The sequence below is a fragment of the Macaca fascicularis genome, chromosome 14 (genome assembly GCF_037993035.2).
Source record: "Macaca fascicularis isolate 582-1 chromosome 14, T2T-MFA8v1.1".
Lineage (NCBI taxonomy): Eukaryota > Metazoa > Chordata > Mammalia > Primates > Cercopithecidae > Macaca > Macaca fascicularis.
In genome coordinates this window covers 128153511-128225599 of record NC_088388.1, presented here as the reverse complement: position 1 = coordinate 128225599, position 72089 = coordinate 128153511, and positions in this window count along the sequence as shown.

The following is a 72089-nucleotide window of genomic DNA, read 5'->3' as shown; positions in this document are numbered from 1 at the left end:
AAAGTAAGTGGGAGCAAGGGGGTGTGATGATTGACGGGCAGCCTAATGTCGAGTCAGGTGACATCCTGCCATATTTAGCAATGTAATAGGTAGTCAGACGACCTCACAGTCTTCAGGGCTGGGAGATGGCAGAACCATCTCAGGAGCTGTGACAGAGGAGTTGGGTAGATGTGTTTTCAGTGGGCAAAGGTGGAATTCCCTTCTCTCTTCTGTTTTCTCTTGATGTCACAGGCCTGCAGAAACAGCATACCATGAGTTAAACCCCTTAATTGCACGGGTTTTCACCTCCTTGATTTCACAGGGTCTCTAGCTCTTTCAAAGGCTGCAGCAAGACAGAGGAAACATCTGGGCTCCTGTGGGGGTGTTTCATGTGCTTGTGTACAAATTAGTCCCCGCAGGACTCTGCAGCTCCACGTCGCTCTGCCGGGCACTGGGGCCATGTGCTCTGTTCGTCTGCGGGAACCTCTATCTCCCTAGAGTTACAGTTTAAGAGAGAGGTTTCCAAAAAAGGATGCTAATGTCCCAGGATTTTATGGACTTTAAGTAAAACTTTTTTTTTCTGTTATACTCAGAATGCTCTGAAGCTTTGTTCCTAGGTTACCTTACAGTGCCTGAATTCTTTCCTTTCTTTTCTTAGACATGGGGTCTTGCGCTCTCGCCCAGGCTGGAGCGTAGCAGCTATTCACAGGTGTGATCACAGCACACCGCGGCCTCCTGGGCTCCAGCAATCCCCCTGCTTCAGCCTCCTGAGTAGCTGGGACCGTAAGCAGGAGCTCATGCCCAGTTTCAATTCTTCTTTTCCTACAATAAGTTCTGGCCCAGAAAATTTTGCAACTCACCCCCGCCCTTCACTCCACAAAAAGACTTCCACTGGGATTCCTGTCCATATGCCAGACTCACTTGAATCCTTGGGGATGGATCTAGCTTCAGTTTAAGTGCAGATTCCTGCTTCATCTCAGAGCCTGGCCATTTTGAGGAGCAGGCGGTTTTACCCATCTGCCCACTGGCCCCTTCCTTCATTGTCTAGGCCTGTCCTTTCTCACCTAGTGTCCTAATCCCCTCCTCACCACCTCACAACGGAGAAAGCTCTGTGTTGCTTTCAGGATTTTCATGCTTTTCAAGAGCCAGGGCACTGTGTGCTTTCATGCAGGACCTAAGCAAATAAGGACATCACAAGGAGATGCCCAACTCTTAACCTGGTGCCCCTCCCACCCTGGAGAGGACTGTTCTTGTTCATAGTGTACACGATTGTCTATGTCAAAGACCCAAGGAGTTTGCAAAAACCTCTTAGAACTAATAAGTGAGTTTAACAAGGTTGCAGGATATAAGGTTAACACACACACAAAAATCAATTGTATTTCTATATGTCAGCATATTAGGGTTCTCTAGGGAAACAGAACCAATAGGATACACACACACACATACACATATACACACGTATATATGTGAAAGACACGTGTGTGTGTTTAAAAAGAGGGAGAGCGAGACAGAGAGAGATTGGTTAATTTTAAGGAATTTGCTTGTGCGATTGGAGGGCCTGACAAATTTGAATTCTACAGAGCAGGCTGTCAGGCTGGAGACCCAGGGAAGAGGTGATGTTGCAGCTCGTGTCTGGAGGCCATCTGCTGGTAGAATTCCCTCTTTTCCAAGGAACCTCAGTCTCTTTTCTCAAGGTCTACAACTGATTGGATGAGGCCCAGCTACATTATGGAGGGTCATCTGCTTTACTCAAAGTTGATTGATTTAAGTGTCAATCACATTTAAAACATTTCTTCACAGTGACAGCTAGACTGGTGTTTGAGCCCAAAGTGTCTACCATGACATGACTTGGCCAAGTTGACACATAAAATTAACAAGTCTGGGCACAGTGGCTCATGCCTGTAATTCCAGCACTTTGGGAGGCTGAGGCAGGTGGATCACGAGGTCAGGAGATCAAGACCATCCTGGCTAACATGGTGAAACCCTGTCTCTACTACAAATAAAAAAAAATTAGCCAGGCGTGGTGGTGGGCGCCTGTAGTCCCAGCTACCCAGGAGGCTGAGGCAGGAGAATGGCATGAACCCTGGAGGCAGAGCTTGCAGTGAGCCGAGATCGCGCCACTGCACTCCAGCCTGGGTGACAGAGCGAGACTCCGTCTCAAAAAAAAAAAAAAAAAAAAAGCCATCACACCCAGAAATGTGTGATTGGATAGGAAAATTGAAAACCAAGTACCACATAGAAAGTACCAGAAAATGAAATAGATAAACATCTTACTGAAAGCTACAAAATACCAGTGAAAAAACTCAAAGAAGATATAAACAAATAACAAGAAACACCATATTTGAAGATCGGAAGACTTAACTTTAAAAAGTTGCCAATTCTGCCAAAACTGATATAGAGATTTAAAACAATTCCAGTCAAAAATCTCGCCAGGACATTTTGTTGTTACAGACAAGCTGATTCTAATGTTTACATGGAAAGGCCAAGGACTAGAATAGCGAAAACAATTTTGAAAAAAAAGAATAATGGTGTAGGAATGATGCTACTCACTTTTAAGTCATACTGCAAAGTTACAGTAATCAGGACAGTATGGTACTGCCTAGGAACACAGAGATCAATGGAACAGAATCGAGTCCAGAAAGATAGCTGCTTAAATATGGCCATGTGATTTTTGACAAGGGTGCAAAGGTAATTCAATAAAGAAAGGATCATATTTTCAACAAATGATATTAGAACAACTGAACATTCATGTAAACAAAACAGACAAAACACTGAAGCTTTACAGCTCATACACAAATGAACTCAATATGGATAATAGATGTAAAAGTGAAGCTCTAAAAATTTTAGAAAAGAACATAGTAGAAAATCTCTTCCTGGGATTAGGAAAAGAATTCTTAGTCATGGTACCATAAGCCTGATCCATAAAAGAAAAAGTTGATAAATTGGTCTTTACCGAAATTAAAAGACTTAAGATGCTATTAAGAGAATGAAAACACTATAGCCCGGGAGAAAAAACTTGCAAGTCACATCTGTCACAGGACTTTGCAGAATATATAAATGGCAAATAAAACACAAAAAGATGTTCAATATCATTAAGCATTAGAGACTTGTAAACTAAAACCAAACACACCTATTAGAATTGCTGAAAAAAGGAAAACCTTTGGTAATACCAAGAGCTATTGAGAGCAATTGCAATTTTTTTTTTTTATTATATTTTAAGTTCTGGGGTACGTGTGCAGAACGTGCAGTTTTGTTACATAGGGATACCTGTGCCATGGTGGTTTACTGCACCCATCAACCTGTCACCTACATTAGGTATTTCTCTTAATGTTATCCTTCCCTTAGTCCCCCATCCCCCAAAAGGTCCTGGTGTGTTACGTTCCCCTCGCTATGTCCATGTGTTCTCGTTGTTCAACTCCCAGTTATGAGTGAGAACATGCGGTGTTTGGTTTTCTGTCCTTGAGATAGTTTGCTGAGAATGATGGTTTCCAGCTTCATCCATGTCCCTGCAGAGGACGTGAACTCATACTTTTTTATGGCTGCATAGTATTCCATGGTATATATATGCCACATTTTCTTTATTCAGTCTATTATTGATGGACATTTGAATTGGTTCCAAGTCTTTGCTCTTGTGAATAGTGCCACAACAAACATAGGTGTACATGTGTCTTTATAGTGGAATGATTTTTAATCCTTTGGGTATATGCCCAGTAATGGGATTGCTGGGTCAAATGGCATTTCTAGTTCTAGATCCTTGAGGAATCTCCACACTGTCTTCCACAATGGTTGAACTAATTTACACTCCCACCAACAGTGTAAAAGTGTTCTTGTTTCTCCACATCCTCTCCAGCATGTGGTGTTTCTTGACTTTTTAATGATTGCCATTCTAACTGGTGTGAGATGGTATCTCATTGTGGTTTTGATTTGCATCTCTTTAATGATCAGTGATGATGAGCATTTTTTCATATGTCTGTTGGCGGCATACATGTCATCTTTTGAGAAGTGTCTGTTCATATCCTTTGCCCACTTTTTGATGGGGTTGTTTGTTTTTTCCTTGTAAATTTGTTTAAGTTCTTTGTAGGTTCTGGACATTACCTTTGTCAGATGGATAGACTGCAAAAATTTTCTCCCATTCTGTAGGTTGCATGTTCACTCTGATGATAGTTTCTTTTGCTGTGCAGAAGCTTTTTAGTTTAATCAGATCCCATTTGTCAACTGTAGCTTTTGTTGCCATTGCTTTTGGTGTTTTAGTCATGAACTCTTTGCCCATGCCTATGTCCTGAATGGTATTGCCTGGATTTTCTTCTAGGATTTTTATGGTCCTGGGTCTTATGTTTAAGTCTTCGATCCATCTTGAGTTGTTTTTTATATAAGGTGTAAAGAAGGGATCCAGTTTCAGTATTCTGCATATGGCTAGCCAGTTTTCCCAACACCATTTATTAAATAGGGAATCTTTTCCCCATTGCTTATGTCAGGTTTGTCAAAGATCGGATGGTTGTAGATGTGTGGTGTTATATCTGAGGCCTCTGTTCTGTTCCGTTGGTCTATATATCTATTTTGGTACCAGTACCATGCTGTTTTGGTTACTATAGGCTTGTAGTATAGTTTGAAGTCAGGTAGAGTGATGCCTCCAGCTTTGTTCTTCTTGCTCAGGATTGTCTTGGCTATGCGGGCTCTCTTTTGGTTCCATATGAAGTTTAAAGTAGTTTTTTCCAATTCTGTGAAGAAAGTCGGTGGTAGCTTGATGGGGATAACATTGAATCTATAAATTACCTTGGGCAGTATGGCCATTTTCACGATATTCATTCTTCCTATCCATGAGCATGGAATGTTTTTCCATTTGTTTGTGTCCTCTATTTCCTTGAGCAGTGGTTTGTAGTTCTCCTTGAAGAGGTCCTCCACATCCCTTGTAAGTTGGATTCCTAGGTGTTTTATTCTCTTTGTAGCAATTGTGAATGGGAGTTCACTCATATTTGGCTGTCTATTATTGGTGTATAGGAGTGCTTGTGATTTTTGCATATTGATTTTGTATCCTGATACTTTGCTGAGGTTGCTTATCAGCTTAAGGAGATTTTGACTGAGATGATGTGGTTTTCTAAATATACAATCATGTCATCTGCAGATAGAGACAATTTGACTTCCTCTGTTCCTATTTGAATACCCTTTATTTCTTTCTCTTGCCTGATTGCCCTGGCCAGAATTTCCAACACTATGTTGAATAGGAGTGGTGAGAGAGGGCATCTGTTTCTTGTGCTGATTTTCAAAGGGAATGCTTCCAGTTTTTGCCAATTCAGTATAATATTGGCTGTGGGTTTGTCATAAATAGCTCTTATTATTTTGAGATACGTTCCATCTATACCTAGTTTATTGAGAGCTTTTTAGCATGAAGTGGTGTTGAATTTTGTTGAAGGCCTTTTCTGCATCTATTGGGATAATCATGTGGTTTTTGTCTTTGGTTCTGTTTATATGCTGGATTATGTTTATTGATTTGTGTATGTTGAACCAGCCTCACATCCCAGGGATGAAGCTGACTTGATGGTGGTGATAAGGTTTTTGATGTGCTGCTGGATTCGGTTTGCCAGTATTTTATTGGCAATTTTTGCATGGATGTTCATCAGGGATATTGGCCTGAAATTTTCTTTTTTTGTTGTGTCTCTGCCAGGTTTTGGCATCGGGATGATGCTGGCCTCATAAAATGAGTTAGGGAGGATTCCCTCTTTTTCTATTGTTTGCAATAGTTTCAGAATGAATGGTACCAGCTCCTCTTTGTACTTCTGGTAGAATTCGGCTGTGAATCTGTCTGGTCCTGGACTTTTTTTGGTTGGTAGGCTATTAATTACTGCCTCAATTTCAGCGTTTGTTACTGGTTTATTCAGGGATTCGACTTCTTCCTGGTTTAGTCTTGGGAGGGTGTATGTGTCCAGGAATTTATCCAATTCTTCTAGATTTTTTAGTTTATTTGCATAGAGGTGTTTGTAGTATTCTCTGATGGTAGTTTGTGTTCCCATGGGATCAGTGGTGATACTCCCTATATCATTTTTTGTTGCATCTATTTCATTCTTCTCTCTATTGCAATTCTTATACATTGTGGGTGGGAATAAAAAATGGTATAGCCAGTCTGGAAAAGTGTGGCAGTTTCTTGTAAAGTTAACATGTATTTGTTGTGTAACCCAGAAACCCCACTGCCTAGAGAAATGAAAGCTTGTGCTTACATAAAAACCTGTATATAAACATTCTATTGATAATTCTATGATTATGCAATGTTCTATTCATAATCACTCTAAGCAAATGTCCTTCAACAGGTGAATGAACAGGTATAAATGGATAAAGAAGTTGTGGTATATCCATACAATGAAATACTACTCAGCAGTAGAAAAGAATGAACTATTTACACATGCAGCAACTGAGCACTTTCCAAGGCGTGATGCTGGGGAGTGGGGGAAGGAAGTAGTCTCAGAAGTTTACATACTGTGTTTCTCGTTTTTGAGCAGATAAAATACTGATGGAGGATAGATTTATGGTTGCCAGGAGTTATGAATGGGAGAGACTGTGATTATAAAGGGAAAACATGAGGGAGTTTTTGGGGGTGTGATGGCACTATTTTGAATCCTGATTGTGGCAGTGCTTATATGAATCTATACATGTGTTAAAATTATAGAACTTTACACCAAAAAAAAAAAAAATATATATATATTTTAGATAGGGTCTCATTCTTTGTCTAAGCTGGAGTACAGTGGCACAATCATGGCTCCCTGCAACCTTGAGCTCCTGGGCTCAGGTGGTTCTCTCACCTCAGCCTCCTGAGTAACTGGGACTACAGGCATGTGCCGCCACGCCTGGCTCATTTTTCGTATTTTGTAGAGATGGGGTTTCGCCATGTTGCCTAAGCTGGTCTCAAACTCCTGGGCTCAAGCGATTCACCTGTCTCAGCCTCCAAAGTGCATGAGGCACTGTGCCTGGTTTGTATGGTGATTTAAATAATAAAATTAATAAAATTATAGAGGATGAACACTGGATTCTGATATGGGCCTCCAGTTCCTCCTTGCTAAGGCGAGGCTGATGATCTGTAATCTGTGCAGCCATTACCAAATGCTGACCCAGCCTTGCGCTTCTGTTCTGAGGCTTACGTATTTTGATCTGCTTTTTTGCTTTAGATCCATTCTGACTGAAAAATACTTCTTAAATTTTGCTTTTCCATCCCACAAATGACTGATTCCAACCTTTCTTCCCAGCTGCTCAGCATGGGCCTCCAGCTGTGCTCTGCACATTCTGATAGCAGAGAGCTTTATTCACCCCCCGTTTTTGAAATGTAATTTCCGTACAGTATAATGCATGGATCTGAAATACATAGTTCAATGAGCTTTGGCAAATGTATACAGTGGTGTGTTCATACATGTTTTACAACTGGCTCTCTGGTGGGATAAAAAAGCCCTGCTTTGTAGTGTTTGCCAATTTCTGGAGTATAAATATTTCCACCATGGTGGATTCCAAGCTATCAATGTGATGTTGACTGGCTTGCAAACATCCTGAAAAATGAACAGTCCACTCTCTTGATGGTGCCAGCAGGCTTCAGCACACCACTGCCTGTACCTAACTGTGCAGCCAGCACCCAGATCAACATTCAGTACATGCCCATCACCCCACAGGTTCCCTAGTGCCCCTCTGCAGTCAGTCCCCACCCCTATCCTGTGCGGATAGTGATTCTGATTTCGACCACCATGAATTAGATTTTCACATTCTAGAACTTCATGCAAATACAGTATATATTTGGCCTGACTTTTTATTTTTGCCTCAGATTTGAGAGTCCCTCCTATGGTGTTTATCTGGTTGGTTGTCTTTTTCATTGCCCAGTAATATTTCATTGTATGGATGTACTGTCTTTGATTCTCCTGTTAATTGGCATTTGGGTTGTTCAAAGTTTTGGGCTTTTCTGAGTAATCTTGAAAGTACTTGAGAGGCTGTACAAAAGAGGTTCTAATATTCCTGGCAAAACTTTCTGCTGGGAAGAGGGACTAGATCCTGAAGCTTCAGATTTTACTGGCGATAATGAAAGAGCATCTTTGAAAGTGTCTAGCATGTGGCAGACATTCAATAAATGTTAGTGGAGTCTCACTTTGGCAGAATTCTGTTTCTAGGATCTGTGCCCAGAAATAGATCGTCTTTTACAGAAAGGTCAGAATCAACCATTCTAGAAAAAATTTAAAAATACCTCAGAGAGATTCCATCTTCTCATTTGATAAATCCATTTCAGGAATATTTCACAATTCTAACAATTAGAAAAAAATGTCTATTTGATATTTTTATGTTATACTTTAAAGCCTACCTATTATACATATTATCTGATTTACGTCATACACATTTAATTTTCATTTTATGCACATTATTTTATTTAACTTTTGCTACAATGCTGCAAGGTAAATATACCTCTACTTTACAGATGAGGACAGATGAGACTCAGAAATGCTAAGTAACCTTCCTAGTTCACAAAGCTAGTGAGAATTTAATTGCAGTTGCCTGACTCCAAAATGTTCACTCCTCACTACAGGCAGGAAGCACATATTATTCGGATAATCGCTACCCATTTTCCTTTCATCCTCGTTTTTCCAGCGAGCAAAACATCTTGTACTGTCGCTTTCTTTTTTCATTTAAGAAGTACATTTTGAATAGGCTCAGGATGGCCTGATTTAAGCAAGCAGAAGGAAAAATCCTTACAGAAAAGTCTGCGTTGGCCAATCAGCAATGTGACAGAGCGTTCGGCAGATGGCGCTGTTTCCACAGGAGTGTAACGGCGGCCACAAGCGTTCTGCCGCCAGGGGGCGCCACGTTCCGCCGGAGAAGCTTGGCAACGGGGAGCGCGGCTGCCGGACCCACGCCTCCGTCGCGGTGCGTGCTTTCCCTCCAGGTGGGACGCTGCAGGCCCAGCCGCTCCCGGTGCCTCCAAACAGCCAGAGCGCTCACGTGGATGAGCTGCTAGACCAAGCTCAGTCCAGGAGGCCAGCTTCGGCAGCTGCTGCTCAGCTATCCCAGACAGCACGGGACTGTGCAGAGCCTCCCCTAAACCTCGTTCTTTTCAAGGGCAGTGGGAAGCACAGCAGCGTTTGCCTGTTTTTGCCAAGTTAGCACCGAGGGAGTTTCATCAGGGAGAGGCAGGGGCCTCAGAACAGGGAGGCTGCAGGGCGGCCTCCGCAGAAGGTGAGTGCTGGCAGCCCGTGGCCTGAGACATTAAGCACGTTGGGGAGAAATGGAGAAAGAAGCTCCTTGAACAACTTTCACACTCCGGTGTGTGAAGCCGCTGGGCCGAGAGATGACAGCAGCCTGGTCTTCCCTCCTCCGTGAGGCTTGGGCGCTTGTCTCCCTTGCTGCTTCCTGAGTCATAGCCCCTTCCAGTCCTCCAAGGGCCCGCGTTCCACCATGGCCAGACATCCCCTTTGAGAGTCTGCAAAGCCTGTTTTCTCTTCTGGAGAATTCTAGGCAATTCAGGTCAAAGAAAGGATTTTGAATCAAGTCCTTGGCTATGTCAGATAGAAGTGCTTACAAGAGCTGAATTAATGGAATCATTCTTTAATTCCATCATCTGACTCCTGTCTACGTCCTCAATATTTTATTTTATTTTAATTTTTTTTTAGAGTCAGAGTCTCTCTCTGTCGCCCAGGCTGGAGTGCAGTGGCACAATCACTGCTCACTGCAGCCTTGACCTCCTGTGGTCAAGCAATCCTCCCACCTCAGCCTCCTGAGTGGCTGGGACCACAGATGTGCCGCCACATCCAGCTTACATCTCCAGTATTCATTCTCACTATCTGCCCCATCACCTGCTTTTACTTTTTTATACTACCTGCAGTTCCTTGCAATTTATGCTTAGTTAATATCTGCATACCCTTCAAGATTTGCCGAAGCACTGTCTCCTCTGTGATGGCCTTTGGGTTGGTCTAACTCTTCCCTCCTTGACTCCTTCATGGTTTATCCCCTTTATAGAATCAATAGCGCCTATTCCAGAAATCCGAAATTTTCACTGCACTTGATTATTATCCATCTCTGTCTTGTGAGCTGTCATCTCATTGAGTTCATATTCACCTTTGAATCTCCAGCACGCAGCCTGAGGACTGGAGCTTGCACTTCGTAGGTGTTCATTGAGTGAATGAAGGAAGGAATAAAAACACTCTTCACTTTGCATTTAGTTAAAAATCAGACAATACAGAGATTTCCATCAGAACCAAACCAAGCCAATGTCTCTTGGAACCACACTCAAAGTTGATGCCTTGGACAACTGGTGTGATGGTTTCTTCATTGTTGCTATGTATGTCTGTGAACGTGTTTGTCTTTTAAAATTACTTAACTGGAGGAAGAAGTTCACTTTTACTTCATAAGGTAAATCCTTCAAACAGTCCCTACTTTTAAAATAAGGACTTCCCCTGTCCTTGAAAGGTTCTTCTCGGGCTGCGTGTTGCAAGGTCCTTCCTTGTAAGGCAGTCGATGCTGTCTTATCCCCTCCCCGGCAGCAGAACTCGGGTAGCTTTGGGCGTGGCCATCCAGGATTGGGGCTGTAGAGGTGAGACTCAGAGACACCAAATAATCTTTCTGTTTCTCAGCATTGGAAAATTTCAAAGAAAGTGTGTGCAGGGGGCAGAAGGTGGGGTGCAGGATTGTTTAAATTTGTGGGGTTGCTTTTCTAGGGCAGTGAGAATTCTCTTGCTGGGTGGAGTTTGGTTCGTGCAGCGCGGCTGGGGGTTGTTCCCAGCAGGCAGCTCCTAAGTGCCAGCCCAGGCTCTCTGGCCTGGGGCTACTCTCCATTGGCAAATGCCACCCTCTGTCTCCCATCACCTCTCCCCTCCTTCATGGAGAGGCAGGAAGGAACTCTGGGAGGTGGGAGAGAGCAGAGGCCACAGTCAATGTCCTCTGGACATGTCGGTAACTAGAAGCAGAGCTGAGGCGCTGGGGACAGACACCTTGTCCTTATGCTGAAGAGACCCTTCTTTAACGGTCATTGCAAGTTGAGCTGGGGTAAGGATTCTAGGTCTGGTTTGTTTTTTTCTGGAAAGTGTATACTTCCTCCGTTTCTCTGGCCTGATTACTGCCCACATGTCCACAGGGGATAGCTGTTCTTCTGCTGTAGTGGGAGACGTGGAAGAGCGTGGACTCTGGAGCTGGACTCCCTGGACTCAGATCCTGGCTTTGCCTCTTAGTAGCTGTGTGACTTTGGGCCATTCAGGTAACATCTCTGTACCTAAATCATCTGTTCTTTAAGGTGGGTTCATCTCATAAGGCAACTGTGAAAATTAAGCAGATTAGCACGTGTTAAATGCTGACAACAGCACCAGCACATAACCAGTATGCAGAGTACATCAACTCTTACTGTGCCTGCCTTCGCCTTTCCCCAGCCCTCTCCCTTCAAGGTGGTCGCTGTTCATCTCAACAGGTACTCATTGGTGCCCCTGTACACAACACCATTACAGGCACTGAGGGGGATACAAGGAAGCTTAGATGTGGTTTCCATTCTCAAGAGGCTTATGATATGGGGACATGAAGACAAAAGCAAAGTAATGAAAATAAAAAAACAGGAGTGAGTGGGGAAAGGACTGAAAAACTTCTTATTGGATACTATGTTCCCTACTTGGGCGAAAGGATCCTTGGAAGCCCAAACCTCAGTATCGTGAATATACTCATGGCACAAACCCACACATGTACCTCTTGAACCTAAAATAAAAATAGAGACTGGGTGCAGTGGCTCCCACCTCTAATCCTAGCACTTTGGGAAGCAGAGGTTGGTGGATCACTTTAGGCCAGTAGTTTGAGACCAGCCTGGCCAACATGGTGAAACCCCGTCTCTACTAAAAATACGAAACTTAGGTGTGGTGGCGGGCACCTGTAATCTCAGCAGCTCAGGAGGCTGAGGCACAAGAATCACTTGAACCAGGGAGGGGCAGGTCGCAGTCAGCCAAGATCACACCATTGCACTCCAGCCTGGGTGACAGAGCAAGACTCTGTCTCAAAAATAATAATAAATATAAAAAAAAAATAAAGATGAAGAAAGAGCAACTTTGTTAAAATATATGCCACTAATATATAAGTGTCATAGGAGTTAAAAAGAAGGAGAGAGTGGGATGTGAGTGGCTTCATGAAAGAAGTCAAACTTGATTTGGGCCCGAAAGGGGGCAGAATATGGAGAACGGATTTTATGACTTTCATCTACAACTCTCTGAATTGTTCTGGCTTCTAAATCAAGATGGCAAAAACAATTGTCACCGCTCAGCTCGGGGAAATTCTCATGATGCCAGTTTACCTGGCAGGTTATACATAGGGTTAGGCCACTGCTGCCTTTGAAACTGTAGGAAAAATGCAAAACATTCAAGGGCTGTCCCATTCCTCTGAATAAATATCCCTAAAGCAAATGGCCTGACTCCGGGGTTGAGCTTTCCCCAGGCTTCGATGTTTTTGCCTGCACTGTGGCTGTAGAGGACTGACTTCCAGCCCAGTACATTCCACTCCTCTGAGCTGCTCCTCTTTCCCTCCAGAAGTCTGCAAAGCATTAAGCACTATATTTAACTGCAGCCTAAAACAAAAATGCCTGCCTCTGAGCATCCAGACCGGAGAAAGAGGATTGTCACCTCCGAGGACACAGCGTCATTGTTCACCTTGAAGCCATGGACACACAGGCCTGGAATGTTCATCCCCTCCTGGCTCTATCTTTAGCTTTTGGGTGGGCTCAAGAAAGTGGAGGCAATTTTGATGACACTCAGTAGGTTAAGACCCCATGCATGAGAAGCTGGCTGGCTGAGCGGGGCTTTGTGGAGAGCCTTGTGTAGTTAACCATTAAGGACTCGTGAGCATCATCCGAGGAGCCTGTGGAAGTTGCAGATGGTGGGATCCATGCTCAGTGGTTCTGAGTCTGTCGGTCTGGGATGATGCCCAGGGATCTGCGTCTTTAACACGCAAGCCAGGGGATTCTGGCGACGGTGATCTTGGACCACATGTGGTGGAGAACAGTTAGCTGGAGCTATTGGCAACTTGGTCAAAGGAGGCAAAGGAAGGAAAAAAGGTGGAAGCTGAAGCAGGGGGAGTGATTTTGAATGGTTTATGAACTGAATGATGAGGACACAAATTAAGGCAAATCATTACATCATAGACTCAAGAAAGCCCGGAGCAGGGATTTACAGCCCCATTCGAAGAAGAACTCAGCCTTGGAGCCATCAACACAGGGAGACTGAGGCTGGAGACCATGAGGGGTGATGACCTGGGACCAACCCTGCTTCACCCAGAACACCTTCACTTTGATCTCTTTTTATATACATGGGTTCCATGTAGGATGTCATTTGAAAACTGGCCACTGCTAAAAGAAGTTAAAAAGAAATCATTAACCTCGAGACAATGTGTCAGTCATTGGAAATACCTTAATCTCCTTGGGTGACTGGTGGAGCGGTGTTCTATTAGGTCTAGATCGTTTTATCTGCAAGAGCAGGATGACTTTGGACAGAATGCTTGTGCATAGGCTCTTTTACTCCTTCTGTTCTTTTCTCCCTTTTAGCCAGTTCCCCTCTAATTTTTCTGTGATCTAGATCCATTTGAGAATCATATGAAAGCTTTGGACCTTTCCTGAAGAAAATGCACCTAGACACACACCTGTACACATTGGCATTCAGTTTTGGTGGGGGTTATGGGCTCTGTGAAACCCATCTGTACCCTTGGTGATCACACCCTCCTCTAAACTGTTATCTATTTATTTTATAGCAGTACCACGGTTATTCTTTGCTTCAAGTCTTTCAATTAAACCGCAAGTCTCTTGAGTGTAGAAACTGTGTCCTCTACAATGGCAGTCTAAAATGGGAAGGACAAGATGATCCGTTGCAGCATAAGAAGGGAAGTTTTAGAACTTCTGCTTATTTTATAATCTTATCCCTTTTCAGTTTCTATTTTTCTATGTTTCTATAATGCTCCTTGTATTAGAATAGTCCTTCTCCTCCTCCTCCTTATTATTATTATTTTGAGATGGAGTCTGACTCTGTTGCCAGGCTGGAGTGCCGTGGCACCATCTCGGCTCACTGCAACCTCTGCCTCCCGGGTTCAAGCGATTCTTATGCCTCAGCCTCCCGAGTAGCTGGGATTACAGGCCTGTGCCACCATGCCCAGCTAATTTTTGTATTTTTAGTAGAGACAGGGTTTCACCATGTTGGCCAGGTTGGTCTCGATCTCATGACCACATGATCCGCTTGCCTTGGCCTCCCAAAGTGCTGGGATTACAGGCGTGAGCCACTGCACCTGGCCGAATAGTTCATATTATTTAAATAAACATACTTATTTTGAAGGTGCCATGTTAAAAACTTACCGATAAGGATAACATGATTCAGAAAGCTTGGAGTACTCTGCGTTACAGAATTTTTTTTGATACTCATGCTGAACGTTTTGCTAGGTATTGGAGATATAAAAAAATGATGTAGCTTCTACTCTCAGGGAACTTACAGTTTAGTTTTGCACATAGTAGGTGTTTGGTTTGGAATGGAGGAGCTGAGATTTGAGTCTGGCTTATTTGACTCCAAGTCGGTAACTAGATGATGAGTTAATTCTTTCAAGATGGGTCATTTATTGCACGTTCAGGAAGCCACTGCCTCTGGGAAAACCACCCCATAGAACATGCTCCCACTTGGTATGAAATGTGAAGACAGGGTCTCTGACCTTATTATCATCCTTAGGTAGACAGGCTGGTAGCAGTATTTCTGGAATTCTTACACAGAAGCTGCTCAGGAGTGGCACTCATTAGAAGGAAAAATCTTGAGACCGAGGTCGAATACACTCCCGCACAGCAACCTGCGGCAGTTACTTAGATTTTGTTGATTTGCTGTGGTCTTTGGGACATGATGAAGACTATGGGGTAGAGATGGGGTACAGTTATCTCTAGCCGTTTCTTTTTTTTTTTTTAATGAAGTCTCCCTCTGTTGCCCTGGCTGAGAGAAATGGCCCGATCTCGGCTCACTGCAACTTCCGCCTCCTGGGTTCAAGCGATTCTCCTGCCTCAGCCTCCTGAGTAGCTGGGATTACAGGCGTGCGCCACAACGGTTGGCTAGTTTTTGTATTATTAGTAGAGACAGGGTTTCACCATGTTGGCCAGGCTGGTCTTGACCTCAGGTGATCTGCCCACCCCGGCCTCCCAAAGTGCTGGGATTACAGGCATGAGCCACCCACTGCGCCTGGCCTCAAGCCACTTCTTAGAGTTGCCTCAGGATCTCATGAGAAACTGAAGGAAAATTTTGGGGAAAAGGCAACCAGCGGAAGTGGCTGGGGCAGAGGAGCTGGGATGAGAATGCAGCTGAAGGGAGAATATCGCGAGGCTGCTCAGGGCTTCCCGGCAGCCCAGGGCATCCAACCCCTAATAGCATATTTCTCAGAGCAACTGGTAGCCTGGACCCATCTCTCAACAGCTGTCGACCATTTATTAGTAAGACTCCACTGAAGCCAAGGGAATGGGGAAGGAGAGCAGACAAATGGGGAAGATAGAATTGTGTTAATGACCAGTCCATTTCCATGAAGCGAAGGTGACCAGTCTGTCATCTCCTCGCCGTGGCTGGTGTTTTGTTGGCGCTGACATTTGCAGAGAGTGCCCCCAGCTGGGCGTCTGTTGCCCCATTGCCATGGAGACAGCAGCTGCAGAGACGTCTCCTTTGAGACCGCGCCGCCCGAGATTTCAGGAACCATTTTGGAAGCATTTGTCCCGACAGTGCCTGCTAATCTCCCTTTCATTTGTAATTATTTTATCGCCTTGGTTCTCTGCCTTGGCATCGTTCCCGCAGCTAACTCTGCTCCCCGACACGGGGTCCGTGGGGAGGTGTCGGCCGCCGCAGCCCCGTCTGGGTGGAGATGAAAAGCGAGTGGAAAGGCAAGACTTGCTAGGGCGCTGCTGTCTTCAAACAGGCCCCGTCTCCTGGAGGCAGCCCTGGGAGGGCCTTGGCTGATTGAAGTAGCCCGAATTACGAAGCCTGAAGCCTTTGAGGCCAGCCGCCCCATCCAGGCCAAGAATAATTGAACAAATAGTTTATCTGGCTAACCAACAGCTGTAGAGCCCAGGCGATTTGGAGAGGATTAGGGGAGAGTAGTGAAAGAATACTCCCACAGGGTCCTCCAAATCCTCATCCTGAATCCTACCAACGAAGAACACATGTTGGAGCCCTGGAATTGCTTTTTAAGTTCATTTCTCTCCCTTTCCAAGCGACTCGGTGCAGGGCTGGCAAGAATTTTAAGTGGCTGAAGCAACCGTCTTTCGGGTCCCTGCCATTGGGTTCCTTTCAGTTGCCTCCTTCAATTCCTCCAAACCTTGCTTCATCCAGACGGCTCAGATTCATGCAGAGATTCTGATCACCCTGGGAGGTGCCTGAGGGTTGCTGCTTTTCCTCAAGTCTACATTGCTGGCAGCTGTTGTAATGTCTAAGTGAAGAGCCAGGACCAAGTTCAGGTTAGGATAAAAGGGGAGGTGAGAGAGTGGCTGGATAAAGAGAGAGGACACGAGGAATTCCCTTCCCTGTGTGAGAAAAAGTTGAAAAAAGAAAAAAGCTCCAAGTGAATGAAAGGATTAATATTAAAAAGAAAAAATCTGTGTGACTACTAGATGAAAACTTAGGAGAATTTCCACGTTAAAACCTTTACAACCTCAGGATGGGTGATGTGTTTTTCACTATGATTCAAAATTCAGAAATTACAAAAGCTGGAGAAGACTGGTAAATTAAACAATATTCTCCATGGCAAAAACACTATTTGCAAATATCATAAACTGGGTAGAGTGCAACTCTTATAGAAAATGGCTAAATTCTAGCTGGGTGCAGTGGCTCACACCTGTAATCCCAGCACTTTGGGAGGTCGAGGCGGGTGGATCATGAGGTCAGGAGTTCGAGACCAGCCTGGTCAATATGGTGAAACCCCAACTCTACTAAAAATAAAAAAAAAAAAAAGAAGAAAAAAAAAGCTGGGCGTAGTGGCTCATGCCTGTAGTCCCAGCTATTTGAGAGGCTGAGGCAGAAGAATCACTTGAACCTGGGAGGCAGAGGTTGCGGTGAGCTGAGATTGCACCACTACATTCCATTCTGGGTGACAGAGCAACACTTCAAATCAAATATGAAAAAAAGAAAAGAAAAAGAAAATGGCTAAATTCTTTATAAGGAACTCAGAGATGCCAATCAACGAAAGACCAAAACCTACAATAAGAATGGATAAAGGGGCCGGGCGCGGTGGCTCAAGCCTGTAATCCCAGCACTTTGGGAGGCCGAGGCGGGCGGATCACAAGGTCAGGAGATCGAGACCACAGTGAAACCCCGTCTCTACTAAAAATACAAAAAATTAGCCGGGCGTGGTGGCGGGCGCCTGTAGTCCCAGCTACTCAGGAGGCTGAGGCAGGAGAATGGCGGGAACCTGGGAGGCGGAGCTTGCAGTGAGCCGAGATCGCGCCACTGCACTCCAGCCTGGGCAACAGCGTGAGACTCCGTCTCAAAAAAAAAAAAAAAAAAAAAAAAGAATGGATAAAGGATATAAACAGACAGCTCATAGAATAGAAAATAGAAATGTCCACTAAGGCAGATCACTTGAGGTCAGGAGTTCGAAACCAGCCTGGCCAAGATGGTGAAACCCGGTCTCTACTAAAATATACAAAAATTAGCCGGGCATGGTGGCAGATAACTTAATCCGAGCTACTTGGGAGGCAGAGGCAGGAGAATCGTTTGAACCCAGGAGGCAGATGTTGCAGTGAGCAGGGATGGAGCCACTGCGCTCAAACCTGGGGGATAAGAGCGAGACTTCTCTCAAAAAAAAAAAAAAAAAAAAAAGAAAAAAGAAAAAAAGAAATGTCCGCTAAATATGTAAAAGTGACGTTCAACGTCACTTATAATAAGAGCAATGAAAATTAAAGCTACTCCAAGATACTGTTTTTCACCTGTCAGATTGGAAATAATCCTAGTTTGACAGCACACTGTGTTGGTGTATCTGTGAGGAAATGGAACTTTCTGATGTTTTTGGCAGGTAAAATGGAGAGCAATTTGGCATTATCTGTCAAAATTACAAAGGCATGTGACCTTTGACTCAGCAATAACACCTTTGGAGATTTACCTTATAGAATATTGCATAGCTGAATAATGACATGTGCACAATTTATTAGTTACCACTGCTTTTTTAATGGCAAAAGATTGGAATCCCACTCACTTATTCATCAGGTGGGAAATGATTTCATAAATTATGGTACTTTCCTATGGTGGAATACTATATGACTATAAAAAAGGATGAGGAAAGTTTCTAGGAACTGATTTCCAAGGTATATTATATGAAAAAAAGTCAAGGTTCAGTAGAGTGTATACAATATGCTATCCTTCCTGTGATGAGAAAAAATAAGGAAATATGTTTGTTAGCAGTATCTTAAAGAAACTCTGGGAAAGGGTATTCTAGATACTAGTAAAATGAATTAGCTGTGCACATATGTGGAGGAGATTGTAACTGGGATGGAAGTAAGACTTCACTGTATACTTTTCTCTGTGAATTGATTTTTGAGCCAATGTAATGCCTATTCTAAAACAAAATAAAGCCAGTTCATATAAAGGGCAAAATCAAAACATAATGGAAAAACTACCAAAACCCAGTGAGGAAGTCATTGTTCCAGTGCCCAGGTGTGGGTGGAGTGAAGCAGAGAACATTCCCCACCGCTTCGCAGGTGTGGAGGAATATGGCTGCACAGAATTAGCAGAAGAGCGCGGCTCCCGTGGGCTCCTTCCTTCCAGGGCCTGTCATCCCGGTCCGCCTGGGAGGGGGCCTGAACCAGTGAACCAGAGCCTTTCGGATGTCAGCCTGAGTAATTTTTTGTCTCTAAGTATTCTTGTGTGGCTTCTTCTGAGCAGGTTCACGGATTTTCCTTTTCTTCACAGGCATCTCACAAATCCTTAAGGAGGAGCAGTGTCCCCAGAGTCCTGTAGTTGGGACATTTGAGAATTTGGGACCCAGTTGGAAGTGGTTGTGTATTTCCATTGCGTGGGAATGTGTAAAAGGACTTTATCTGCGGGTAGCTCCAGAGACAGGAGCATGACCGTGGCTGAGCTTTCAGCTCCCATTCTGTCCTGGCTCCCACGGAGGCCATTCTTTCAGACCAAGAACCTAAACCTGAAAAAAATAGCCCAGGGTCAGAGCAGCCTGCTTGGAGTGGGCTATGGGGCTGATTGATCTATTTAGGAAACATTTATATGGCGCTTAGAATATGGAAGTACTGGTTTAGTGCTTTGCAAATATCAACTCATTTACTCCTCCTCCTAACAATGTGTGAGGAAACTAATTTCGATATCATAAATTTAAAATGGGAAACTGAGGCACAGAGAGGTTAAGCAACTTGCCCAGTGTCACACAGCTGGCGTATGGCAGGTCAGGATTCAAAACTACGCAGTCAATATTTCACCAAAACACTACGCTGGCTTTTTAAAAAATTGAGTTAATATTCACATAACATGAAATTGTTTGTTTTAAAATGTACAATTCAGTAGCATTTAGTGCACTCAAATGTTGTGCAACCATTACTTCTATCAAGTTCCAAAACATTTTCATCGTCACCAAGGGAAATCCTATACCCATTAGCAGTCATTCCCCATTCTGCCTTCTCCCAGTCCCTGTCCCTGGCAATGTCTGCTATACTCACTGATGGTATAGATTGGCCTCTTCTGGAAATTTCATACAAATGGAATCACACAAGATGTGACCTTTCGGGTCTGGCTTCTTTCACCCCGCACGACGTTTTTGAGGTTCATCCATGTTGTAGTATGAATCAATACCTCAGTTTTTTTTTTTAATAGCTGGATTATATTCCATTATGTGGATTTGCTATATTTTGTGTCTCTACTCATCCTGCTGCACACTTGGGTTTTGTCCACCTTTTGACAAGATAGTGCCGCTGTGAACATTCGTGCCCAGGCGCTCCTTGAACATCTGTCTTCAATTCTTTTGGGCGTTATGCTTACTGCTTAACAGAAGCAAGGAGCAGGTGCTCTCAAGTATTTGCTCTTGAAGTTGTCACCTCCCCACCACTCCTTATTCATTTTTCCTAGAAAAAAAGCCAAGAAGGATGGAAAAGTTGTCAGATCACTGAGTAAGGAAAGTCTGCTTTGGGGAAGAAAAACAAGAAGGAAAAAATAATAGTGGAGACTATACTCACCGCCAAAAGCCTAGTCATTTTCAGCTGCCATTCAATCTCCAGTTGCCATAGGGTGATGGGGCTGGGATGACCTTCTTAGCCAGCTTTGTGCAACGGAACGGCGAGGCTAGCCTGCTGAGGCTGAATTCCATCCCAGGGGCCTCCCTGCCTTCTAAGCAGTACCAGTGTGCGTGTGTTGTTGCCAAAAGATGCCTGGCCTCCCCTTGCCCTGAAGAGTCAGCTTTCTAAAGGTCTGGACAAGGCCCCCTCCTGCTCCTCACCATCCACAAAGTCTTGGGAATCAAGGTGTCTCCTTCCATGTTCTACAACATTCCATGGCTTTTCTTTCTATATTCCACCTTTGGGAATTCATCATTAAATTACTGTTCAGCTTTTTTTCCCCTGCCCTTTAGGACTGACCAATTCAAGTTCCTATGAGTCCACATAAGCCTCATTTTCTAGCTTCAAGTTCTTCATGTCTCTTTTTCACCATGCGGCCTGGAAAAGACCTAGTTGGGCTTGATCAGATTGGAATTAAGTCAGGGACAGTGCGTGGCTCCTGAGCCCAGGACAGCTCTGCACTCCTGAAATTTCAAACCTTTGCTGAAATCTTAATTTCTTCTTTTTAAAACATGTTGTTCTTCCACTACTGCCCATAGTTTTTGTACTTCTTCTTTGTTCTCTAAATGTCTAGAACAAAAGTCACAAACTGGTGACCGTCAGGTTGAGTGTGACCTGCAGACATATTTTTAAAGCCAGTGCTTTTAAAGAATGAACTAATTGGGAATTTTGCATACAAATCTGGTTATCTAGCTTCTCTTGAAAAATAGTCAGGTCTAGCCACACAGCTGGCATTCTATCATAGAACAATCAGTTGATCCTGAGGGGTAGCCGTCTCTGAGGGGTCTCCAACTCAGTAGAGACCCCTGACTCGTACAAGGTATGTCCCTGGCCTGATCCTTGTGCAGATTTTCTCGTTTATGTGACTTTCCTGACTCTTTGTCTACAGCTATACGTAGAACAGAAGCAAATTACTGTAAAGGTTTTAGGTAAAGAATTGCAATCTGTTTTGGACAAATGCCTTTAGTTTTTGGTGACTTCCTAAATCCCAGCCTCAGTATCAATTAATGATCACAGACTTCAGCCATTTATTGTGGGGGCCTCTCCTATACAAGGATGGCAGAAACAGAAAATGCAGGTTGGCACTTCAGTTATTTTTACTTTAATTTTCCAACTTTCATTAAGTTCGAAAGGTATTCAGTGATGGGTTGCACTGGTATGTAAAATGCTTTATAGAATCAGGTCAGTTATTATGGTTCTTGGAGGGAAGGCATCTTTTTGTGGACACGAGGTTGCTTCACTGGTGTGCTGACAGAAGAGGAGTGAAAAATTGCCTGAGAGCCTGAGAGTTCGTTCGGTCATGAACCTGACACCTGGAATAGCTAAGGGATTTTTAAAAATGCTTAATTAAAAAATGTTTTTTAAACTCGTAAATCTGGAAGGAGCAGGAAGAAGGGATGACAGTTTTCAAAAAAAAGGAAGAGGGAAGAATTTTTAAAAGGAAACCATGAACGTGCATGTGTGCATGTGTGTTTCTGTGTGAATGTGCATAGATGTGGAATGGAGGGCATGTGAGTTTGTGCATGGTAAAGGGAGATTGCATGCTCATGTCATGGGAGATTTCCCTTGAGTTCCCCTTTAAGACGTTTGTTTACAGAAGGCAGAACAATTTATGAAGCGCTTCCATCACCGTTACCAATTGACTTTTGATCATTACCTGAAGTGTCAGTCTGAACTCCTTTCACTCAATTTTTCATTCTTCCTCCCTTTCCACGGTCTCTGCTAGCACAGGAAAGAGTCATTCAAAAGTATTTACTGAGATCCTATTACTTGCCTTCAGTCATTCTGCACACTGGGAATAGCAGGCAATGCAAAGGCTGGGAATAAGAGCAGGCTGGGTGTGCTCAGGCATAGACAGCCATGGGCTGCCCTGGACTTTGCTGGGAGCACAGGACGGTGCAGAGGGGCAGTGGCCATGGTTAGTGCCCTGGTGGCGGCAGAAAATGATTGAGATTTTATTCTAATTACAATGGGAATTCACTGAAAAATTTTTAAGCAGGAGAGCAATATAGTTTGATTTATATTATCATGGCTGCAGAGAAAGAAGTATACGTTCATTTATATATTAAAAATTAGAGAGAAATTTAAGAAATTGTTAATTAAAAATAACATTGATAAACCCATTATATGTTAACATAAATAACATGATTTTTATGAAAAATATTTTCCAAAGCAAATAAACTTTAGTGAGAAAAGTAGCATCACTTTACCTTTTGGCAACTCTTGCTAATATTTGGCTTAAAAGAAGATAGTTGAATTCTCGTGTTTGCTTCTGAATAAAATGTGATGTGTTTTTTTTTAGCTAAAATATATGAAGAAAATTTGGCTTCATACAGAGATGTAGTTGTAAAGGGGAGAGGTGCTTAGTACATAAATGTGGATATTTTTCTACATGAGAAATTGACAAGTAGTAGTTTCTTAAAGGTGAATTTCAATATGGATTCTGAAACCACATCAATGCACTCCGTACTTACATTAAAATCCATTGACCAATCTTGTATTTGAATGGATCTTTTACTCATGTATGATCTTATGACATCATGCATTGGTCATTTGGAAAATAATGAACTGCTAAATTATGCAGATCCTCCAAATGCTGACAAATATCATTATATAAGAAAAAACAATCACATTTGTTAGTAACAGCCCTGATCTCAGTGGAAAGTCTTTAAGGGTTGGGGAGCTGTCAAGGTTTCAGTGGTGGAAACAAGTTTTCCAAGATTATAATTTTTGCTTGAAACATCAAATTTTACCATTGGTGACAAATATCGCCAATTGTTTTCGTTGAAGTGGCAGGCTCATTTTATTTGTTTTTGTGAAAATGTCTCTGAATATCCATATCTAAGTAAACATAGTTTTACTTAGTAAAACTGTTATCATAAATGCTTGTCAGTCCCTCAAGTAATAATAGCATTCCATGAAAAAGTGACTAGTTTAGCTGGCAATCCAAATAATAACACAATCATTTTATCCCCTAGACAGCTGTTGTACTTCAGTAGGCAGCAAAGTGTTTTGCATGCAGTGTGTAACATCTTTAAAAAGTATGCACTCAAAGACTGAGATTTAATAGAATATTTTTTACTGTTTCATGGAGGACATTCTTAAGTGAAACTGATACTTTTGTATTTTAGTTACAAGTGCATGTAAAGGAAGAATACAATGACTACTAGTAAAATGTGTTAGGCCGTTCTTGCATTGCTATAAAGAAATATCTGAGACTGGATAATTTATAGGAAAAGAGGTTTAATTGGTTCTGCAGGCCGTATGGGAAACTTAGTGCCATCATCTGCTTCTGGGGAGGCCTCAGGAAGCTTATATTCATGAAGTGGGAGCAGGCATGTCTCATGGCAGAAGCAGGAGCAAGTGAGAGAGAGTGTGGGGGGAGGTGCCACACACTTTTAAACAACCAGATCTTGCAAAAACTCACTATCATGAAGACAGCACCAAACCATGAGAGATCTGTTTCCATGATCAAAACACTTCCCACCAGTCCCCACCTCCAGCAATATAATTCAACATGAGATTTGAGTGCGACAAGTATCCAAACTATCATCAGGTTTGGTGCTACAACCTTGATTTGTGTTAAGGCACCAGCAGTTTTACTCATAATTCCTTTTGCCTCATCAGTGCAAACATGAACACAGTGAAAAAGACAAATCATGTTTTAGCGTTATTTTGAAAATAGAGTTGACCTTGCAGATCCCTAAAAGAATTTTAGAGATTCCTTAGTGGTCTGTGGATCACACTTTGAGAAACACTGACTTAGATTACTGAGTGCTTAAAATCCATAAATATTAAGTCTTGGCTAAACAGTTGTATTGTTTTAGAAAAAACAATCTTACAAATTTCGAATGTGGGAAAGTCTCTTGCCCATGAATAATCATCTCCACACTTTGCATGGTATGAATAACCATTTTGCTACACATTTATATATATTAAATTCACAGTTGCCCTTTATCGTTCTCAAGCTCTAATATTTCTCCAGGTTATTGATGATTAAATAGGTTCATCTCATCTCAGACTCAGCAGAAGTGGGGGTGGAGCTGCATTTGATTTCGGAAAAATACTCAAAATATCACCCATTTTATTATGTACAGTGCCACAAAAATGTCTGTAACTACATTTCATATGATTACTAAATGCAAACAGCATGTACTGGGTATTTTATTATATAGGTGATCGATGCCTGGTAAAACAAATTTTTCAACACTACTTCATCTTGCATAATTTTGCGAAAGAGATTCAGGAATAGAGTTCCTGAGTGTTGCCAGAAAACATAGATCACCTCAGCCTCTGTTTGCTTGGCCGTAAAGCAAACTCACTGATGACAATCACAATTCTTCACCTCTGTTAGAGAAGAAAGACAGCAGATGCGGTTCCACCCACCAGGGGTGTGACCTGGCCAACCCTCTTTGAATTTATGGTGGAGGTGATTTAGAGCATCAGGGGTGGCTGGGAAGGACAGGGCACAACAGCAGACTAGTATTCCCACCACCTCTTCTCTTCAAGATCTTATGGACATTGGAGGGCCCTAGACCTGTTCTCACTATGGGTCCCCCATCAGAAAGCATGAGGGAGATGGTGGTATTTTATGGAAAGCCCATGGGATTTTGAAAGGCCATTCATGTTTCCCAGCAGAACTAGAGTGGAACTGAGTTCAGACTTGCTCCATGCAACCATTGTCAAGTCACATGACACCTTTGGGTTTCAGTTTTTCATCTGTAAATGCAGGCCGCTGGCCTTGGGGACACCTAACACTTCTTCCAGATGCACTGGCACTGAATTCCAGGAAGTCTGGTGATTGAGGGCTGGCACCAGGAAGAGGCCCAGATGATTTTATGAAGGTATTAAATGCCACCTTTAGGGGGTGTGCCAGGCCTCCCCACAGTCCTGAAAAGTTACCTAGTCAATTCTTCAGCATTTCCAATGTTTCTGGGGATCTGAGTTCCTAGGCAGAAAGGAATTTTCTGTCTAGGGAACCAATCTGAGGTGGAGCTAATGCAGAGATTAGGAAAAGTGGCCACAGCAGGCATTCCACAGGGGAAAGAGTAGAACAGCTGAACTAGTCTAGTGAGATTGAACAAAAAGAGGGTGCCAGGTATGGCCCTTAGTTCTAGGCTCATGTAGTCTTTAGTTCGAAGGCTAATCTTGAGGAAGAGTTTTGGGGAGATGGTGGAAAGGTGGAGATTCATAGCTGTCCCCAAAATGAGTTTATGTTTTTGTTCAGCAAACATTTATTGATCTAGGAATGCGTTGGGTGTTAGTGAAACAAGCAAGACAGACCGGAGTGGGTCCTCAGCCACACGGGAAGCGAGCCATGGCCAAGGACGTTGCCATAGGGTAGGATGAGGGGCATGACCAGCTACTTTCAGACAGATGAGCATATGTAGTCTAGGGGCCAGAGAAGCCCTCTGAAGGCTGCTTCCTAGAAGGGTGTGTAGAGGTTAGTGAAAAGAGTTGAAGGCAGTGGGGAGGGAAGCAGGAGGAGGCATGAGTGGGGTGTCACTGTGCTGGGAGATCTGGAGGGGATGGAGGCGTGGCATCTTGGGAGATGGGGAGAAGTCGAGTCTGGCTCTTTCGTTGAGTGAGAGATGGAGGATTGGGTAAGAAACAAGGCTAAAGTGGTTGGATGGGGGGAGGGTTGGATCATCTTAAGGAGATGAAACTCATGGAAGTTCAGTCTCCATGGAAATCCCTGAAAGGCTTTAGGGGAGGGACCTAGAGGAGCTCTTAACAGCTAGAGTGGTGAACGGATTGCAAGGGAACGTGACTGTAGGCTGGGACAGCTGTTAGGGGTGGTCTGATCTTCCAGGTGCAAGATGATGTGGACTGAAGTGGACTGAAATGGTGTGGAGACAGTCGGAGGGAACTGAGAGATGCTTGGGAGGCAGTCAGACTGGGTTTGCAAACCTATGACTTCACTGAGAAATGAGCAAAACGAATAATGTGTTCCCCTCAAGCGATACAGATAACATGGAGATATACCTGTTTCCACTGGAACTTCCTCCTCCACCAAATCCGACTGCTGTACCTGTGTGGACAGGTAACCTACAGACCAACCGCTCCACCTCAGGGGTCCTGTGTGCGTCACGACTAAAATTCTCCGGCACTTTCAGCCTCATTGAAGAAAGATGAAATTCAGTTGGCTGTAACCAGGGACCTGGAGTAACATGATGGTGTCTATTACCAGGGAATGGTGGTGAAAGTCTCTAACTCCTTTTAAGATACACTTTCTTCTGTGATCTGTTGACTTTTTTGCAGCCCAGCTGTTTCCACTCAAAATTGTGGCAGAGCAAGTTTGCCACTCAGAGCCTTGAATGGGGAGGAGGTCAGTGTTCCTCTCCCAGCAGGAGAACTGGTTTTGTTGCTTCCGGCCTCAGAGGTGACCTGGAGGCACTCAGAGAACTGGAGACCAGGAGGGGTGTTGTGTCAGGGCCAGTGACCAGGATTCTAACAAACGGTTTTCCGCCAGGTGCTGGACATGCTGCTTACTGCATTCCTGGAGTGCAAGATTAGCTGGTCTATGCTCAGAGTGCCTGGGGCCTGAGTTTGCTGGAGATGTGGTCTTAGGACTCCCTGGGGAGGTGCGAGTTCATGTCCTGTAACTCTAGAACTGCCCAGAGCTTGGTGCGGTCATACACTCAGATCTGACCGACTGTCTATTCTTATCTTCTCCCAGGCTCTGGCAAGTTCACGAGGACACCGAGCAATCTCCCAGACTTAGACTGTACACTGGCTGCTCTAGTACTATTGCTGGAGGCTTCTCCCTCTCCTCCCCTTCCCAACAGTTCCCACTGCAGTGGGTGTGGCAGTGATACAGACAGGAAATAGAAGTGCTGTTGATGTTGGTGCTTCACCCTTAAAATTCTGTAGAACTTATAGGGTGTACTCCAGAAAAATGATTGCCATAACCTTCTTATTCGTTGACTTATTTGACAAAATATGTACTGGGTGTCTACTAGGTGCCAGGCACTGTAATAGGTTCATGGAATAAATCTGTTAATAAAATAAAGAGCCCTTCTCTTGGGGAGGTTTTATTATAGTGAGAGGTGACAAGCAATAAATGTAATATTTTGACTCATTTGGAGGACTTCACCCCCAAATTTAGCCCAATCCATTTGGGAGGATGTGTCCCTCTGTCTTGATGCCAGGTGCGGCCAGGGAGCCAGTGCTTGTCAAGAAACCTAACTTCCTGCTGTTGCCGGGGGTTCTGTTTTCCTTATGACCTGGGTAGAGAGAGCAGAGCCAATGAATACATACAGTGACGTATGTAATATGTGAGAGGGTGAGAGATACAGTAAAAGGGGAAAAACAGAGCAGATTAAGTACACGTTAGACATAGTTCCTGTTTCCAATCATCTGTCAACAGGGCATTTCATTCAAGGCCGTGCGAATCTGGTCCAGACACTGGTGGATCTACATCTGAGAACGAGGGCAGTCGCTCAGGGCTAGGACACGCTGCTTGGAAAGGTGGGGAGGCCTCAGCTGAAGTGATGCGTGGCTTCTGTAAGATTAATGCCCCTTTATGTTCACTTCTCCTGTCAAAAATGTAGGGAGAAGCTTGTGGTTATTCCTCTGGGGGATTGGAATTGGAAATGACTGAGGGACAGAGGTGCTGGCCATTTTTTATGCAGGTGAAATGATCAGGCAAAGGGCTAAGCCTGGGCTGTGGCCTCACCTGCTTCTCTCTCGCAGTTGGCTGGGTGGGCTCTACTCTGCATTTCCTCCTGACCTTTAGATGCATGGGATTTCAGGGCTTAGTTCATTGCCAATGAAGCAGGAGTCGGGGCGCTTACTGAGCCTCTCCCTGTGTTTGCAGATAATTATCATTCAGTTCACAGTGGGTGCTGCAATGGTCTCACTTCCTTTAATTAATTTGTTCTGCATTAATTATTGGGATATTTTGTTTTATGAAGGTGAAGACTCACCCAGCCCGGCAGGTTCAGAACTGCCCTGTTGGCATTTGACTGACATGGGCTTGGTTTCCCAATTCAGCCCAAACCATTCAGAAGGATGCATCATTCTCTCTCGACATCAGGCGTGGCCAGGGAGCTGGTGCTTGCCAGGGAACCTGACCTCCTGGAGCAGAGGTGTTGTCAGAGCTGCTGAGTCAGGGAGGTCAGTTCTGTTCATGACCTATGTGGAGAGCGAACGGAGTCAGCCAATAGAGAAAACCCCGGTGGGCTTGGGGTCGCACAGGAGAGTGGCTTCCGAGGCAATGTGTTAAGCGACCTTGAGACTGGAGGTCCTTCTGCCACAAGCCTCTGGAACTCAGGTACCTGGAGGGTCCTGAAGTGTCCTTGGGGAATACAGCGCGGAGTTCTTCATGGGACATGAGGGATATTTCTGCTCAACTTTTTCTTGGCGTTTTTTCCTTGAGTGCTTTTCTAAAGCTGCATTTGATCCTTCCAAGTCATTCTCTCTGGTAGTCACTGCATGTTTCTTTCCTGGAGCTTCTGCACTCTGGTTGCAAGTTTATTCTCACTTTCTAGTGGAAATCCTCTGAAGCTGAAGGGCTGACCCACAGACCAGTGTGCCGGGCAGTGAAACTGTGGGAGGCATTGCTGGGTCTCCATGCAGAAGAGATTCATTCCGACATGCCGACCTGTCACCCTCGTTATTGCCCTCGCCCCCTCATTGCCATCCCCCAGCCGCTGCACAGCTTGGCTCCTCTCCAGTCCATCCTCCAGGGTGGTTTTTCCAAATCTCAATTCTGACTGTGTCACTTGCCTCCTTAAAGCTCTTCAGTCTTACATTACATTACCCTTACATGACACACCTGGAACCTTGACTTGGCACACAGGTTCTCCCCTATCTTGTTCCTGTGCCCCTCTGCTCCAGGTCAGCTCCCACCACTCTCCTGTGGTTACTCAGTAACAGGGCTATTTGGGGAATGGTTGGAATACAGGAGACGTTTGAGTCTCCACACTTTTGCACATTTTGTTAGCTCTCTGGATTATCAGTTTCTAAACTCACCTTCTTCTTGAGGTCCTCGTGAACTTGCTCAAAACCTTCTGCCTCTGGGAAGCCTTTCTATCTCACACCAGGCCCAGTTCCTGCATCCTCGTCCTACAGCACCTTGCATCCCAGAGCCAGCCCCTCGTGGTAACTGTCAGTTGCTGTCCTGCTGGCCACCACTGTTCGATTATGCCCTTCCTGGAGCTGGGGTCTGGACCTTATTTATCCTTAGAATTCCAGGCCTCTCAGAGAGCTCTGCTTGAAGTAGGAAACGAGTGAATACTTCCTGAAAAATATGAACAAATGAAGGAACGAATAAAGTAAGAATCTCAATCAATCCTTTGTTCCAATGGAGATGTATGTTATCCAAGAACAAAGTTTCTCAATTTTTAAAAGCCCACATCTTTTTCAGAAGAAGCATAAAATCTTTTTCTTTAATGCAACTGAAATTTCAAAATAAATAAAATATTGTTGTTAAACCAAATCAATGCAATGAGGTTTGAATATGCTAATTCAATCTACAGACGCTGTACTCGGTAGGGACTGCAGTCTCCCATCCTGCATCATAGGCCCCTGCTGTGTGAGCCCGTGTTTAGTCAATTTGCTAAAAGTCAGATGGGTTTTGGCCATTTGGCAATCGGCTTTCTGCAAGGTCGCCCATGGCCCCATCACAGAGTGAGAGTGCCTGGTGTGGTGAAGGTACTGAGTCCATCTTCTAAGTCAGGTGCTGCTCTGTTTTCCCAGACCTGAAAACCCTGTCCCATAGTCACACGGAAAAGGCGGCTTCAAACTTCTGTAAGCCTAGACTGTGCAGCTCTACCAGCTGGAAGTTATTTCTCGTAATGAACTCAATTCTTTCATGCCATGCTTTAAGTCATTTCCCTCCTATTCTGCCTGAGAAGATGGAAGAAAACCTGCCTCATCTGGTGCCCAGTAGGTTGTTTCTTCAGTGAATGAAATCTGCAGACTGAATTTGCTTTCATGGTTGGCCACATCACAACTAAGTGTGTGTGTGTTCAGGCTGGATGGGGTTCATCTAGAATGGGGTTCGGTCTGCCTGGGGGTCATTTTAAGTGGTCCAGGTTTAGGAGGGAGGGTTTGGAAGGAAGGAAGGGAGAGCTCTGATGTCAAAGTTAATTAAGGGAGTTAAGAACATGTGATTTGAAGTTTACATGGTTGGAGGAAGTACAGACTGGGAGAAGGAGATGGGAGGTGGTGTAGCTGAGTGTGGGATTCATGAGTTCCTCAGAGGTGGGCTGTACCCTCCCAGAGGAGGCCACAGAGAGTCTCACTTGTCAGAAGGCAGCTCAGAAGGCTGTGTCTGAAGCAGAGCCCCAGGTTCTGGGAATTGGGGGAGGAGCTAGGGACCAGTGGATATGAGTGGATGTGTCTTCCCACCTGGCAGGAGGTCCTCATTCGGCCAGGGAAGTTCCACATTAGGCTGGGTTTGGAGGTATAATTCGGGTTCTTCCAGAGTGTGTCTTAAATACCATGCTCTTCATTTTCTAGAAAATTCTGTAGCCCAGGTTAGACATTTTATGTCTGGCCCTACCATGATCTTCCCTCCATCCCCACTAGTGTCCTCCGAGGAGTCCTGGTCTCCAGAGGATCTTCTACCCCCCTCTCTCACCTTCTCCATTTGCTTGACTTTCTCTAGCTTGCTGCCCTCGGAGGACTGATTAGGGATCAGAACAAAGGAGGAGGAGCCAGAAGTCCTGGGTCCGGCTGCTGGCTTGGCTGGGCCTTGCTTTCTTCCTTCTGCAATGTGGGCAGCTTGCTGTTTCACCTCCCTTGAGCTGCCCAGTTAATGATCATTGAGTTCCCAGGGAGTGCAATGCCCTGCAGCTCTCCAGGATGCAAATTGGTAATTTTTACTTTTTGCCAAGCCTCTCACATCAGCTCCAGTTTCATAACCCCGGTCACCCTTCCCCTTTCCTCCCTTGCTGCACGTACTGACCCCTCCCCTCCAGCCCAGATGCACACCTGCAGGAAAAATTGGCACGGACTCCTTCCCATCTGTCACCACGTCGGATAGCTTGAGTGTGCTGATGACAGATAAAGTAATTGCAGAGCATACGAATGACTTAATATTTGATGTGTTAAAATAATTTTTTAATGCCATGCATTTGTATAATTTATAGCTGGAATCCATGGTTTTTGTCTTGCTTTCCCTTCCCACCTGGCTGCTTCTCCATGAGAATGGTGGGGCATTCGCCCTCTGGCCCCGTGGGTTTACAGGGAGAAATGGGCAACGTTCTGCAGTGTTCACAATGACTGTTGATTCCTGAATCTCCAGGGCCTGTTGCATTGTGAGCATGTTAATGTGCTTAAAAATATTTGATGAATGAATTATTGAGGAGCAATTTGGGATTCATCCATCAAGCATTTTCGGAGGGCTAGTGTGTGCCAAACTCCATCCTAGGTAGTAGAACACAGCAATGAGCGAGACAGACCAGGCCTGTGCCCTCAAGGGGAGTAGGGTTTGGTGGGAAAAGCTAGCATTGAGTGAGCTGAGATGAGAAGGGTGGAAAGATTTGAATCAGGAGAGTGACATAATTTGATTTTTCTATGAAAAGATTCTAGTAGATTGCTAAGACCATCACTAGAGGTGGTCTACCATCTACTAGAGGGACACTGGTGGCCGCTGTGTAAGGTGGTTTGGGAATAGAGCCACTCATTGGGAGAGGAGGTCTCTGTCAGGTCAGCTCTTAGAGCTTAGCTGGGCTCAGATTTTGGCTTGGGGTGGGGGACAAGAAAGACAACAGAAGAAATCGGGCCAGTCTCTGCAAAGCGCTTTCAAACAACAGAGAATGTTTGCAACGAGCAATCTTTGCCCCTCCCTCCTTACTTGTGTTACTTACATGCCTTGTCACCTAGGGGTATGTGTGGCCTTGGACATACAGTGAAGAAAGACAGAGAAGATGAATGTAACCCCAAAAGGGTTATAGGCGGTGTTAGTTCCCCCTCTGTGTGGTGTCCCGTCCCACCCCCTTTCCTAGTCCGAGGTCCCCACTTTGTAGGATTTCCAAAGCTGCTGAGGGATATTATTTATACCACGGAAGTCAAGGAATTGCTGTTGTAACTCAGGCTTTCATTTTTCCTGGAGAGCTGGTTGTTCAGCCTTTTCCAGCACACCACTGCCTGCCACTTCTTTGTGGAGTTAGCAGGTTAGCAGCCTAAAGCCCGGATAGTGAGGGCCTTCCGTTTTAGCCTTAGCGCTGAGGTGGCGAATTCCTTTCTAACCAAGGCCTGTAATTTCTCCCCGTCTCAGCATGGCTGGTTTTGAACTTGTCTCTTTTGAACTTTTTTGCTTTTGAACTTCAGTTTGAGTTGGTTGTTCTTTTCCTACTCCCTCAGCTTTCTAGGGTGTTACTGATGGCAAAGGGAACACACACAAAAGTGCTGGACTATGGGGAGGAAGTGCCTCCCTCTGTTCTCCATCCCCGCGTGAGCCGGCATTCCCCTCTTCCACTAGTGGAAACCCTCCTGCGCAGGCCACTTCCCATCCTTCCTCCAGTTCCTTCTTCATTGCCCACTTGGGATGCTTTCCCCACCTCTCTGCGGAAAGTAAAATTGGTTAGTTTTGGTCCTTACTTAAACTCTGGAATATGCGCAATAGATTATGTCATCAGCTTGGTGTAATGCAAGCGTTCTAGACATGCAAGTAGGGGACCTGGGCTGGAGTCCACACTTTACCACTTACCAGCCATGTGATCTAATGTCTTTGAAGTTCAGTCTTTCTTATTGGTCAGGGGATGGTGATGATACCTCACACACGAGGTTATTCTAAGGATGGTGCATGGGAACTCATAAGCTATGCATGTCAAATGTGTTTCCTTAGATATTTTCTTGATCTAAAGGGACGTTTTAATGCATGAAGTTCACATGTTTACTCTGAAGAGGTGATGGAAAGTCAGTCACGAGGACACACAATCCTGAAGTTGCTCACACGGACCCAGAAATAATGCCAAGGTCACTATCCGAGCATCTGCCTTGGCCATGGCCCCAGGAGAGTTGGCCATTCAAAGCAAGAGCCCGTCTTATGGCCTCTGAAAAGGTTTTGAGGAGGAAGATGATGCAGGGCTGGATGGAAGTTTTCAAAATGCTGCCAGATGAGGTTGGCATGGTCGAACCGTGGGTTTCTCTTTTCTTCTGTCTGTATACTCAGTGATAGCATAATAATATAACCTACATAGCAGGAGCTCACTGTTTACCAGCTTACCAGCTTCTGATGAGGAGCAGTGAGGAGGAAGTGGAAAGAGCCTTGTAGCTCACAAGCTAAAGGAGCTGTAATCGTCATCATCATCACCATCATCACCATTGCCATCATCACCATCATCATTGTCGTCATCATCACCATCATCATCATCACCATCGTCATCATCACCATCACCATCATCACTATCATCATCACCATCACCATCATCACTATCATCATCACCATCACCATCATCATCATCACCGTCATCACCACCATCACCATCATCATCACCGTCACCATCACCATCGTCATCACCATCATCTCACCATCACCATCACCATTGTCATCACCGTCACCATCATCAGTATCATCATCACCATCATCACCATCACCATCATCATCATCATCACCATCACCATCACCATCATCATCATTGTCATCATCATCATCGTCGTCATCATGTCTGCCACAGGGGAAGGGCTGATACTTGCTCAGGTGGGGTATTACCTCTTTGTCCCCAAAACCACTATACTTGTCTTCCCCAGATCAAGCACATCATTTAATAAGGGTCCCGGGAGCGTTGAAAAGCAACACATCATCGGAGAACCAGGACAGGTGATGCTATTTAGCTCATGCATCACCTTTTGCCACCCAGTGATGGGTAGAGGAAGAAGGGATGGGACAAGACCTTAGCATTCAGGGTTTTGCAAAGTGTCCCATGAAAAAATCTCTTCACTGCTCTAATTCCTGAAATCTCTCCAGTCCCTTGTCATGTGGCTCCACAGTCCCCTCCTAAGACCATCATTTTTCACTTGGGACACCAATCCCCATGTGATAAGGTGCCTCCTTGAGCCTTCTAGAGCCTGTCACCTCCATCGTCAGTTGGATGACAGTGGAGTCCTCTTCTACCTAAGCACTCTGTAAGGCTTGGAGGGGAGTGAAGGGTGGACAGGAGGATGGTGGGTATTGCAACCTCTGGATGGTAGTTTTACAAGAGAGATGTGCTTTCACCATAGCCAACTAGAGCCAAACTAGTCATGAGAAATGTAGATTCTGCTATGGGCTAATTCAATGGAAGTTTCAAGTTAGTGGTGGGTGAGATAAAGGGATTATAGAAGTGGAAAGCTGGATAATTCAGCCCCTTACCTCCTTAAAAGCTCCCTACCTCCTCCTTAATCTCACTTCCAACATGCAGGCATCAGGGTATTGAGCCAAGAAATTCATAGAGGAAACACAAAGGGCCAACAAGAGATGAAAATACACCTAACCTCACTTATAACAAAAATGCAAATTCAAATGAGACAACAAGAATCCCAGGAAACTAACCTGTGTCAAAAAAGAACAAAAAGATGTATACGTGAGGACATTTATTGCAGTGTTGTTTGTAGTAGGGAATAACTGGCAACAAATGTACCTGAATAAGTGAATGATTAAGTGTATCATGGGGCCGGGAGCAGTGGCTCATGCCTGTAATCCCAGCACTTTGGGAAGCCGAGGCAGGCAGATTGTTTGAAGCCAGGAGTTTGAGACCAGCCTGGGCAGCATAGCAAAACCCTGACTCTACAAAAAATGTGAAAGTAAGCCGGGCATGGTGGTGCACACCTGCAGTCCCAGCTGCTCAGGAGGCTGAGGTGGGAGGGGTGCTTGAGTCCAGGAGGTGGAGGTTGCTGTGAGCTGTGGCCATGCCACTGCATTCCAGCCTGGGCAACACAGCAGTGTCTGTCTCAAGACAATGTATTATGGGTCATCTATGTAATGAATACTCTAGTAGGCATTAAAGCAATGGGTAGGCTTTAAACTTCCCAAGGTAAAAATTGTCCTTGTGAAATTAAAAAACAAGGTGCAGAACAATTTGTATGTTTCCATTGTGCCAAAGGATTCTCTGTGGAGTGTGTGTGTAAAAAAGAGTGGATGGATACATACCTAACTTAAGATAGGATGCATCTCAGAAGTGAGATTAAGGAGGAGGACATAGGGAAGCTATTAATTTTTACTTTGTACATGGCTTATTATTTGAATTTTTGTAATAAAAAATCCTAAAAGAGGTATTTACCAAACAGAATATGTAACTAACTCTATCTCGCTCCTGTTCTCTAAGAGCTGGCAAATGCAGACTTTCACACACATCTCAGAACGTGGTCAGGCACGGATAGGTTGGTGTGATGCTGGCTGACATCTGGACCTGGTTCTTCTCCCTGGAGTGGGGAAAAATCGTGTGAAGACAGTACATATTGTGCAGGTCCTGGGGGAAACTCCTGTCTCTCAAGAAAGAGCCTGATATCAGGTGGGCAGACGTCTATGGCAGCCACACTGGGGTGATCCAATGTGGGATTCAGGGGATCAGTCTATCAGCAGGGTCCATGTTATTCCAAGACCTGGGAAAGCAGGCAGGCAGCAACTGGAAGCTTGTCCAGATGTCGTGGAGCCATCTGAAAGCTTGTCAAGATGTCACAGTGACAAAGTTGATACCTGTACCGGTGTTTATACATGTTTACAGAAGGAACAAGAGAGGAATCTGGAAAGAAAGAGCAAGACAAGATGCCAGTGCACGAGAAATCAGGATTCCCTGGAGGCATCCACAGCTTGTTGAGGTATGGAGAAATATACAGAGCCAGTCACCAGAAGCACAAGCACGCAGCGGGTGGTGGGACCCCGGCAGGCTGATCTCGACAGTGATTGGTATCGAGGGTAACGGTGTTTGTGGCCAGTGTGTACGGGTGCACTCCAGGGGTGTCTAGGCGCCTAGGAGGGACAGCCAGATGGCCCCAGCTGCGGAGAAGCAAGGCTGGAGATTCGGGACAGGAGGCTGCAGCCTGGAATGGAAACTGGCTCCCGGCGCCTTCCTCTTTAAGCCTGCAAGAGCCCTAGTCTGGATGGACCCCTTCCGAGCTGTGTGTGCGTGAGGTCTGGCCCCTTGCTGTGTGCAGACAAGCTGCTGGGCAAAGCCTGGCCGTTGAAGCGTTGCCTGCCGGCTTCAGGAGGTGGACATCACATGCGTCCGTGTGGCGGGGCAGCCTGGCCTCCGTGGGCTGCCAAGGCTGCTGCTCTGCTGCCCTCTGTTCATGGCGCCTAAGCACAAGCCTGCAGGAGGCAACTGAGTGGAAAGTCAATATAACAATCTGGTGTTCTCCTCCTGGCATCCTGACAGCCTCTGCACTGTGGGAACTCTTGTCATGGGACGGGGTGGAGATGAGACAGGGGCGAGCTCCAGAGACTCTTTTTGGAGCAGGCCTCCTCACGGGTGCTCCCCGACCAGGCCAGCCCAGGCTGGCAGCTGCTCTACGGTGTCCTGCCTGGCAAGTGCTAGCAGCTCCCTGGGTGGGGAGGGAGGTATTGGGTCTGTGGGGACAGTAGCTTCTCTGGGTGAGTCCCCTCCACGCTTCACCTCTCTGCGACAGCTGGTCTCCTTTCCCACCACAGCACCGCAGAAGAAGCTGGGAGAGGGCGCTGGTGAGGGAGCTGCGTCCTGGCCTGGCCTTTGCCACCCGTGTGGCCCTGGGCAGGTCATGAACCTCTCTAAGCCTCACACTGCACACTTGTAAGATGCTGGCTATCAGCCTGTCTCTGCCTTGCAGGGCCGCAGTGAGATGGGAGCGGCGCCGGGGATTGGATTGAGTGCCTCTGAGGTGCCAAGCACTGGGGCCCCACATACCTGTTCGGTTTTGTTCATGGTTTTCATCACTATGTAACATACAACCCAGCATGCTTATTTATTATCTCCATTATCCATCTCCCGCTCTAGAAAGAAAGTTTCATGAAGAGAAAGCTTTTGGCATCATTTGTTCGCCACGTTTAAAGCAGTGCCTCGCACGTCGGAGAGGCTCAAAATCACGGGTGGAGTAATGAATGAATGGGTGTGTCACTGAGTCCTTGCTGAGATGATCCACAGTAGAGACGGGAGCGTGGGATGTAGGATCATGGTTATGAATTCACAGAGGAGCATGCAGTGGTCCTGGCATTGAAACTAGCTGTAACGCTAAAGTCTGCACTATTCAGTGTGCTAAACAAAATGGGATCCATGAAAGTGCTGCTAGGCTGTAAAGCGCTGTATGCCCATAAGCTGTTATAAGAATTGCACCTTCCCTTGCCTGATGATCTGAACATAAAATTCCTGTTTGTGCAGTGTCTTGCAGCGTCCGCCCTCAGCCTTCACACTTGCCTGGTTTTAGTTAGCACGGACAATTCTCAGCTTTTTGCTGGTCCTCAGATTTTATATTATCCATAGCCAATCTGTAATCCAAGGCTGATTTTCCTGGACCACGCTGCACGTTCACTGCCATCTCTCTCCTGTCTGCTGGTGGAGAGTGCTCCTGAGGTTGGCACAACTTTTTGTGACCAGCTCAAGCCAAACTGTTGCAGAGTGGAGGTCCTGTAAGAGACACGCCGAATTCCTCGTCAGGGTGTGCCGCTATCTGCTGCTGAGGTGGACTCCCGCTCCTCCCCTCCTTAGCCTTGGTGCCTGAGACTCCCGCTCCTCTCCTCCTTAGCCTTGGTGCCTGAGAATCAGGTGGAAACTCTGGACATCTTTTTTTTTTTTTTTAATTAATTATTTTTTTATTTTTTGAGACAGAGTTTCACTCTTGTTGCACAGGCTGGAGTGCAGTGGTGCAATCTTAGCTCACTGCAACCTCCACCTCCCGGGTTCAAGCGATTGTCCTCTCTCAGCCTCCTGAGTAGCTGGGGTTACAGGGGTGCACCACCACGGCCACCTAATTTTTTGTATTTTTAGTAAAGACAGGGTTTCACCATGTTGGCCAGGCTGGTCTCAAACTCCTGACCTCAGGTGATCCACCTGCCTCGGCCTCCCAAAGTACTGGGGTTACAGGCATGAACCACCGTGCCCGATCGACAGCAGTTTTACATCGAATATGCACTTACAGGTTCTCTGCTTCCATCCTGTTATGAATGTCCCCTTTGATCTGGCCCTGCACTGCATCTCTACGTCCTCACTCGGACTTCACTCCACGCCGTTCTCTCTGCTGTCCCTTTTCTGTGTCTCGCTCTCTTTCTGTCGCACACATAGGCCAGGACTTAGATATGATGCTTGTGCTCAGGGACCAGCGGGGTAGTGTGGGGAGGGAGAAAAGCCAGACAGCACGTCTCTCCCTCTCACCCTCCTGTCTGGAACTCCACGCTCAGCTGCCTGTCTCCCTCCGATCTTGAGAAAGGCCTCTGGAAGACTGTGCTCCTTCTTGTGGTCGGAGAACAAGGCTTTCCCTCCACAGCTGAAGAATCTGAGCAGCGGGGGAGGGTGGTGCAGAAGAGTTTTCTCCCCTCGTGATGGGGAGAGGGTGGCTTTCTGATGTCTTCCAGGGAGCAGGTGTTCGTCCAGGCAGTCCCCAGGGGTTCCTCAGCAGTGGAAACAAAGGGGCAGGTGGGAGAAGGAAAGGCGTGAGCTTTGGAGTCAGATCAGCTCTGAACTCTGACTCCACCCTTTCCTGGGTGTTCACTGTTGGTCTCTGAGCTTCAGCATCTCCCTCGGTAGAATCTCAGCTCTCAGGGTTGCTGTGAGGATCGGATGAGATGGCTTCTGAAGTACCCTATAAACAAAGTGTGTTCATATTAGTCATTCCAACTGTGACAAAGTGGAGAAAAGTTTATGTACCAGCATTTCCCTTAGAGAAAGCTGATTTGTTGGGGAAATACCTTGATCTGTGCTTTGGAACAGAAGCTGAAAGTTCAGGAGGACCTGGTTGTGGGCGGAATGCCTGGCATGGCAAGGGGAGGGCTTGTGCTTGATTCTGTGGGTTTCAGGGAGAGGAAAAATGAGAGGGAAAGGCTGTGAGGTGCGTGAAGCGACCCCAGCCCATGGCCACCTGCCCATATTCAGTTTCTCTGAATTTACAAGGTGCTTGCATGTGACTTTTTCACAGCGATTGGGGTTTGGGGTGACATTTGGATCGACGTGGGGCAGCACGGAGGTAGATGAACAGATGAACTGCCTGGAGGTGGGAGAGTCATAAGCGGGTAAGCAGCAGATTCACAGACATTGTGAGGAGGTCTTTGCATGCTCATGGGGCAAGAAATTGGGGCTCAGATCAGGTTTAACTGGGGCGTTCGTGGACTAGGAAGTTACAATGGACATCTTGTAACCTCCTAGGCTATCATCGCCGTTGTCATCACCATCATCATCTTCCTCATCCCTGTTTAGTAGGGAGAGAGAAACAGGTTCGAGTGCAGTGCTTTGCTCAGTCAAGGTCACATGGCACCAACGGTGACAAGACTAGTTTTAAATTCCCCATTGCCTGTCTCCAGGCTATGACTGTTCTCTCTGAGCCAGACCACCTGTCTATCATGAAGGACATGTGGTCTCAGGTAACAGGTGAGGAAACTAATCTCTTAGGAATTGCACAATCTGCCCAAGGCTAGACCTGGGCTTCATGCAGGGTGCTGAGTACAGGCAGGGGATACCTGCAGGAGGAGGCCACTGGCTGGGCCTGCAGGGCTGAGAGGAGCTGTTTTCCTTTTGGACAAATTGCTTCACTTATGGGGATGACCACCCCTCCTAATCCTGCCTGCTAATTGTACTAAAGCTTCCCCTCTTTGCCAGGGGATTGAGGGCTGTGGTGACAGGACTGGGCACAGGACCCGGGAGTGTGCCTACACCCTCGGCTTTGATGCCCTGGCTGCACCTGCTTCATTCTTGTGGAGCCTGGTTTCATTTGGTCACACTTCAAAGCATAATCTCACATGAAAAGGCCAAATTTAGCTTTAATCAAACAACTACTGAACATGAAATCTTCGAAGGATCATTACCAACTCTGATTATTGATGACTAGGAAGGAAGGTCTAGGAAGAGAGTGATCGGTTATATCATTGAATGCTCATGGAGGGTTTAAAAGCCAATCCTGTGTGTGTACATCTTATTTTTTAATTTCAGAAAGCTTAACACCTGTGTCAGATGTCCTCTTGGAAGCCGTGGAAACCCTGTTGGCTATGCAGACAAAGAGACTGGCCCCAGGACGGTTGTAGGACAGCAGGGCTGGGATCTTTCCATACCTTGTAGATCAGTATTTCTCTATCTCAGTTACACTGTCAAATGGTCGCCAGCTCAATTCTTCACCGAAGGCAGGAGAAATGAGGAAAGGTGAGGAAGAAAAGGGAACTAGGAGATTCCCCCAAACAGCTCTCTTTAAAAGGAGGCGAACAACAGAGGGGGAAAGGATAGGTTGGCAGGGTTTTGCTGACGTACCATTGGAGATCTATTGTAGCACCAGTGCATCGATGGTAATGACTCAGTGATTGCCAAATACCCACCTGCCACCGCTGGCATGCTTGTCATTAAGATAGAAATTAGCCCAGTTCAACCTGGGTTCTGTGTGGGAAGCTGCTTACATGGTTTCCCTACTCTGGGTCCCGGGACATCCACCCTTCATCAAGTACTGGTCATCCTGTCTAAAGATACCTAGAAAAGTTCTTCAATTCACAACATTAAGAAGATGCCAGGAGGGTTTGTGGAGGATGACAGCCCGCTGTCTGTGTTGAGCGTTTGCGTAGGCAGTGGTGAGCTGGGGCGGCTCACACCCACTCATGAGAGCCAGCTGGGAGCATCTCTTCCCAACTCTGCATCAGTGGCATCACTGTGGTTGCTTGAAATTGGCCATGGTGGGAGTTTTAAAAATTTATGTATATTTTTCCAGCTATATATCTAATTGACAAATATATACAAATAAAAATTGTATATATTTAAGGTGTATAATGATTTGATGTAAGTATACATTGTAAAATGATTATCACAGTCAAGCTAATTAACCCATCCATCACCATATATAGCAGCTATTTTTCTTTGTAATGGAAATACAATACTTAAGATCTACTCTCTTAGTGAATTTCAAGTATACAATACATTATTATTGACTATAGGATAGTCACCATGCTGTCAGGATGGTGACTCCAGAACTTATTCATCTTATAACTGTAAGTTTGTACACTTTGACCAACATCTTCCCAGTTTCCCCAAGCCCCAGCCCTTGGTAACCACTATTCTATTGTCTGTTTCTATGAGTTTGGCTTTTTAAAGATTCCACTTGTAAGTGAGTTCATTCACTATGTGTCTTTTTTTTGTGTGTGTGTCTGGTTTATTTCACTTAGCATAACGTCCTCCAGGGTCATTCATGTTTTTTGTTTTTTGTTTTTTTTTGTTTTTTCCCCAGTGGGAGGATTTCCTTCTTTTTAAAGACTGAACAATATTCCATTGTGTATAGATACGACATTTTCTTTATCCGTTCATCCATCAGAGGACACTTAGGCTGTTTTCACACCTTGGCTATTGTAAAATGTGCTGCAATGAACGTGGGAATGCAGATATCTCTTTGAGACAGTGATTTGATTTCCTTTGGATATATACTGTGAAGTGAAATCGCTGGATCATATGGTAGTTCTATTTTTAACATTTTGAGGAACCTCCACACTGTTTTGCATAATTGCTGTATCAATTTACATTCACATGGTGGAGGTATTTACACCATGAAAATTGGCAGACAAATCAGGGCTTTTCCTTTGCTGGAGAGTCGGATTAAAGCATATATCAGCAAAACAACAATGAGATACCACTGCACATTCATGAGAATGGCTAAAATTCAACACAGGCAACACCAAATGTTGGCAAGGTTGTGGAGTAACAGAAACTCTCACTTATTGCTGGTGGAAATGCAAAATGGTACAGCCACTTTGGAAGGCAGTTTGGAGGTTTCTTACACGACTAAACACACTCTTACCATATGCTCCAGCAATTGTGCTCTTTGGTATTTACTCAAAGGATTGAAAACATGTCCATACAAAAACCTGCATGCGAATGTTTATGGAAGCTTTATTCGTAATTGCCAAAAATTGGAAGCAACTAAAATGTCTTTCAATAGGTGAATGGATAAACAACTGGTGGTATAGCCATACAGCGGAATATTATTCAGTGACAGGAGGAAATGGGCCATCAGGCCACAAAAAGACGTGGAGGAACCTGAAAGACACATTGCTAAGTGAAAGGAGCCAGCCTGAAAAAGCTACATATTGTATGATACCGAATATAAGACACTCTGAAAAAACCCTAAGTCCTGGGAACGTATCAGTGGTTTCCAGGGCCTGGTGGGTAAGTGAATTGTATGGATAGGTAAAGCACAGGGATTTTTAGGGTGGTGAAATAATTCTGTAAGATACTGTAATGGTGGATGCATGACACTATGCATTTTCAAAACCCAAAGAGCTGTACAACAGAAAGAGTGAACCCTAAGTCAACTACGGATTTTAGTCAATAATAATGTATCAATATAGGCTCATTAGTATCACAATGCAAGATGTTAATAATAGGGAAAACTGTGGGGCTGGGAAGAGAAGGGAGTATATGGGAATTGTCTGTATTTTCTGCTCAGTTTTTTCTGTAAACTTTAAATTGGTCCAAAATTAAAGCTGATAAATTTTAAAAGTGTAGCAGCACGTCTCTCTGTACATGTCATGCCTTATTGAACCAGTGGTGCCTCTTGGGTGGAAGCAGAAAGCAATTTTATCCTTTCATTCTGTGTCTTGTCAGGGTCTCTCTTCTCCTTATTGATACCCTTGGTAGATCCTGTAACTTTCCTCGTCCCTCTCAGGCATTAAAGAAATCTTGCCTGGAGGTGTTAAAAGTCAATCAAGTTCATTTAATGATTTAAGCCTCCATCTCTGACCTGATTCAGTGCTTTCCCCCTCCCTCAGCCTCGGCCTGCCTCTGGTAGGGAGGCCAGCAATAAGGAAGGAGGGAAAGGGGAGGATTCCCCTCTATGTCACTTCCTGCCCTTCCCCTCTTCCTTCCCTACTCAGGATTCTGCTTTTGGCTCCTTTGGAATTGGAGGAGGGGAAGTGGGAGAGGCAAGGTACAGGTGCAGCCTGGCTTTGGTGGCCTCTGGGAGGGCAGCTGTCCCATTTCTGGCTCTCTGGAAGGCAGAGCTTTTCTGGGTTCCTGGGTCCAGGTTGGCCTCTCTATGTTTAACCACTTTGACCACCACGGCCCAGGGCTCCCTGTGGTCCGAGCACAGCACAGGATGTCTTGAAGTTGGAACTCCCTTGCTCAGGGTGCACTTAGGGCAAGTCCAGCCTCTCCTTCCCTCCCTTAGCTGCAGCCAGGGAGCTGGCCAGCCTCTTGCCTGGATGTGTTCACGGTCTGTGGCTAACGTGAAGGCACCTCCTGGGTCCATGAACAGTATAGCACAATGCTGTGACAATTTGCGCTCTGAAGAAATCCACTCGCCGGTCTGTGTGCATCGCTCTTCAAGCCTGTCCTTCCAGATCCTCCAGTGGATGATGGGCTCAGGGTCACCGGGTTGGCAGTTGGGTCCTGCTCACCAAGTTCTGCATGGATGTGCTGTCACTCCTCATTAGAGCACAGGGCTGCTGACACCCTTTCCCCCGTAGCTCTGGGCCACAGCTGACAGAGAGGAGGTCGGAAAAAGGCAGCCCCAACATTCAGAAGCTGGCCTGGCACCCACAGCTGGGTCTTGCCATTCTCATAGGGGTTTGAACAGCCAGGCAGAATATCAGCCTCAGAATACTCCGAGAGCATGAAAACAAGACCAAGCGAAACCACTTCGTAATTGTCTCAACACAGACAAAAACAAGGTCGCTCTGCCGCACAGCTGACTTGGCTGAGAAATGACTCTGTGACTTCTTTACCAATTAGGGCTGTGTCCTGGCTCTGGTGTCTCCTCCCTGCAGTTAGGACTTAGTGAGATGCCAACACGGAATTGCCTCTACTTTCTGATAGCACCCAATCTAGAGGGAAGCCCCACTTCCTTAGACTCCCCGTGTCACAAATAAAAGCCTAATTCTTGACATAAGTGCTTCTAACACCTCCTTAGTGAGACACATGGTTCCTTCATGGTCCTGCAGCAAGTAAGAAGCCCAGCTTGTGTGTTCCTGGTGGGCTTTGGCTGGAGAACACTGACAGAAACAAAAGCAAAAGATACATTCTAACCGCTTATTACATGTAGTTTCCCCTCTCTGCACCATTTTTATTCTGCCAAGATAATAACTATTTCCTTCTTTCCTTCCTTCCTTCTTCCCCTCCCTTCCTTCTCATTTCCCCCTGATCACAGAATATTATTTGGCCAGGTGTGGTGGCTCACACCTGTAATCCAGCACTTTGGGAGGCCAAGGTGGGAGGATTGCTTGAGGTCAGGAGTTTGAGACCAGCCTGGGCAACATAGTGAGACCCCTATCTCTAAATAATAAATAATAAATGAATAAATAAATAAAATTAGCTGGGCAAGGTGGCGGGCACCTGGGGTCCCAGCTACTCAGGAGCTATGGCAGAAGGATCGCTTGAGTCTGGGAGGTTGAGGCTGCAGTGAGCTCTGATCGCCCCACTGTCCTTCAGCCTGCTTGACAGAGTGAGACTCTGTCTCAACAAAACAACCTAAAATATTATCCACAATTCCTTACTTGAAACCATAGAAGATAGATGCTTTGGAATCCAGAAGATTTTTGATACTAGAATGGCACACAGACTGAATATTGTATAACCTGCAGGAATTCTGGGGCAGAGCCCATCCGCAGTGGAATAGAAGTGTGTCCACAAGACATGGGACAAATATAGACGATAGAAAGATTCATAATTATACCCTATATAAAGGCTCATGCCGGTTCAGATCAAGTTTTTGTTGCAAAATGAGTTTTTACTAACTTCATGGAAAATGTCCATTTTGAAAGCTTTTTTTGGATTTCTGAATTATAGATAAGGAATATAGGCCTGTACAGATACATATACATACATAAAATTGGATGAAAGTTGGAAAATACAGAAAACCACCAAGAAAAATATTCGTAATCCTACCATTCAGAAGTAACCACAAACATTTTGGTATATGTACCATTTTGTTTGCATCTTTTACATATATCAAAGATCTTTTACATATTTATATATGTAAAATATACAAACACATGTATATATTTTTACTTATTCCCCCTCCAGAGAAACAGAATTCACATTTTCACTTAAATATATAAAGTGAACATTTATCTATGTCATTAAATATTCTACTATAGCCTAATGTCTGTTTTGAGTTTTATTGTATTGTTATTCCTTAATTTATCAAACATTTAGGTTGATTACAATTTTTCATATTATAAATAACAACGTAATGAGCATAGTTATCCATATAACTTTTGGCGTGTCCTAATTTTTTTCCTAGGATAAATTACTAGATGTAGAATTACTGGGTCAAGGGGTATAAAAGATTTTTAAGAAAGGTTTTCAAAAAGTTTACAAAAGAAACTTAAAAAATACGTTTTCATCAAAAAGTTTACAAAAAAGTTGGTAAATGATTTTTATACATGAAAATGAGTGCTTGTTATTGATTTCACTCATAACCGTTTATTTAGAATAAACATCTGTATTCAGAACACGGTCACATCTATTTTTTTTTTTTTGAGACAGAGTCTCACTCTGTTGGCCAGGCTAGAGTGCAGTGGTGCAATCTCAGTTCACTGCAACCTCTGCCTCCTGGGTTCAAGTGATCATTCTGCTTCAGCATCCCCAGTAGCTGAGACTACAGGGGCATGTCACCATGGCAGGCTAATTTTTGTATTTTTAGTAGAGACAGGGTTTCACCACGTTGGCCAGGCTAGTCTTGAACTCCTGACCTCGTGATCCACCCGCCTTCGCCTCCCAAAGTGCTGGGATTACAGGCGTGAGCCACCGCGCCCGGCCACGTTTGCATCTATTGAGCATACCTTATAAATGGGTGCCCAGGGGAGAGAATTCAGTCATGGGTTCTTAGTTTCTGTTTCCGGGTAGGCCAGTAAAGCCCCTTCCTCATCCCTCTTTTCCGCTTATCGCTAGAGACAGAAACTAAAAACCACGATTTCAGGCTACTAAAAGCCTAAAACAAAACAGAACAGAATAAAACAGAAAACAACAACAGAATAAGGTGGATTGGACAAGCTTGTAATGTTTGAAAGAAACCCAGAACCTATACTCTGTATCTTAATTTAATAAAAATGTTTAGAGAGTTTTAAAAATCTTTCCTCCTTAAATTTATTGAACCTAAGAGGAATTTCTTGATCTTAAAATTCTACTATTACGTTTCTTTAACCAATATTTCAGAAGCCAGGGTGTTAGACAGTCATAGAATATTGCTTTCCTTGCATAATGATGATTCCAGGGATGTCAAAAATTTTAACAGTTTTGTTGAGGTATAATTTACATAAGATGAACTGCGTATATTTAAAATGTATATTTTGACTGGATGCGGTGGCTCAGCCATCCAGCCATTTTGTATTTGTACTAAAAATACAAAAATTAGCTTGCATGGTGGTGCATGCCTATAATACCAGCTACTCGGGAGGCTGAGGCAGGAGAATCGCTTGAACCTGGGAGGCGGAAGTTTCAGTGAACTGAGATCCTGCCACTGCACTGCAGTGTGGGCAACAGAGTGAGACTCTGTCTCAAAAAAAAAAAAAAAAAAAGGTGTATTTTGATAAATCTTGATATATGCATGTCTTCATCTCCCCAAAAGTTTCGTTGTAGCCCTTGCCTTTGTAATTCCTGTCTCCCACCCCTGCTTATCACCCCTATCCCCAGGCAACCACTGATCTGCTTTCTGTCACTGTAGATTAAGTGTATGTGTGTGTGTGTGCATGCATACACGCATTTGTGTGTCCTCTCCATGGAGAGGACCTGGGAGCAGGGACACTCAGTAGCAATGTGCAGACTTAGTACTTATAGCCAGGACTCTTTGGAGGAACAGCTGATTCCATGGGTGTGGCAGGGAAGGTACAAGAAGAGCCGGGAACATTTTGTCGCATGGAAAGTCAGGAAGTGCTCCAAGAGTGATGAAGACATGTCAGCAAGACACAGGAACTGGCTTGAAGGGGCTCCCGGTTGTCAAATCTGATATAATGTAGACATAAAAATGAATAAGGTTGGTAATGAATTCTATCCCACTGAATACATTAGAATCCATGAGTCTGTACTGATATAAATGTATAAGTGAATAAATAAATGGAAAGAAAAGAAAGCGTTTCCTTACAGCAGAATGCCAACTAATATACAGAAGAGGAACGATGAAATTAGAAAAATCACCATTCGGCAGCCGTCATGATACCAAGAAACATCAAGGACTGTTAAGTCTAGTGGGGGAAGTTCGAGGAGGACCGGTGTGTTTTCTTAGTCTCAAACAGTCTCATACCTGCAAAGAGAAAAGGAGCGACTTTCGAGTGGGGAGACTTGGCAGATACCACCTTAGTCAAGTGATCCAAGTTCACATCAGCTGACATTAGGCAAACAGGAATCACGTACTATCAAACAGAACACCACAAGAGCACTACACTAGTTCTGTGGCGTTCCTGCCAAAAACTTACCATCTGAATCCAATTGCAGGGAAACACCCGGCAAACCCAAATGGAGGAACAGCCTGCAAAAGAACTCTCACAAACCTTCAAAGGTGCCACACTCACCATCAAGGTCAAGGACAGATGGAGGAAATGTTCCAGATTAAAGGAGACAAATGAGACATGACAGCTAAATGCAATAGGTGTTATCAGGACAATTAGTGAACTGGAATGGCGTAGGGATTAGATGCTAGTAATATATATGGGTTAATTCGCAGATTTTTATATTGTGTCATTATTATGTCCGAGAATGTCCTTGTTTGTAGAAATTTTACTTTAAAAGATTAGCGCTGTTTTAACATTTGACTCAGTTCCCTCCTGGTTCGGGTCCTGCAGGATCTCTGGCTCCCTTCAGGAGGCCCAGTCCTTCCTTTCTGTGTGGAAAGGCCTCTGAGGGCCCCTGGGAGGAAGCCTGGGTTCTCCAGGTGGCGATGCCAAGGAATATTGGAAGAACAATGTGAGAGTGGGAGGAAGCAGTTGAACTTCGCTTTGTGCCTGGGACTTTCCCTATCCTCACTGGAATGTTGAAATCAGGAAACTTGTTAACGATATCTGTATCATATCAACATAGGCATTAATATCACTATCTTATGAGGAGGCTGGATTGAGTTAATCGTGGGAATTCCCCACAGCCACAGACATCCCAGAAGGATTTCGCCATGGGTTAGAAGATTATTAAGGCTGTGGTCTGCACAGGCAAGTACTCATCAGCCAGATCCTTGCCTCTCAAAGGTGTGCACCATCAAGCGATATCTATTTCGTATTTATAAAATCCTTCACAATATTGAAAAACGAACCGAATCAGATACAATACACTGGCATTTGCTGAAACCTGACGATCTTCACTTTAGTGAGGCAGTCAAAGGAGGCTTCTCTGCCAGCTTTTCAAAGATAGTTTTTTCAGGAATGTTGGTTTGTACCTAGGCTGGCCTTGACCCCCACAGACCTCTCAGAGCTCATCCCCGCCACTGAGCCTCCCTGCCACAGGTGAGTGGGTGGTGGCCTCATTCTTCAGATTCTGCCCCTTTCCTGAGTTTCTGATTAGTTAGCTCCAGACCATTTAAATTGGCCCCTAAACTGGATGGCCAGTCCCTGGGCTGGCTGTCTCCCAAATCATCTGCAGAAAATGGCCACCTCCCATCCTCTGCACCTGCTTGTCCCTGCACCCACACCTGCCCCTCCCCCATGCTGCCCTCCAGTCACATTCCTTCCCACTCCTCTATGAAGAGTAATGAAATTCTAGCTCCTCAATGATGTTGCATGTTCCACCATGCCTAAAGTGCACTCTGTTCGGCTTGGTTAGACTGGCAGCAGCACAGCGCCGTCCTTCCAGAGACTCACTGGATTTTTTTTTTTTTATGGGATGATACTTGGGAGATCATTTTGGAGCTTCAAGTAGATCCTGTAAGTGGCCTGTTATTTCATGATGGAGCTGGGACTAGAACTCGCAGAGCCGCGTTCATCCCACTACGACACAGTCTTCCTCCCCAGTGGAATTACCCCATCATGGGGAACTCTGACCTTTTTTTTTTTTTTTTAATCCTAAACACAGATAAAATTATTTTCATTCCCAGCATCTTGGGGCCCTTTTACCTATTGTTTATCTTAAACACAGATAAAATTATTTTCATTCCCAGCATCTTGGGGACCTCTTACCTATTGTTTATCCTAAACACAGATAAAATTATTTTCATTCCCAGCTTTAGAGGGCAGACTCCAGGTAGGGCTTTGTGAAATATGAGAAATGCCAACTTAGCAAGTAGCATGTCAAAAATCCCTCCTAATAAATAAAATGGGATGATGGCAAGGGGGCAGATGAGAGGAGAGCACAGAGCCTCGGGCTGGGGAATCACCCCTCATTCATGTGAGGTGAGCGGCAGCGGTGGCCAGAAGAGATGAATCGGGGGATTGTGCATCTCCCTGGCTCTAAACCCTTTTCTCGCCTCCTCCGCAGCCCCGTATCGTCGTAAAAAGTTATTTGGGATAATTGCTGGAAAATAGCCTGTGTACTTGGGGAAGAAACTTTTTATGACATAATGATTTTGGATACAATCCCGCTAAGCCAGTGCCCTGTGGCTGTTTTTTCCATTAAGGTATTTCACAATCCATGATCTCCGCTTTGGGAGAAAGAGAGAAACTCGGTCATGGGGCTTGAGATGGGAGATGGATGAGAACCGACTTTCTGTTCTCACTCAGCAACAAGGTATTGATTCTCCTTTAATCTCCTCGTCTTTGGCTTAGCCCAGCTGTTCTTAGCAGTCCTGAGCTCTGGGCAAGTCAGTTCTGGCTGGAGTACAAGAAAACTGTCTTTTGGAAAACAGAACCTTGAGAGGCTGGATAAACAATAGTTCGGTGTGGCCACGGCACCTACCACTCATAAACGAGTGGCAAGAAATGAAATTCCCTGAGCAGGACTTTATTCCTATTGCAGTTTGCTTGGCTCTGTGGTTTTAAGCAAGAGGAAAATATGTAAAAATATGACCAAGGTGTTTCCCCTGTCATGTGCGCTGATCCAAGGGCTGTGGGAGTCCAGTGTTCTGGGACGGGGCCCCAGGTAAGTCTTAGATGCCTCACTGTGGTCGACTCGGACAGACAGGGTAGTGAGCAGACACTGCAGAGGAGTGAGACCCTCAGAGTGTCCCATGGAAAGAAGGGCATGTGGTCAGCTGCAAAGGGCAGGAGGCAGAAATAGAGGACATCTACACCTACCTGGAACAATAACAACAGTTCCTGATGTTTCATCAGTGCTTTTATAGTTGACAAAGCACTTTGTACATTGCCTCATCCACAGGAGCCCTGTGAGGTAAGCCGGGGAGATGCTATGATCTTGATTCACACATGAGGAACTCAAGGTTCGCAGGAGGTGAGTGGTCTGTCTAAAGCTACACAGCAAACAAGTGGCAGAGCCAGGGCTGGAACACAGCTGCCTTGACCCTGTGTTCGGTGAGATTGCCAAATGCATGGAGGATGTGCCAGCGCAGGTGGAGGGGTGTTAGTCTACTACCTCGTGCCTTCACTGCCCTGACGTGGAGCCCAGTACTCCCACCATGGCCTCGATCTTTTAGGTTAAGGCATGTCTTCAGCAAAGCTCCAATTAAAGCAACGTGGAAGTGGAAGAGAGATCATGAATTTCATGAGTCTTTGGCCCGTGGCAGCCTTGAAGAATGTCTCCATGACACTCATGCCATGCTGGGCGGCAGCCTCTCCCAGGGGTACGGTTGTGTCTCTAGCCCTCAGTGTCTTCATTCCCCCCACTCTATTCTCTCTCAGAGATGCCTAGCAAAGTCCCGTGTGTTGCCCTGTTCTTTGGCCAACGTCGACTACTTATTTGCTGTCTCGTGGACTCAGCTTCTCGTTCCAACTCCATGCTTCTGTTTGAGCACTGCACTTTGCCTTCCTGCAGTCCCCCTCCTCTTCATCTTGAGCGTAATGACAGTGATCTGCAAGCCAGAAGGGGACATCTAAAAATCCCATAATATCCTGAAACTCTTAATGCACTTCTCTACAAATGGTGGACGGCCAGCAGGTAGCTGTGGGTGCAGGTTTGGGTGGGGTTTGTTGGAAAAGGTTCTGTCCACTTTGATTGTAGCCTTAGGATGCTGGGGACTTTGTTAGGGATGGGCACAGGTTTTAGGTGGCAGAGCTGGCTTCTGCCGATGGTGTGGAATGGCGGTGTGAGGCCTGCAAAGGCCACGTGGGATTTTCTGTTGTTCACGTTACTTTCCCTACATCTGAAACACAGGACTCTGTGCTGTAGCCGGGAGCCATCCTGCCATTTAGGGGATGCCCAACCCATAGGTTGGCATCCAGAGGTTGACAGGGAATTCAGACAGCATATTATCAGTGGTGTTTAAAGGGAGATGCCATAATTATGTCAAGTTGCTGTTTTCTTCTCCTCCTTTTCCTCTTCCTTTTCTCTTAATTGAGAATGAAGCCTTTTTCTTTAGCATCGCAATTGCTGTGAAGTATCTACACCATTATCTAAATGAGTGACTCCCAGTCCTGATCCACAACTGATGGGCTGACTGGACAAGAATTAGCTGGGAGGTTGTTATGCATCAAGATTCCCAAGCCCCACCCTGGAGATTCTGATTTGGTGGCTCTGGGGAGGCACCCAGGACAGGTGATTCAAATGCTCACCCAGGCTCGGGAACCACAGGCCTATGGCTTAGACGGCAGGCAGCTCTCAGGAACTAGCACACAGCTGCACCCATGAAGGGGTGCTGGTGACCTTTGGAGGACAGTGCTGAGCTGAGAGAAGGTGTTAGCGTTGCTCCCTCTGTCTGCTCTGCACCTTCTCTGATGAGCAGGAAGGAGCCACGGGACCCATTCATCTAGCATCTTTTAGGATACTTAGGTCAAATTTTCCCTGCACCTAGACTTCTGATACCCCTGCAACAAAAGAGATTCCCCAAAGGAAGCAGTATCCTACACAGCCACAGTCTGCTAAGCGAGACTGCATACTGGCATCTCCAATTCCAGCCCAATACCCCAAGGTTTACTGTATTTTTCTCCCTTTTCACTTTTTTTTTTTTTTTTTTTTTTTTTTTTTTGCGACAGTCTTGCTCTATCGCCAGGCTGGAGTACAGTGGTGCAATCTGGGCTCACTGCAACCTCCACCTCCCAGATTCAAGTGATTCTCCTGCCTCAGCCTCCCAAGTAGTTGGGACATGTGCTATCAAGCCCAGCTAATTTTTGTATTTTTAGTAGAGATGGAGTTTCGCTATGTTGGCCAGTCTGGTCTCAAACTCCTGACCTCAATTGATACACCCGCCTTGGCCTCCTAAAGTGTTGGGATTACAGGTGAGAGCCACTGCGTCCAGTCTCATATTTACCTTTTAGATATGAGGATCTATCAATGTTAAGTACAATTAATTATTTGATCTGAGGATTTATCAATCCTCATATTTACCTCATACCCCCCAGTTTGCAATCACTGGTTGATTTTCAAATTTTTAACTTCTTTTACTGAGAGAGAAGGACTCCCATGCTCTTTACTATATTTGCCGATTTGATCAGTCTTCCGCATTAACCTATCTCCTAGCATTGCCACCCCCTCCCACATACATATGCCCTCCACATCCCACTGCACCCCGCTCAGTCTCTGATATCCTGTTCTGGTTTGTTCCTCCATGCCAGATCCCTTCTCTCTCTGTCTGGGGTTCAAGATCCTCTGCTGGTCTGCCCCTGGGTGATGCTCTCTCTAGTCAGCTTGGGCTCTGACGTCTCATCTGGGCTGTTCCCTGGGGATGCCCTCCATCCAGACAGCCCCCTGCACAGGTGCTCACACCTTGCTGGAGCTCTGACAACCCATTCTGGGCCATTGCACCTGTGCCCTCCTGCACGTAAGCCCAGCTTGCTCAGTCCCACTCATGGATTTAGAACTGACTTGTTCAGGAAGAAGAAAGGAAAAGAAGGGAAAGGAAGGAGAGGAGGAGACGCACCATAAAATGTTGAAGGCAAGGATTCCACTTTACTCTTCAGTGAATCTCGTGACTAGGAGGGTATTTTGCACTTAATTCTTTTCCTGGAGAGTCAGTCTATGAGAGGAACAGTGCAGCAAGGTTCTAGCCCTTGCACAGAAAAAGCAGGCTCTGCAGTTCAACTTCCTTCCCAGGTCTGCAGTTCTGACCTCCAAAAGAGGGAGATTTAGACAAACAACCGCGAGTCTCAGCTGAGCCTGGGCAGCCAGCAAGCCCTGGGCACGTGGACTCAAAGCAGCAGCAGGGAGGAACCTGGGGGTTCCTCTTTTGAGCAAGGATAAACCTGCTAGTCAGTCTGTCCTAGGATAAGTTGTGAAGAATTCGTTTATTCATTCATGCACTCATTCATCATTCATTCACTCATTCACGCACTCATTCATGCACTCATTCATGCACCCACTCATTCATGCACCCACACACAGTGAGTGTAGTATGTTAAGCACACAGGCTCTGGAATGACTTAGAATCTGGCTTTGACAATTTTAGTTGTGTGGCCTTCTCAGTGCTTCAGTTATGTTGTCTAAACAATGAGGATGACCACTGTATTGATCCCACAGAGTTGTGTGAGGATTAAATTAGGTAACCCGTGTAAGGTGCTCAGCAGAGAACCTGGCTCAAGGAAGTACTCAATCAAAACGCTATTACTAAGGAGCGCCCTTGTGGGCAGTCAGGCGTCGTGGGGTTGGGACGGAGCTGCCCAATGCAGTTGTGCAAGCCTACGTCAGTTGCATTGGTCTTTGGACCTGTTTTTCTACCTGCAAAATGACCATTAAGGATCTGTCCTAGCTCTGACATTGTAGAATGCTATCCTCAGACTACCTTAAGAGGCCAGAGGGAGAGGTGCGAGTCAGGGAATTGGAATTCAGGCTGTTTCCAAGGTAGGCACAGGATGGTGCCTCTGAAGATGGTTGCAGAGCAAGAGGACCATGCAGCGGGGAGACAATCAGTCCTCATATCTACCTCGTGCTCCCCAGTTTGCAATCTTTGTCTACATTCACCATCTCATGTAATCCCTACAACAACCTTATGAGGGAGACATTTTTTCAGATGAGATCCTGAGGCTGGAAGAGATTAAATGATACACACAGAAGTGGCAGAAGGAGCAGGGTGGGACTGCTGACATGAACCCCTGATGGTGCTAGTCCTCTGAACCTACCGGCTAGCTGCACAGCTCTCCCAGGAGGGACAATTCCAAGTGTGAACTGGTGCAGACCCTTGCATATTCTCACTAAGCGTCTCCTGGGTTGCTTCTGCTGACAACCCCCTCTCCTCCCTTCTGTAAGACTTTTTGCAGCCACACAAGTTCTTGGAATATTTACTAAAGTGCAAACATGATTACCACCCTACCACGGCTTAAATTTTAATATGAGAAAACAATAGTAAGCAAACTAGTCATCCACTGAACTTTGTCATTAGAATAATCTCTAAAGAGCACTGAATAGGGAGGGCAAGTCAGGCACTGGGGCGGGGATAACCAGGCTAGTTTAATCTAGGAGAGCTTCCTGGAGGAGGTGGTATGATTGAGTTGTGATTTCAAAGAGGGAGCATGTCATAGTTGAGGCTGCAGGAACCATGACAGCTGGAAATCTTCCCTCCCCCGCCAACCCTCCCTGTTTTGCTTCCTGTGGATCTGATAGTCCTGCTTAGGCAAACTGAGGCACAAGTTCGGTGGCAAAAGCCAGAAAGAGATCCCAGGGTATTTGATGTCCCTAGTCAGAGGCCTGGAGAGAGATGGTGCTGCTTCTCCGCCCCATCATTAATCTTGTTCAACCTCTTTTGCAAAATAGGAGTCTCAGCAAATAGGGAGGAGGTGTTGTGAGAATGAGCATTTGCAAACTCCTCAAGCGTGCTGGAAGAAAGAGGCAGTGCTTGTGTGAAGCTCCCTGGAGGTGTCTGCCACACGGCTGTGCACTCCCGTTCATGTGCTGAACCTGGAGGCTGGGCATGACTGCCGGGTGTCACTGACATATGCCAGTGAGCAGCAGGAGGGGCATGTTTCAGCAGGGTGGTGGACTCAGGCCAAATACCTCCATGTTACAATGCAATAGATGATTGAAGACCAATTAATTTTTTACAACAGGAGAAATAGCTAAAAGATTAGCAAGCATTAATTATTTATTGAATTGCTGCCTGTGGAAAAAAAACAAAAAACAAAAAACAAAAAAAACAAAAAAAAGCAGGGTTGGGGGCGGGGGTGGGGAAGTGCCCTGTATGGGGAAATTAATCTTTCCACTAATTTCAGCTCTTGTTTGCTATCTGCCTTTGCTTGGAGGTCATGCAAATCATCTCCAGGCAGTGGGTGAGATCATTTAGGAAGGAGGCATAACTTTGACAGTCTCTTTCAGGGTAATCAACCAACTGGTGAGAAATCCAGAGGTTTCCATCTTTGCATCTTTCATTCTTTCTAGCCTTTGCACAGAAAAAGCAGGCTCTGCAGTTCAACCTCCTTCCCAGGTCTGCAGTTCTGACCTCCAAAAGAGGGAGACTTAGACAACCGCGAGTCTCAGCTGAGCCTGGGCAGCCAGCAAGCCCTGGGCACGTGGACTCAAAGCAGCAGCAGGGAGGAACCTGGGGGTTCCTCTTTTGAGCAAGGATAAACCTGCTAGTCAGTCTGTCCTAGGGTAAGTTGTGAAGAATTCATTTGTTCATTCATGCACTCACTCACTCATGCACTCATCATTCACTGCTAAATCATTCATTCAGTATTTTTTTTTTTTTTTTTTGAGATGGAGTTTCGCTCTTGTCTTCCAGGCTGGAGTACAGTGGCACAATCTGGGCTCACTGCAACCTCCGCCTCCCAGGTTCAAGTGATTCTCCTGCCTCAGCCTCCCAAGTAGCCGGGATTACAAGCATGTGCCACCATGCCTGGCTAATTTTTTTGTATTTTTAGTAAGGTCGAGGTTTCACCATGTTGGCCAGGCCAGTCTCAATCTCCTGGCTTCAAGTGATCTGCTCACCTCAGCCTCCCAGTGTGCTGGGATTACAGGCATGAACCATTGCACCTGGTCTCATTCAGTATTTATCCAAGTGCCTCTATGTGCCATCTACAATATTGTTACAAATAAGACTACCCAGCTCAGGTCAGGGTTTCTAAAACATGCTCTTCCATGAGAAGAATAGCTGAGACATGTGTAGGCTGACAGTGAGCTGGGTCTTTGTCCTTGGCTGGTCCATGCCAGGGGAGTGAGGACTGCAGAAGAGGAAGAGGCAGGAGAAGCTGATGCTTGACTTCTGTTCCCCTTTACCTCATTTCTCCTTCACCCCCTTTTCTCCCCACTTCTCCTTTGTACCCCAAGTTATTTCTCCTAAATACCTCTGAAATCCATCTTCCCACTCCGGCCCCCCACCACATCCTGCTCGGGGCCTGCCTTGTGTCTTGCTTGGACCAAGGCAGCAGCATCCCACAGAGCCTCCTAACTGAGGCTCTTCCCCTCCTGTCCTCTCCCTATAATGCCGTCAGAGAATCCTGTTGGAAAAAAACCCCTGGGGAGTCACACGTTCTGCTTACAATCCTTTCACCACCCCACAACGTATCCCTTGCTTGATATTCCAACCCCCTTGGGAACCTTTCTTCTATCCCTTCTGGCACCCCAGGCCAGCTCCTGCACTGGCTCCAACTGTGTGGATTCCACCCTTAGGTCCCCACAGTAAGCTCTGCACGTTTCCACTCTGGCTTTTTGTACCTCTTCATATGAGGTGCCCCTGCCTGGCACCCCTGTTCATCCCTGCCTGGAAATTTTACTTTCCTCTAAGACTGTTCCAAGTCACCTCCTCCAAGGAGCCTTCCCTGACCAGCTAAAACATAGTCATGGATATTTTGTCTGTGCCCTAATAAAGCTTCCTTAAACATGACTTTCACTGTACACATGAATTTCACTGTATTGGGATTATTACTTTGTGTCCCCCAATTTGACTTTGAACCCTACATGGGCAGAGATAGAATTTTATTCATCTCTGTGTCCTCAGCCCCTAAATAGGGCCCGACATTCATTCATCCACTCTCTCTTTCATTCTTGTTGACTTGATTCTCTGCCTGGACTGTGCTAATCGCCAGGGGATGCAGTGACAGGGTGCACCCACAACCTCATGGACGTGACAGAGGATCAAATGGGGGATTTGAGAGTGACGTGACGACAACTAGGATCGCAGGGAGCCTGGGGAGACCTGGGCCATTCTGGTGCGGCAGGAGGCTGAGCTCCTCCTGGGGCACCAGGCCCTCCGTGCCACACACCTGCAGAGCTCTGGGCAGGCACTTGGCTGAAAGCATTATGCTTCCTTTCAGAGGGAAGTTCCATTAGGGCAAGGCCTGTATTGCTGATCTCTGCTGTTTACAGAGATCTCAGTCTCTCCTGGGGCCAAGGGGCATTGGTGCAGTGGAGCGGGGACCTGAGCTGGCTCCTGGCTCTTAGGTAGAGTCCTGAGACTTCCACTCGTTCTTTCCACAAAGTGGGTCTCACGCACCAACCTTATCCTGGAGGATCACGGCTCTTTTCACGGAGATGGACATTGAGAGATAAGCACCCCAGGGACTACACAATTACAGTTGGGAGAAATATGGTGAAGAAAAACACCGGGGCCAGGATATTTTGTGTGACAGGAAGGCCTCCCAAGAGAGTGACATCGATGTGACGATGTGTCCTTTAAGCCTGGGTCCAACTCCCACGTGGGGAGTGGCTGCCTTGGTTCCCAAGCCCATCATCCTGCAGGCAACCCCTCTGACCACAAGGGGGCCTGCTGGAGCCTGGCCTGGCCCGCCCTTCCCGCCCGGAAACACCTCCCAGTCTGGTTCTGCTGTTGGTGACCCAAGCAGCCAACACCTGTCTCCAGAGGTCAAGGCCACTTTGAGGGTATGGGGTGCCCGGGCACTCCACACACGGGGCGAGGAGGGAGTCTCCCGGCCAGGCCAGCCCCGGCTTCCTCTCGGTGGAGCCTCTGCTACATGGGAGCCCTAGTGGGCTGACTGGACCGACCCAGCCCCTGCCCCTGGCTTCTGCTTCTACCCCACTTTGCTGCTTTCCCCCAGGGTTGCCGGAGAGCCGCTGCCAGTTTCCCCAGCACATTGCTCACAGGAAATGAGGGTCTGAAGGCACAAGGTGAGAGAGAAAAGCCATACCTGGAATAACTGAAACTATTGGGGGCTGCATTTCCCGTTCCACTCACCCTGTGCGATAGCAGTGAGACCACACCTTCCTCGCAGGCTCCTGAGACCACCCTGTCTAGTGCCGAGGGTGCAGGTCCACCATGGGCCACGAGGGGCTGCTTGCGCGGAGCTCCTGGAGGGCGCTCCCAGGGCCTGGCTCAGCTGGGAGAGGACAGAACACAGCAGCTTCCATCCGAAGCTTTACCTGTTGGCAGAGTGGGTGGTGTGTGCTTTGAGAAACATGGAGCAGGTTCCACAGAACCAAAGTCTCTTCCTCTCCAAGATTCAGTCACACCTAAAGCTCCGCTGCTGGAAACTCATGAGCCAGGCTGTGTCCTCTCTGCAAGGTGCTCTTTACAAACCGCTAGAGCTATGGAGGCTGAGTTTCTTTGCTGCTTTGCAGTATAGGACGTGCTTCTGCTACACACCTCGTGATCTCCCCGTGGCACTTCTGGAGGGTAGGCACTCGCGAGATAATTTTCGTTTGGCTGATGAGGGACTCGAGGACTGGCACCCAATTCCAGGTTGCCCACTTCTCTGTTTGATGGCCACTCCATTACCTGGTGGCCAGTACCACTCAGGCACCTAGATGTGAATCAATCTGCCTGATGACTGGACTCCACGGCAGCAAGGCAGGCAGCGCAGCAGTGTTGGGAAGTGGCGAGTAATCCCTCGGGAAGGGAGAACCAAGGCTCTGAAGATGGGAAGCCCACAGAGGAAGGAACCCCAGGCACGAGGGCAGAGTTCCCGCACGCCAGGCAGAGCCTGCATTCTTGGGTGTGTGTGTGAGTTTTCCCTCCTGTTAGTTCTTGGAGTTGACAACCAGCAATCACAGTCTGAATGGCCTCCTGGCCATGGATGGTGAACGGTGGGGTGTGTGTTCAGCACTTCGTGCTGTTGCTGTTGTGGGAGCGACGGCCAGTGCTCCACCGGGCCAGGGTGCCCGACTCTGTCTCTCTCAGCTACGGAGAGCAGGGGCTGTTTTCTGCTCGCTTGGCACCTCTCTGAGCTGTGACGCCAGCTTCTGGCAGGGACTGGCTCCCCGGCTGGGTCGTAAGGTGTTTCTACGACGTCTTATGCAGGATTGGGAGTAGATGGTGCTCTCAGTTCCTGCCGTGGAGGTCAGCGTGACCAGGCTCCGGGCCAGGCACTGCAGCCTTGCTGTGGTAGCTCAGCAGAGATGCTCCACTGCGTGGGCAGCTGTGCTGGGTGCTGTAAAATCTCCCTCGTGATCCCTGCCCTGCCCTCCAGGAGTTTCCAATGTCAAGCGTTTTAATTAGATTATTGTTCCTCCCTGGGCCTCTCTCCCTCTGACTACAGTTGCTATTTGTTATCACAATAAGGTTGTGTGATTCTCTTTATTCGGGGTGGGGGTAAGAATACTGAGCCAGAGTGGGGGTCATAGACTTAAATGGAGCCCCAGACCTGCCACTGATTGGCTATGTGTTCTTGGGCAAGTTACGTGGCCTGAGTCTCAGCTTTCTCATCTGTGAAATGGGGAAGATAACACCACTCCTAAAGATTGTTCTGAGGCTGTAGTGAGAAAATGCACGTGAAAGCATTTTGAGAGCCACAAAAAGGTGGGAGCAAGGAGAGATGCTACCATTCTTAGTGAGGAGGCAAGCAGAATGGCCCAGGGGACCGATCAGCTGTCCCCGTGTCTTTCCTCTCCTTTTCTCCACTGCCCCTTTCCAGCACCCCCTCCCAGGGCTCTCGACATGTGCCCATTCTGTGTCCCAAGTGGGCCTGCTCTCCACGCTGTGAACTTTTTATTTTTGGAGACAGAGTCTCACTCTATTGCCCAGGCTGGAGTGCAGTGGTGCGATCTCAGCTCACTGCCAGCTCCGCCTCCCGGGTTCACGCCAATTCTCCTGCCTCAGCCTCCTGAGTAGCTGGGACTACAGGCACCCGCCACCACACCCGGCTAATTTTTTATATTTTTAGTAGAGACGAGCTGTCACCGTGTTAGCCAGGATGGTCTTGATCTCCTGATCTCATGATCTACCTGCCTTGGCCTCCCAAAGTGCTGGGATTACAGGCGTGAACCACTGCACCCAGACTCACACTGTGAACTTAACCTTCCCTCCCCTCCCCTCCCCTCCCCTTCCTTCTTTCTCCCCTTCCTTCTTTCTCTCCTTCCTTCCTTCCTTCCTTCCTTCCTTCCTTCCTTCCTTCCTTCCTTCCTTCCTTCCTTCCTTCCTTCCTTCCTTCCTTCCTTCCTTCCTTCCTTCCTTCCTTCCTTCCTTCCTTCCTTCCTTCCTTCCTTCCTTCCTTCCTTCCTTCCTTCCTTCCTTCCTTCCTTCCTTCCTTCCTTCCTTCCTTCCTTCCTTCCTTCCTTCCTTCCTTCCTTCCTTCCTTCCTTCCTTCCTTCCTTCCTTCCTTCCTTCCTTCCTTCCTTCCTTCCTTCCTTCCTTCCTTCCTTCCTTCCTCTTTCTTTTTCTCTTTCTTTCAACAGTCTCGCTCTGTTGCCAGGCTGTAGTGCAGTGGCGTGATTTCGGCTCACTGTAACCTTCACCTCCTGGGTTCAAGCAATTCTCCTGCCTCAGCCTCCTGAGTAGCTGGGACTACAGGCATGCACCCCCATGCCCACCTAATTTTTTTTTTTGTATTTTTAGTAGACGGGGTTTCACCGTGTTGGCCAGCATGGTCTCAATCTCCTGACCTCATGATCTACCCGCCTCGGCCTCCCAAAGTGCTGGGATTACAGGTGTGAGCCACCACCCCGCCTGCCCCCCGCCCCGCCAATAAACTCTCTTTTATCCCTCTTCTCCCTTAAAAGGTACCCATTCTCTGCTTCAGTCCTTGTGTTGAATCATTCATTCTTGTAATAAATGCTTATTAAGAGCCTGGTGTATTGGAAAGAGCATGGACATGAATCTTTGGCCTTATCCCCTCTAGCTGTGTGACTCTGGCAAGTCCCTTGCATTATCTGTGTGTCAGTTTTCTAAAATTTAAAATGGGTGTGACATCTTCACTGCAGGACTGTTGGGAGGATGGTGAGGGGTAATGTACATAAAAACCAAGGTGCAGTGCTCAATAATTGTAGCTCTCTCCCCCAGCCAGCTTGCTGCCAATCAGAGAAACTTACCAGACTTGCTATATTGTCCATACAAAGACCAAAACAACAACAGCAACAACAGTAATTTTTAACTGGATCCTGGGATACATCACAAATCCTGGCCTGACAATGGTTGCTTGAATATGCAACTGAGCCACCCATGCCATCTCCAAAAGGAGTGAGTGAGGAGGTACTACATGTTCTGTGGCAGGGCCACTGGGCCTCACCAGCACATGGCACCAGGATACCTTAATTCTCTAAAAAGGCATTACTCCCATTCCCACAGTGCCAACGCTGTGAAGTCTTGGCCCTTTAATGAATGCAGTGCTTCGTCATTCACCCGAGGTCCTGGATGGGGACTTCAAGGCATGAGGAGGGGCTTAGATGTTAGGCTTCCTTTTTTTGTGGGGGTACATTTTAAAAGCAGGTATATCATTTGGTATATTTGATATTAAGCCTCTGGGGGCGATCTGGAAAGGCAAGTAAACACATAGCACAGGTGCTCTTTAATGAAGCTCATCTCATCATTCATTGGGTGAATATTGGTTGAGTTAGGGCCACCTCTTAATACGGGGGTTACAGCAGTGAACAAAACAGATGGGGTCTCTGCCCTTTGTGTAGCTGACATTCTTGTGGTAGAGGCAGACCATCAGCAGGAGGCATAATAAATACAGAGATAAAGGGCGTGTTAGGAGGTGGGAGTCCCAAGAGAGAAGAAAAGTGGAGCTGGAGCGGAGATCGGCCTGCCGAAGAGGCAGGCAGGCTGCAGAGGTAGTAATAGGATGGTCAGAGACTCCACCTTGGAGAGGTGAGGCTTGGCCAAGACCTGAAACAGGTGAGGGGACTAGTGATGCCGATGTCAGGGCCAACGCGTAGCATGGCTGGGGGGCTCAGGGACCAGCTGTGTGCTGGGGTGCAGACAGTGAGGGGAGAAAAAGGGGAGATCAGATAGGTTCTGGGGGTGGGGAGGCAGATCACGTGGGGCCTTGGAGGTCACCATAAGTACTCTTCAGCTTTGGGTCTCGGGGTGGGGAAGGGGAATGACCAGTGGGTTTTGAGAGCACTGGGTCTCAGGAGAACCTGTTCCAGTGCTGGTTCTGCTCAGACTGGTGTTGACATTTGGGACAATCAGGTAGCCTCTTAGGGCTGCGCTTGCCTTGGAGGTTAGACCAGCTGGCTGGCTTGGCTAGTTCAAAGGCCCGTTCTCAACCCTGGGCATCACATGCAGTGCAAGGCACGCAAACTCATCAGTTTCTCCATTTACCCCCGAAAGTCTCTGGCTCCCTGGATATTTTTCATTTCCTTTGCTGTCAATTTTCCAGTTCGCCCCAGAGGCAAACCCAGGTCTCCAGGTGCATCTGGAAGTGGCTGTGGGGGAGATGGTGGCATTCCCTGCCACTCCCACAGGGAGCTGAGCACACTCTTCCCAAGGCAATTTTTTCCTGGCTGGGATCGGCAGTGGAGCACTTTCCCATGGCAAGGCGAGTCCTGGCCTCTCCCCTGCTGGGCTGGTGGGACTGGGGTAAGGAGAGGGGAGCAAGCGACAGGTGCCTCTGGGAGGAGAGCTGGATGTGGCAGGCGTGTCCTTTGCTGGGCAGCAGGCAGGATTCGGGTGCAGTGTCCGTGGCAGCCCTGAGCAGAGGCTGGGGGAGGGCCTGCCTGTTACCACAGCTGCACCCGCTTTACTCCAGGGTCATGGGAGACAAGCTTGCAGCCAGAGGGCCAGCGATTCCCATGCCTGATACTGCAGCAGCTGCCAAATTCTCTCTCAATGCAGCCTTGTCAGAAAGGAGGATCTAGTGCACTGCACGGAGACCATAGTGGATAATAATGTACTATATATTTCAAAATTGCTAGAAGAATAGATCTTTAACGTCCTCACCGCAAACAAATGATACGTTGATGAGGTGATGAATGTGTTAATTAGCTTGATGGGCTCTTTCTACAATATCTTAAATCAAAACATCACATTGTACCCCATATATACATAATTATTGTCATTGAGAAATAAATTAACTTCAAAAATGAAAAAAGGAGACAGGAGGACTTCCTTTTTCTTGGCAGGGGTAGAGGAGTATGAAAGGGAGAATGGGGGGTGCTCTCCATTTCCCACCCGGCCCCCTGCCCAGCTCTGCCTCACAGCTCAGGCGGGCCATCTGTGCCTTGGGTTTGGTGCACCTCTACCCTCCAAGGAACCATCCCACCACTCCTCCTCCATCTCCTCCTGCCGGCTTGCAGGTCCCTACTAGCCAGGTTTCCAGAGCTGGAAATGACCCAGCGCTAGAGATTGTTGGAAATGTAACCAACGGCAGCCAGCCACGGCTTTCCAACTCACAGCTCTCCCCGGTCATGGCTGCTGAGGCTGCAGAGGAGAGCATCAAGTTGCAGAAACAGGTTAACCGCTGAGACTGAACTGTGCTCTGGGTTTGTGCATTTCCAGCAACATACACCAACATTTCTGCAAGGAGCATTTTATAAACATGAGGTTCATTTATGTATAACTTACATGGAGTAAAATTCATCTTTTGTAGGTGTTCAGCTCAATGAGTTTTGACAAATGTAAATGGTCATGTAGCCATTGCACAGACAAAATTTAGAACATCACTAGCACCAGCTGGGCACGGTGGTTCATGCCTGTAATCCCAGCACTTTGGGAGGCTGAGGTGGGCGGATAACAAGGTCAGGAGTTTGAGATCAGCCTGACCAACATGGTGAAACCCTGTCTCTACTAAAAAGACAAAATGAGCTGGGTGTGGTGGCATGCACCTGTAATCCCAGCTCCTCAGGAGGCTGAGGCAGGAGAATCACTTGCACTGGGGAGGCAGAGGTTGCAGTGAGCTGAGATTGCACCACTCCAGCCTGGGTGACAGAGCAAGACTCCGTCTCAAAAAAAAAAAAAAGAAGAAAAAAGAACATTGCAAGCTGCACCCCAATGGTTTCCTTGTGCTCCTTGGCATTTAATTCTCTCTCAGCCCCCGGGGCCTGGTAAGAGTCCTTTTCCTGGATCATTTTCCCCCTTTTCTCTAAATGTCCTCTATCTGTCTTCTTTCAGTTAATATGTTTTCGAGATTCACCTGAATCATTATGTGTATCAGTAATTCCCTTTTCATTGCTGTGGATGTCCATCACTTTACTTATTTTATTTTAAATATTTTATTGTGGCAAAATATAGCCAGCCCTACATATTGATGGATTCTGTATGCATTGATTCAACCAACCACGAATCAAAAATCTCTAGAAAACATTCTGTCTGTACTGAACATGTACAGACTCTTTTCCCTTGTCATTATTCCCTAAACAATACAGTACAACAACTATTTACATAGCATTTATATTGCGTTAGGTATTATGAGTAATCTAGAGATGATTTAAAGTATATGGGAGGATGTGCATAGGTTATATGCAAGTACTACCGCATTTTATAGAAGGGCCGTGAGCACAGTGGATTTTGGTATCCACTGGAGGTCCTGGAACCAATTCCCCATGGCTATAGAGGGAGTATACATAAAACATTAAATTTGTCCTTTTAACAATTTTTTTTTTTTTTTTTTTTGAGACAGAGTCTCGCTCTGCCGCCCAGGCTGGAGTGCAGTGGCCGGATCTCAGCTCATTTGCAAGCTCTGCCTCCCGGGTTTACGCCATTCTCCTGCCTCAGCCTCCCGCATAGCTGGGACTACAGCCTGGCTAGTTTTTTTTTTTGTATTTTTTTAGTAGAGATGGGGTTTCACCATGTTAGCCAGGATGGTCTCGATCTCCTGACCTCATGATCCGCCCATCTCGGCCTCCCAAAGTGCTGGGATTACAGGCTTGAGCCACCGCACCCAGCCCCTTTTAACAATTTTTAAGTGTACAATTCAGTGACACTAATTACAATCACAATGTTGTACAACCATCACCACTACTTACTTCCACAGTTTTTCATCACCCCAAACAGAAACTCTGTACTCATAAGCATTAAGCTCCCCACCTTCTCACAGGGCGCACCAAGCCCAAGGGAATAAACCCGCACTCCCTGGTCTCCTCGAATCTGCTTTCTGTCTCTGTGAATTTCCCTATTCTAGATACTTCATGTCAGTGAAATCTGCAATATTCGTCCTGCTGTGTCTGGCTTCTTTCACTTAGCGTAATGTGTCCAGTGTTCATCCAGGTTGTAGCATGTACCAGAGCTCCCTTCTTTTTTGTGTCTGAATGATACTCTGTAGTTCGTATACAACATTTTTTGTTTATCTAGTCATCTGTTGGTGGACAGTTACATTGTTTTCAACTTTTGGCTATTGTGAATAATGCTGCTGTGAACATTGCATACAAATATCTGTTTGAGCCCCCGTTTTTTAATTATTTTGAGTATGCTTCTAAAAATGGAATGGCCAGGTCATATGGTAATCCTATGTTTAACTTTTTAGGGAACTGCCATAGTGTTTTCCATAGCAGTGGCATCATTATTCCTAACAGCAGTGCACAAGAATTTCAATTCCTACCCATCCTTGGGTAGTAACGCTTGTTACTTTCCTTTTTAAAATAATTATAGCACTCCTAGTAGGTGTGCAGTGGTAACTCATTATGGTTTTAATTGCATCCTAAACCATCCTATTGACTAATGATGTTGAACATCTTTTGTTCTCATGTGCTTTTTTTTTTTTTTTTTTTTGCCATTTATATACTTTCTTTAGAGAATTGTCTATTTCAGTTCTTTGCCCAGTTTTGAAAGCTATTTTGTGGGTTTTTTGTTATTGAGTTATAGAAGTTTTTTATGTATTCTGGATATTAAGCCCTTATCACAGATATGATTTGCAAATGTTTTCTGTGGGTTGTCCTTTCACTCTCTTAATAGTGTCCTTTGATGCACAAGAGTTTTTGATTTTGATGAAGTCTCTTTTGCTATTTTTTCTTCTGTTGTCTGTGCTTTTGGTGTTATAACCAAGAAATTATTGCAAAATTATATGTCACAGTTTTTTTTTCTATGTTTTCTTCTAAGAGTTTTATAGTTTTAGCTCTTATATTTCAGATATTTGATCTATTTTGAGTTAATATTTTTGTATATGGTGTTAGACAAAGATCCAACTTGATTCTTTTCATCATGGATACTCAGTTTTCCCAGCACTAGTTTGTTTGTTTGTTTGTTTTGGATGGGGGAGGTGCTCAATAAATGTTTATTGCATAAATGAATGTTCCAGTGAATACATAAATAAGTATACATTCATGCAGGACTTTGTATACCAGACATGCCTGCCATTCACCATTCAGTACCAGCACTGGGAGGAGGGACCATACCTCACCTACGGTCACGGCTGATAGGGTCACCTACGGGCATAGCTGATAGGAGCATTGCCATCCAGCAACTCTGTAACGTAGCTTGGTTTGAAAGATGAAATGAACCAATGAAGTTCTTTTGAAAGTTTGGGATATGGCATTAAGATACTTAATCGATAACTCAGAGGTGCTAGTACCAAAAGGTCTCGTAAATCTGGAGCCAGCACCATTAAGGGGAGAGGCGGGGCAGATCTCTCAATGGAGACTTTCCCATTGAGAATTTCAGTACTCCTTCTTGTAGCCTAATGGCCTTGTCACATTGTTATATTCATGTCCAAGGTAAAGCTGAGATAAGCTGGCCAGGAGATACAGCACAACAGAAAACAAAGCAACCAGCACGCTCGTTCTGCACACCCACCGCATTTTCCTCTCTGAATATCCACATACCCTCGTGGTTGCTGAGCACACATCGTTTGAATTTGCCTACAGTTTTACTTGTTGTGGTCCTGACCAAACTCTTGGTGACCCTCATCTAAATGCCACCCATCATTTGTCCAAAATTTCTGCATTTTTGATGAGAGATTTTTTCGGAGCTCTCCCTGGTCCAGCTTAGTTACTTAAGGACCAGGCTATGTGTCTGGCATCAACCTCTGATCTAATCAGCTATGGACAGGGAGATGAGGTCACATATTCCCTAGGGCTACTCTTTATAAGGGCTGGGTGGTCAGGAGAAGTTAGGTAAGAAGTGACAGTTTGGTCCCAGGCAAAATACCTGGAATGGTCACCACAGGTTCCCTCTATTGTTTTTGAGACAGATTCTCCCTCTGCTGCCCAGGCTGGAGTGCAGTGGTACAATCTTGGCTCCCAGGTTCAAGGTATTCTCCTGCCTCAGCTTCCCCAGTAACTGGGATCACAGACTTGTGCCACTGCGCCCGGCTAATTTTTTGTATTTTAAGTAGTGACGGAGTTTCACCATGTTGACCAGACTGGCCTTGAACTCCTGACTTCAAGTGATCTGCCTGCTTCTGTCTCCCAAAGTTCCTAGCACTAGTTTTTGAAAAGACGGTCTTTTCCCCATTGAATGGTCTTGCTGCTCTTGTTAAAAATCCTTTGACTATATAGGTGAAGATTATTTCTGAGCTCTCTATTCTATTCCATTGGTCTGTGTGTCTGTCTTATACTCTTCTGATTGCTGTAGCTTTGTATTGAGCTTTGAAATCAGGAAGTGTGAGATCTCCAAATTTGTTTTTACTTCTCAAGATTTGTTTTGGCTACTTGAGGCCTCTTGAGATTACATGTTAATTTTAGATGGAGTTTTCTATTTCTGCAAAAAAAATCACTGGAATTTTGACAGAGATTGGATTGAATCTATAGATTGGTTTGGGTACTATTGACATTGTAACAATATTAAGTCTTCTAATCCATGAACATGGGATGTCTTCCGTTTATTTATGTCTCCTTTAATCGTTCAGTAATCTTTTGTAGTTTTGTGTACAAGTCTTTCATCTCCTTGGTTAAGTTTATTCCTGAGTATTTTATTCTTTTTTATGCTATTGTAACTGGAATTGTTTTCCTAATCTCATTTATAGATTGTTTATAGTATATAAAAATAAACCTTTTTATAAGCTGATTTTTTATATGGCAACTTTGCTAAATTCACTTATTAGCTGTAACAGTTTTGTCCTTTTTAAAAAATAGTTAGAATTTTGTACATATGTGATCATGTCTTTTGTGAGAAGGGATATTTTGACTTCTTCATTTCAAACTTAGATGTCTTTTATTTCTTTTTCTTGACTGATTGTTCTGCCTAGAACTTCCAGTACTATGGTGAATAGAAATGGTGACAGCAGGCATCCTTGTCTTGTTCCAGCTATTAGAAAAAAAGTTTTCAGTGTTTCTCTATTGAGTATTATGTTAACTATGGGGTTTTCATATATGGCCTTTGTTATATTGAGATAGTTTTCTTCTATTCCTAGTTTGTTGAGTGTTTTTCATTATGACACGATGTTGGGTTTTGTCAAATACTTTTTTTGCATCACTCAAGAAAATCATGTGGTTCTTTCCTTCATTCAGTTACTGTAGTGTATCATATTAATTGAATTTCATATGTTGAACCATCCTTTAGTTCTGGGAATAGATTCCCCTTGGTCATGGTGTGTAATCATTTTAATACGCTGCTGAATTTTGTTTGCTAGTATTTTGTTGAGGTTTTCCACATCAATATTTATAAAGGATATTGGTCTGTAGTTTTCTCTTCTTTTAGTGTCTTTGGCTTAGGTATCAGGGCAACACACTGGCCTCATAAAACGAGATAGGAAGTATTTCCTTCTCTTCAACTTTTTGGAATAGTCTGAGAAGAATTGGTACTAGCTCTTTTTTAATGTTTGGTAGAATTCACCAGTGAAGTCACTAGGTGTTGGTATGTTGTGTTTTTGTTTTCATTTGTCTTAAGCTATTTTATACCCTGCAATTTCTTCTTTGAACCTTTGTTCCTTCTAATATTGGTTTCTAATTTCTTCCACTGTGATTAGAAAAAATATTTTGAATAATTTCAATCTTTTAAAATTCATCAGTACTTCTTTTGTGGCTAAATGTGATCTATCTTGGAGAATGTTCCATGTGTACTTGAGAAAAATCTGTATCTTTCTGTTGTTGGATGGAGTGTGTTGTCTAAGTCTGTTAGATCTAATTAGTTTGTGGTTTTGCTTTAAGTCCTCACTTTCTGTATTGATCTGTCTGGTTGTCCTATTCATTATTGAAAGTGGGGCATGGGGCATTAAAATTTCCAACTATTTTTGTAGAGCTGTATGTTTCCCCTTTCAATTCTCTCAGTGTTTGTTCAGTGAATACATGTTTATAATTGTTAAATTTTCTTGGTAAATTAACTCCTTTATCAGTATATATTGTCTTTGTCTCTTGTCACAGTTTTTGATGTAAAGTTCATTTTGTCTGGGTTTAGTGTAGCCATCTCAGATCTCTTTTGGTTACTATTTGCACGAGACATGTTTTTTCATCCTCTCATTTTCAACCTATTTCTATCCTTAGATCTAAAATGAGTCTCTCATAGACAGCAAATAGTTGGACTATTTTTAAAAAATTCATTCTGCTAATCTGTATCTTTAATTCTTTGACATTTAAAGTAATTACTGATAAGGAAGAACTTACTTCAGACATTTAGCTATTTGTTTGCCATATATCTTGTTTGCTTTTTGTTCCTCAATTCCTACATTATTGCCATTTTTGTATTTAGTTGATTTTTTTGGTAGTGTATCATTTTAAGTCTCTTTTTTTGGTATATGTTTTAGTTATTTTCTTAGTGATTATCATAGGGATTGTAATTAACTTCTTACACTTATCAGACCCTAGTGAATAATACCAACGGTATGAAAACATTTAGCTCTTATGCATCTCGATTCCTCCTCCTCTGTATTGTTATTGTCACAGGTTATATCTTTGTACACGTGTGCCCATTAACATAGATTTATAATTACTGTTTTGTGACCCTAACTTTTAAATCATATAGAAATAAAAGGGAGTTACAAAAGTACGATAGTACTGGCTTTTATAATTACTCATGTGGTTACCTTTCCAGCATTCTGTTTTTCTACGTATGGTTTTGAGTTATTGACTAATGTCCTTTAATTTCAGCCTAAGGTATGTCCTTTAGTAGGTCTACTAGTAGCAAATTACCTCAGCTTTTGTTTATCTGGAAATGTCTTAGTTTCTCCTTCATTCTTGAAAGATCGTTTTGGCAGATATGGAGTTCGTGGTTGATAGCTTTTGTTTTCCAGTCCTTTAAATATATCATCTCACTGCCTTCTGGCCTCCATGGTTTCTGATAAGAAATCAGCTGTTAATTCCATAGAGAATCACTTGTAGGTGATAAGCCACTTTTCTCTCACTGATTTCAATATTCTCTCTTTGTCTTTGTCTTTCAAAAATTTGAGTCTCATGTGTCTTGGTGTAGATCTCCTTGAGTTCATCCTGCTTGAAGTTCATTGAACTTTTTGAACATGTATATTTTCATTTCTTTTTATCATACGGGGAATTCTGGGCCATTAGTTCACAAATAATGTCTCTGCCCCTTTCCCTGTCCTTCTGGAGTGCTCATGATATATCCATATTTATATCTAACTTATATCTCTGTATGTGTGTATGTGTGTGTTTGATGGTGTACCACAGATCCCTCAGGTTCTGTTTATTTTCTTTATTGTTTTTCTTTCGCCTCCTCAAACTGGATAATTTCAGTTGTCTTAATTTCAAGTGTGACAATTCTTTTCCTGTCTGCTCAAAACCTGCCACTGAATCACTCTAGTAAATTTTTAAATTTCAGTCATTATACTATTCAGCTCCAGAATTTCTGTGAGGTTTCTTTTGATAATTTACATCTCTTTGACATTCCCTATTTGTTCATACATTGTTTTCCTGATTTTATTTACTTAGTTTTTGTCTATGGTTTCCTTTCACTAACTTGAGAATATTTAAGAGAGTTGATTTTAACATCTTTGACTAGTAATTCTAATGTCTGGGCTTTCTTAGGAATAGTTTCTGTCAAATTCTTTTTTTTCCAGTGAATGAGGCATATTAAAAAATTTTTTAACATATATTTTTTGAGACAGAATCTTACTCTATCGCCCAGCAGGCTGGAGTGCAGTGGTGCAACCTAGGCTCACTGCGACCTCCAGCTCCTGGGTTCAAGCAGTTCTCCTACCTCAGCCTCCCGGGTAGCTGGGATTACAGGCATGTGCCACCACGCCTGCCTAATTTTTGTATTTTTAGTAGAGATGGGGTTTTACCATTTTGGCCAGGCTGGTCTCGAACTGCTGACCTCAAGTGATCCGCCTGCCTCAGCCTCCTAAAGTACTGGGATTGCAGATGTGAGCCACCACGCCGGCCCATATTTTTCTTTCTTTTTTTTTTTTTTTTGTATGCTTTGTAACGTTTTGTTCAGACTGAATGTTCTGAGCATTATAATGTGATAACTCTGGAAATGAGATTCCTTCTCCTCTAGGATTGCTTTTGAGGCTACAGTCATCCATTTGTACAGTGACTTCTCCAAACCATTTTTGCAAGGTATCTTTCACTTGTCATGTGTAGTCACTGAAGTTTTTGTTCTGTTATATCTGCAGTTAGCCCGCATCCTGATAGAGATTTCCTTAAATGTCAAAGTTCAGCATCCTCTCTCCTCACCAATCCCTGATTGCAGGAGCCATGCCATGATGGCATGGACGTTGCCATGACTGTTTCCATAGGTCACACTCATACAAGAGGAACTGATAAGTCAAGAATGTAATCACAAGTCAAGGGTATTAAATATTGCCAAATTACCCTCTAAAATATTTTTACCAATTTAGTCTTCCACCAATAGATTATGAATACTCATTTTCATCCGCTCACCAACACCAAGCATT